This window comes from Suncus etruscus, chromosome 15, assembly GCF_024139225.1.
Source record: "Suncus etruscus isolate mSunEtr1 chromosome 15, mSunEtr1.pri.cur, whole genome shotgun sequence".
Lineage (NCBI taxonomy): Eukaryota > Metazoa > Chordata > Mammalia > Eulipotyphla > Soricidae > Suncus > Suncus etruscus.
Genome location: NC_064862.1, coordinates 88,819,215 through 88,890,270, shown reverse-complemented (window position 1 = coordinate 88,890,270; position 71,056 = coordinate 88,819,215). Strand labels below are relative to the sequence as shown.

Genomic DNA, 71,056 nt, shown 5'->3' with positions numbered 1-71,056 from the left:
TCGAGGCATCTCCCAGTACGCCTTGACCACAAACATGGGATCAAGAAGATGGGAAGGAAGGAGCTTCCTGTTAACCCCAAAGAATGGAAGCAATATGGCTCCTTACTTGCCAATGGGGTGGAATATGGAGGTACCCAAGGAGTGTTGGTCCTGGTTTCCAGATCAGCACGCTCTGTCTTTCCAGTCTTTGGGTTGAGTGATACAGTGGTCTTGATTGTGGATATCCCAGTCTCCACAGTACTGGCCATCACCAGGGTTCCTTCCCCAGAGTGACTCTCTGACGCCACATTGGTTTCCCCAGTAAGTGGAGCAATTGTAAAGTGACTCATGCTGTGGGGAACTGGAGTACTAGAGTCTATGGGCACAAAGGTGGAGGGGGCCACTGGTGAGGCAGATGAAAGCTGACTCCCAAAAACGGTGGTTTGGGGAACATCCACAGAGCCAGACTGCATGGTTGAGAGTGGATTAGCTGAGGAGGCAGCTGAACTAATGCCCGAACCTGGGGTGGTATCAAGGGAGACCACGGTCTCTGTGACCAGCATGTCCATGGAAGGGCTCAAGGAAGGCAATGTCACTGCACTGAGGGGAGCAGTACTTGCAGATATAGACTCGGTGAGCCTGGAGCTTGAGTCGAAGTTGGAGGTGGCAAAAGCAGAGACAGAGGTAGCGTAAGTGATGGCCTCAGTGTCTGGTAGGGATGAAGGTAGGTCTGATGCGGGGATATTCTCTGAAGAGGGGGCATTGGACTCAGGACTTGTGAAAAGATAGGGGGATGAGGGAGATGATGGCAGATATGAGGTGGGCTGGGAGCTCATGGTCATGCGTGGGAAGCTCCATTGAGTGGTCGGATGTGGAAGGGACTTTGTTTCTATTGAAGATGGACCAGAGGAGGTTGGAAGGGAGGTAGAAATAATATTTGTCTGCAATCCAGAAGAAGTATGGGCAGAACTAACAGAGATAGAGGAGTCTGATGGTGTGAGCACAGAAGCCTGAGTCTGGAGACCAGAGTTAGGGGTCCCCTCCAAAGTCACCAGCATCTCTGGACTCACGGAGGTTGAGGGAGGGGAAAGGATGTCCAAGGTAGAGCTCTCAGAGACTGGAGGTGAGTGAGTGTCTGGAGTTAAGTCCAACATCCTGGATGTGGAAGAGCCAGTGGACTCTGCTAGGGCGGAAGTGGTCATGGCAGTTGATTCTATGGTGACAGTAAAGGGCATGGTACCATATTTCGTGGCACTGAAATCTGTGGCATGGAATTTTGTCACATCAAGTTCCAGGGAACTGGATTCTGTGGCTAAATCTGGGTGCACTGTGGTCTCAACTGGACCAGGGCTAGATGTCCACTCCGAGGTGACTTCTGTCCCCAATGTCTCCGTGGCAGTGCCAACAGATTGTCCAGTGGGGATGGCAATGATGTTGGAGTTTGTGCTGGACAGCTGCCATGAACTCGTCTGGTCAGAACTACTCAGGGAGGCCGCTGTCTCAACTTCAGTTTTTGTAGTTTTAGAGAGGCTGGGCATGGACATGGAGAGAGAGGGAGGAGAAGTGACACCCCTCGAGGTGGTTTTGGAGGACTCCAGGTCAGCTGGGAATGAGGAGGGTGCCTGAGGTCCAGTACTGGCAGCCCCTGTTGGGGTCCCAGTCGCAGTTTGTGATGCATCGGTGGTGGCTTCAGAAGCCTCAAGCATTTCAACTGTGCTGTTTATCCAAGTCACATGAGGACTGGTTCCTGGTGCCATGCTCATGTCTGAAGTGTTCAGAGTCTGCTCTGGGATAGGGGTGTTGGATGACATCAAATCGGCAGCAGAGGAAGGGAGAGTCCCAAGGACCTTGGAGGATAGAGGAGAAGAGGAAGCTCCAATAGGGGACGGCACCAGTGAGGATGGAGTGTGAGTCAGCACAGAGGAAGTTTCTGTCCATGAGGTCTCAGGCCCTATGCTCTGGCCACTGGTCATCTCTAAGATGGAAAAACTCTGAGTCACAGCTGAATCTGTCTCTACCCAGTGGGTTGAAGCATCAAAGCTGAGTGTCCCCTGATCTTCAGAGCCAGTGGAACCCACACTGGTGGCAATGGTCATTTCTGGAGGTTCCACCATTTTAGAGGAAGCAGAGAGCCTGGTGGTGAATTCCGTGGGCCAGTCTGTGGACTGAGCCAGGCTAGAGATGGTCATCCTGAGTGTGTTGGCGGGGAGTTCTGAGGACATAGAGATGGTGTCCTTGTGAGCTGTGGTCTCCTGAGAAATGTTGGTGACCCCAGTGCCCCCCAATAGGACTGTTGGTGTGGCCGCAACAGTGGTCATGTCAGAAGAGGCAGAATTGGGGGTAAGGAGAGATGAGACAGAAGTATCTGACTGAGATGCAGAGCTGGTCATGTCCACATGGGTAACAGCTGAGTATTGGGATACATGATTCACCTCACTCTCTGTGGTGTCTTCAGAAGTGTCCGGTATCTCCACTGTGGTGATTCTCAAATTTGGATGAGAAGTGGTTCTGGGACCCATATGAGTGTTTAAAGAGGAAGAGCTACTCCCTGAGAAAGTGGAGGAGGCCATGGCAGGGGAGGTCAAGGCAGGTAAGGATGGCATAAAGGGGGCAATGCTGGTTAGAGCCACTGTGGAGGCCTCCGTCCATGTTCCTGCCTCAGAGACTGAGCTCAGGACAGACGTCACATCTGAGGTTGGAACCTCCTGAGTGACCAGAGAGTCTGTCTTTGCCCAAGGGACTGCTGAAGATGTGTCCAAGTCTGTCTTGGACACATCAGTTATTTTTGTAAGTTCAGCTATGATGGTGGAGCTAGAAAATCCAGTGCTAGATCCTGTAGCAAAATCTGATGACAGTGTGAACTGATCTGGGCCAGGGATCAATGTCATGCCTGAGGAAGTGCCATCTGTCCTGGAGGCCTCAGAGGGAGTCCCTGTGGGGATTTCAGAAAGGACAAGAATTTTCTCTGTGCTAAAGCTAGTCTGCTGGGATGTTGTGGTCTCCTCAGTGCTCCTCAGGAAGGGAGTTGATGGAACTTCTGTCATTCCAGAAGAGTCTGTCAGGGCTGATAAAATGGTGGCTTGTGCTGTGGTGGCAGTTGGGAACTGGAGTGTAGGTTTAAATGGCTCTTGGTCATGCGGAACTGAGACAGGTGGGTTCCTCACCACACTGGTAGGTCCTTCATTGGGAACGAATGCGGTTTCAGAAAGCTGAACTGTCCCCATGTCTGTGGTGACTTGGATGTCAACTGTGGAGCTGCTCACACTTTGTGGTGAGCTGGTTCCCTCTGCCAAGCTTGTGCCCACATTATCTGAGGTCTTTAGTAGTGTTAGGTCAGTGTTCAGAGGTGAGGTCACAGTAGCAGAAGAGGAAGAAGTTCTCTCAGGTAATATGGAGGAGACTGGCAAAGATGAGGCCATGTCATCGGAGGACACTAAGAAGGGCTCAGTGTTAGTGTCTGCCCCAGAGGAAGTCTCCATCCATAACACTCCTTTAGATTCTTCCTTCAGGACAGTAGACATCTCTGAAGCTGTGATAGTCCGTGTACCTGCTAAGTCTTTCTCCGTGTAGGGAACTGTTGTTGGTGTATTTGACCTTTGTGTCCCCTGTGGTGTAGAGTGAGAGGTGTTTGTGGAGGTGGTGACATTCACTCCTGTAGGTTCAACCATGAGGGTGGAGCTAGAGAATCTGGTGCTGGATCCTGTGGCAAACTCTGGTGATAGTGAGGACTGAATTGAGCCAGAAAGCAAGGTTGTCCTGGAGGAGGTGACATCTGTCCTGAGTGCCTCAGATGGAGGCACCGTGGAAAACCCAGAAAGGACAGGGATTGTGCCTGTGTTCAAGCTGGTCTGATGGGAGGTGATGGTCTCTTCCGTGCTTCTCATGGAGAGAGTTGATTCAGTCTCAAGTTCTGTAGATTTTGTCTGGGGGAGGAGTGTGAAAATAGAATTGTGACTTTCAGTAGATGGAGTTACCACTGGAGATGTGACTTTGGAATAAGCTGGGCCAGGGGTGGGATGAGATTCAAGTCCAGAACTGGTGGCAACCATACTGGGTCCAGCTGTGACTTTGGAAACAGGGGTCACTTCATTCTCTGTGATGGCTTCAGAAGACTTTGGTGTCCCAATAGTGGTGGTTCTCCAATTCGTATGTGAAGTGGCTCTAGGTCCCAAGCTGGTGTCTACTAGATCAGTGGTCTCATCTCCCACTGGGGTGTTGAGGGACATCATGCTTGTAGCAGCAGAAAGGTGAGTCTCCGAGACTGAAGAGGAATGTGGGGAAGGGGAGGTCATGACTGATGAGGTAGTGTGGGTGCCCACCACAGAAGGCTCCATTGACACCACTTCAGAAAGCTCAGTCAAGACAGTAGATGTCTCTGGTGGTGTGACACTCTGAGTCCTTGCTGAATCTGTCTCTGTGGAGGGGAGTGTGGTTGTTGTTTGTGACCTACTTATCCCCTGTGGTGTAGAGTGAGAGGGGTTTGTGGAGGTGGTGTCATTCACTCCTGTAGGTTCAACCATGATGGTGGAGCTAGAGAATCTGATGCTGGATCCTGTGGCAAACTCTGGTGATAGTGAGGACTGAATTGAGCCAGAAAGCAAGGTTGTCCTGGAGGAGGTGACGTCTGTCCTGAGTGCCTCAGATGGAGGCACTGTGGAAAGCCCAGAAAGGACAGGGATTGTGTCTGTTTTCAAGCTGGTCTGATGGGAGGTGATGGTCTCTTCCGTGCTTCTCATGGAGAGAGTTGATTCAGTCTCAAGTTCTGTAGATTCTGAAGACTCAGACAATGGTGTGAAGATAAGATTGTGACTTTCAGTAGATGGAGTTACCACTGGAGATGTGACTTTGGAATAAGCTGGACCAGGAGTGGGATGAGATTCAAGTCCAGAACTGGTGGCAACCATACTGGGTCCAGCTGTGACTTTGGAAACAGGGGTCACTTCATTCTCTGTGATGGCTTCAGAAGACTTTGGTGTCCCAATAGTGGTGGTTCTCCAATTTGTACGTGAAGTGGCTCTAGGTCCCAAGCTGGTGTCTACTAGATTAGTGGTCTCATCTCCCACTGGGGTGCTGAGGGACATCAAGCTTGTAGCAGCAGAAAGGCGAGTCTCCGAGACTGAAGAGGAATGTGGGGAAGGGGAGGTCATGGCTGACGAGTAGGTGGTGTGGGTGCCCACCACAGAGGAAAGCTCTATTGACATCACTTCAGATACCTCAGTCAAGACAGTGGATGTCTCTGATGATGCAACATCCTGAGTCCTTGCTGAATATGTCTTTATAAAAGGGAGTGTGGTTGTTGTTTGTGACATACTTTCCCCCTGTGGTGTAGAGTGAGAGGTGTTTGTGGAGGTGGTAACATTCACTCCTGTAGGTTCAACCATGAGGGTGGAGCTAGAGAATCTTGTGCTAGATTCTGTGGCAAACTCTGGTGATAGTGAGGACTGAATTGAGCCAGTAAGCAAGGTTGTCCTGGAGAAAGTGATGTCTGTCCTGAGTGCCTCAGATGGAGGCACTGTGGAAAGCCCAGAAAGGACAGGGATTGTGTCTGTGTTCAAGCTGGTCTGATGGGAGGTGATGGTCTCTTCTGTGCTTCTCATGGAGAGAGTTGATTCAGTCTCAAGTTCTGTAGATTCTGAAGACTCAGACAATGGTGTGAAGATAAGATTGTGACTTTCAGTAGATGGAGTTACCACTGGAGATGTGACTTTGGAGTAAGCTGGGCCAGGGGTGGGATGAGATTCAAGTCCAGAACTAGTGGTGTCCACACTGGTTCCAGCTGTGACTTTGGAAACAGGGGTTACTTCAATCTCTGTGGTGGCTTCAGAAGACTCTGGTGTTTCAGTGGTGGTGGTTCTCCAATTCGTAGGTGAAGTGGTTCTAGGTCCCAAGCTGGTGTCTACTAAATCAGTGATCTCATCTCCCACTGGGGTGTTGAGGGACATCATGCTTGTAGCAGCAGAAAGTCGAGTCCCAGAGACTGAAGAGGGATGTTGGGAAGGGGAGGTCATGACTGATGAGGTAGTGTGGGTGCCCACCACAGAAGGCTCCATTGACACCACTTCAGACAGCTCAGTCAAGACAGTAGATGTCTCCGGTGGTGTGACACCCTGAGTCCTTGCTGAATCTGTCTCTGTGGAGGTGAGTGTGGTTGTTGTTTGTGACCTACTTATCCCCTGTGGTGTAGAGTGAGAGGGGTTTGTGGAGGTGGTGTCATTCACTCCTGTAGGTTCAACCATGAGGGTGGAGCTAGAGAATCTGGTGCTGGATCCTGTGGCAAATTCTGGTGATAGTGAGGACTGAATTGAGCCAGTAAGCAAGGTTGTCCTGGAGGAGGTGATGTCTGTCCTGAGTGCCTCAGATGGAGGCACTGTGGAAAGCCCAGAAAGGACAGGGGTTGTGTCTGTTTTCAAGCTGGTCTGATGGGAGGTGATGGTCTCTTCCGTGCTTCTTATGGAGAGAGTTGATTCAGTCTCAAGTTCAGTAGATTTTGTCCAGGGAAGGAGTGTGAAAATAGAATTGTGACTTTCAGTAGATGGAGTTACCACTGGAGATGTGACTTTGGAATAAGCTGGGCCAGGGGTGGGATGAGATTCAAGTCCAGAACTGGTGGCAACCATACTGGGTCCAGCTGTGACTTTGGAAACAGGGGTCACTTCATTCTCTGTGATGGCTTCAGAAGACTTTGGTGTCCCAATAGTGGTGGTTCTCCAATTTGTACGTGAAGTGGCTCTAGGTCCCAAGCTGGTGTCTACTAGATCAGTGATCTCATCTCCCACTGGGGTGTTGAGGGACATCATGCTTGTAGCAGCAGAAAGGCGAGTCTCCGAGACTAAAGAGGAATGTGGGGAAGGGGAGGTCATGGCTGATGAGTAGGTAGTGTGGGTGCCCACCACAGAGGAAAGCTCCATTGATACCACTTCAGATACCTCAGTCAAGACAGTGGATGTCTCTGATGATGCAACATCCTGAGTCCTTGCTGAATATGTCTTTATGAAAGGGAGTATGGTTGTTGTTTGTGACCTACTTATCCCCTGTGGTGTAGAGTGAGAGGGGTTTGTGGAGGTGGTGTCATTCACTCCTGTAGGTTCAACCATGAGGGTGGAGCTAGAGAATCTTGTGCTAGATTCTGTGGCAAACTCTGGTGATAGTGAGGACTGAATTGAGCCAGTAAGAAAGGTTGTCCTGGAGGAAGTGGCATCTGTCCTGAATGCCTCAGATGGAGGAACCGTGGAAAGCCCAGAAAGGACAGGGATTGTGTCTGTGTTCAAGCTGGTCTGATGGGAGGTGATGGTCTCTTCTGTGCTTCTCATGGAGAGAGTTGATTCAGTCTCAAGTTCTGTAGATTCTGAAGACTCAGACAATGGTGTGAAGATAAGATTGTGACTTTCAGTAGATGGAGTTACCACTGGAGATGTGACTTTGGAGTAAGCCTGGTCAGGTGTGGGATGAGATTCAAGTCCAGAACTGGTGGTGTCCACACTGGTTCCAGCTGTGACTTTGGAATCAGGGGTCACTTCATTCTCTGTGATGGCTTCTGAAGACTCTGGTGTCTCAACAGTGGTGGTTCTCCAATTCTTAGGTGAAGTGGTTCTAGGTTCCAAACTGGTGTCTACTAGATCAGTGGTCTCAAATCTCACTGGGGTGTTAAGAGATATCAAGCTTGTAGCAGCAGAAAGGTGAGTCCCCGAGACTGAAGAGGGATGTGGGAAATGGGAGGTCCTGACTGATGAGGAGGTAGTGCTGGTGCCCACCACAGAAGAAGGCTCCATTGATACCAGTTCAGACAGCTCAGTCAAGACAGTAGATGTCTCTGGTGGTGTGACACCCTGAGTCCTTGCTGAATCTGTCTCTATGAAGGGGATTGTGGTTGGTGTGTCTGACTTATATGTGCTCTGTGAGGTAGAGTCAGTGGAACTGATGGTGGTGGTGGTGGTGATGGTCATTTCTGTAGGTTTCACAATGATGGTAGAACTAGAGAACCTGTTACTGGGTGTTGTGACAAAATCTGGTGACATTGTGAATGAAGCTGGGCCAGGAATATATGTCTTACCAGAGAAGGTGACATCTGTCCTGAGTGCATCAGAGGAAGTCGCTGTGGGAAACCCAGAAAGAATAGGGATTTTCTCTGTGTTAATACTGGTCTTCTGGGAGGCAACAGTTTCCTTAGTGCTACTCAGGGAGGGAGTTGACTTCAATTCAAGCTCCATAGGCTTGGAAGAGCCAGTCAGGTGTGTGGGGACAGAGCTGTGACTTTGGGTGGATGAAGTTACAACAGAAGATGTGACTTTGGAGAAATATGGTAAAGATGAGGAATGAGATTCAGATCCAGAAGTGGGGATCCCCACATTAGTTACATCTGGGTTTTGGGGAACTGGAGTGACTTTGCTCTCTGTGGTAGCATTCGAAGATTCTAGTGTCTCAACTGTGCTTGCCAAACTCGGATGTAAAGTGGTTTTAGGTCCCCTATCCAAGGTGTTTTTCAGATCAGAGGTCAGAGGTGAAGTCATGGTAATGGGAGAGGAAGAACTATTCTGAGATAATGTGGAGAAGTCCAGAGAAGGTGAGGTTCTGTCAGCTAAGGACACTGAGAAGGGTGCAGAGCTGGCATCTGGCCCAGAAGTAGTCTTCATCCATGACTCATCCTCTGACGATGTGCTCATGCTGGAGGTCATCACTGAGAGTGGGGGACTCTTGGTGACATCCGAGTCAGTCTCTGCCTGAGGGGCAGTGGTCACGACAACTGAGCTCACCTTGCCCTGTGAGGCTAGAATAGGGTGGCTTGTGACAGGGTTTATGGTTGTTTCTGTAGATTCCATGGCTGGATGGGCTGAGGGGCTGATATTTGCTCCTGTAGACAACTCAGGCAACACTGTGGATGGGCCTGGAACAGTGGTCATTGTGTGTCTGAAGGAGGTAACGTCTGTTCGAAATATGTCTGTGGTCCTGCTAGTGAATAGGTGAGAGGAGACAATAATAGTGCCACTGTTTGTGGTAGTTTCCTCTTCATGACTGGTCTCCTCAGTGTTCTTCAGGGAGGGAGTTGATTCAGCCTCAAGCTTTGAAGATTCTGAAGAGCCGGGCAGATATGTGGAGACAGGGTTGTGACTTTGTGTGGGTGAAATTATCACAGAAGACGTGACTTTGGAGATATCTGGGAATGATGAAGAATAAGATTCAGATCCAGAATTGGGGGTCCCCACATTGGTGACATCCATGATTTTGGAAATAGGAGTGACCCCAATCTCTGAAGTGACTTCAGAAGACTTTAGTGTTTCAACTGAGCTTCTCCAACTTGGATGTGAAGTAGTTTCAGGTTCCAAAGTCATGTCTCTCCAATCAGTGGTCTCCACCACCACAGGGGTTTTGAGTGACATCAAACTTTGAGCAGAGGAAGGCCGAGTCCCAGGAGCTAAGGAAGTTTGTGAGGAAGGTGACATGACAGATGAGGGGGGCATGTGGGTGCTCACCACAGAGGAAGCTTCTGTCTGTGACACTCCCTCAGACACCTTGCTTAGGACAGTGGATACCACTGAAGGTGTGACACTCTGAGTCCATGCTGAGTCTGTCTCTATGGAGGGGACTGCGGTTGGTATGTCTGTCCTATGTGGCCCCTGTGATGTAGAGTAAGAGGACCCAGTTCTGTTGGTGGCCATCATTTCTGTGTGTTCAGCCATGATAGTGGAGCTAGAGAATCTGGTGCTAGATCTCATAGCAACGTTTGGTGTCAGTGTGGACTGATCTTGGTCAGAAATGGATGTCGTGTTGGACATGACCTCTGTCCCAAGTGCTTCAGATGAAGTATCTGTGAGAAACCCAGAAAGGACAGGGGTTGTCTCTGTGCTCAAGCTGGTCTTCTGGGAGGCCACAGGCTCCTCAGTGCTCCTCACATTGGGAGTTGATGGAACCTCTACTTCTGCCATTCCAGAAGAGTCCACCAGGGCTGAGGAAATGGTGGCTTGTTTTGTGGTGGCAATTAGGAGCAGGGATGTGGATCTGGATGGCTCTTGATCTTGTGTGAATGAGGCTGCTGGTTCCCTTCCAGCACTGGTGGGTCTCTCATTGGGAACAAATGTGGTCTGGGAAAGCTGAACTGGCCCCATATCTGTGGAGGCTTCAGAGGCAACTTGGATATCAACTGTGGGGTTGCTCACACTTGATGTTGAGCTTGTGCCCGGTATCAAGCTCAAGTCAGATGTCAGAGGTGAGGTCACAGTAGCAAGAGAGGAAGTACTACTCTGAGGTAATGAGGCCAGAGGAGGTGAAGTCCTGTCAGCTGAGGGCACTGAGATGGGGGCAGAGCTGATATCTGGTCTAGAGGAAGTCTTCATCCATGACTTATCCGCAGAGCCTGTGCTCATGCTGGAGGTAGTCACTGAGAGTGAAGGACTCTGGGTGACATCTGGGTCAGTCTCTGCCTGTAGGGTAGTGTTCAAGATAACTGAGTTTACTGTGCCCAGTGAGGTCAGGGTAGGGTGGCTTTTGAGAGGGTTGACAGTTGTTTCTGTAGGCTCCATGACTGGGTGTGCTGAAGGGCTGGTATTTGTTCCTGTGGATGTCTCTGGCAAGACTGTGGACAGACCTGAGATGGTGGTGGTTATGCGATGGAAGGTGGTCGCATCTGTCCCAAGGTTCTCTGTGGTCATGCCAGTGGGCAGGTGAAATGAGACAGTGCCAGTGTTTGTGGTAGTTTTCTCTTCATGAGTGGTCTCTTCAATGTTCCTTAGGGAGGAAGTTGGCTCAGTCTCAAGTTCTGTGGACTTGGAAGAGCCAGGCATGGGTGTAGAGACAAAGCTGGAACTTTGGGGTAAAGGGGTTTCCACTGGAGATGAGGCTTTGGAGTAACCTGGGTCAGGTGAGAAATGAAATTTGGATCCGAAACTAGTGCTACCCACATTAATTCCATCCATAATTTTGGAAACAGGAGTGACTTCGCTCTCTGTGGTGGCTTCAGAAGATACTAGCATGTTAACTGTGCTTCTAGAACTTGGATGTGAAGTACTTCCAGGTGCTGAACTCATTCCCACCAGATCCGTGGTCTCTAGCCCCACTGGGGTGTTGAGGGGAAATGAAATGTCAGTAGTGGAAGGGCGAGTCCCAGAGACTGTGGAGGAATGTGGAGAAGGTGAGTTCATGACAGATGAGAGAACCAAGTAAGAAGTACCATGGGTGCTCACCACAGATGAGGGTTCTGTCTGTGACATCCCTTCAGACACCCTGCTCAGAATAGTGGATATCTCTGAAGGTGTGATACCCTGAGTCCCCACTGAATCTGTTTCTGCAGAGGGTACTGTGGTTGGTGTGTCTGATCTATGTGTCCTCTGTGATGTAGAGGAAGGGGAGTCTGTGGAGATGGTGAAGGTCAACCCTGTAGATTCAGCAATAATGGTGGAGCTTGATAACCTGGTGCTGGATCCTGTGGCAACATCTGGTGACCTTGTGGATGGAGTTGGGCCAGGAATGGATGTCCTACCAGAGGAGGTGACTTCTCTTCTGAGTGTCTCAGAAGAAGTTACCATGGGAAGTCCAGAAAGGACAGGGATTGTCTCTGTGCTCAAGTCGGTCTTCTGGAAAGTGACAGTCTCCTCAGTGGTCCTCAGGGACGAAGTTGACTCAGCGATAAGCTCCATAGATTTAGAAGAACTAGGTACAGATGTGGGGACAGGGCTGTGACTTTGGTTGGATGTAGTGATCACTGTAGATGTGACTTTGGAGTAGCCTGGGTCAGGTGACAAATGTGACTCAAATCTTGAACTGGCAGTGTCCACACTGGTTCCATCTGTGATGTTGGAAGCAGGTAAGACCTCTCTTTCTGTGGTGGATTCAGAAGACCCTGGAATTTCCACGGTGGTGATTCTCGAACTTGGATGTGAAGTGACAGCGTGTCCCATGCTTGTGTCTACCAGATTGGTGGTCTCAACCCGCTCAGAGCTGTTGAGTGTCATTGAACTTGCAATAGTGGAAGGATGAGTCTCGGGGACTGTGGAGGGATGCACAGAAGTTGAGGCCTTAGCAGATGAAGGAACCAAGGAGGAGAGAGTGTGTGTACCCATCACAGAGGAAGGTTCTGTCTGCAACAGTCCCTCTGGTACCCCACTTGGGAAAGTAGACATCTTTGAAGGTGTGACATCCTGGGTCCCCACTGAGTCTGTCTCTGTGGAGGAGACAGTGCTGGGTATTTCTGTCTTAAATACTCCCTGCGGTGAAGAATGAAGGGCACCTGTGTGGGTAGTGACTGACATTCCAGGAGGTTCTGCCATGCTGGTGGAGCCAGAGAGCCTGGTGCTGGACCCTGGGTGGGTGTCTGGTGACATTGTGAACTGAGCTGGGCCAGGGGTGGATGTTCTACCAGAGAAGGTGACTTCTGTCCTGAGTGTCTCAGAATGAGTTACCATGGGAAGCCCAGAAAAGACAGGGATTGTCTCTGGATAGAGTCTTGTGTGCTGGGAGACACTAGTTACCTCAGGGTTCATCTTCCATGACATTGTTGTCTCATCCTCAGCTGTGGAAGTTTCCAGGAAACCAAGCTTTGGTGTGGAAATATGAGTGTCCCAATTGGAAAATCGTGTTACCACTGCCGATGTGACTTGGGGTGTCTCCTGGTCAGGTGAAATGGGGATCCTTGATTGCTGTCCAGAATGGCTGGACTCCTCTTTGTTATCATCTGTGGTTTGGGAAAGCTGAACTGTCCACTTATCCATGGTGACTTCAGGAGTGACTTGGATGTCAACTGTCGTGCTGCCCATGCTTTGAGGGAAACCAGTTCCTGATGTCAAGTGTATGCCCACCATGTCTGAGGTCTTCACTAGACCAGAGGTGAGAGGTGAGGTCCCAATCACAGGAGAGGAAGAACCAGTGTCTGATGATGTGGAAGAGACTGGAACAGGTGTGGTCGCATCACCTGAGGGCACTGAGAAAGGGGAAGAATCAGTCTCTCTTATAGATGAAGGCTCAGTCCATGATGTCCCCTCAGAACCCTCTCCCAAGGTAGAGGTCATCTCTGAGGGTCTCAGACTCTCACTCATGAAGGAGTTTGTCTCTCTCCATGGAGAAGCAGAAGACATGTCTGAGGTAAATGTGAGCTGGGACCCTTCGTTGCTAGTGTGGATCATTTCCGTAGACATCCCTTCTACGGTAGGTAAGGCAGAGAATGTGGGAATGAATGATGAGGACATATTGGATGACAGCAGGCCCTGAGCCATGTCAGTGGTGGTTGACCTCTCAGAGGATGTGACTTCTGTTCCGAATGTCTCAGAGGTGGCTCCACTGGGCTGTTGAGATGGGGATATGGTGGTCTTACTGTGTTCCAGGGTCAACTGGGCCATGCTAGTTTCCTCAGTGCTTCTGAGGGAGGAGATTGACTGAATCTCAACATTCGGAGCGTCAGAGGAGGAAGAGGTGAGGGAGGGAAGACCAGAATGCTGGATGGGAAGGGTTGTCACTGGTGCTGTGGCATTGGGTGGCTCCTCATAAGGTAAGATTGGTGTGAAGTGAGTCCGTATAGGTGGTTCCTGCCCAGGACTGCTGGGTTCTTCATTGGGAACAACTGTGGTTTGGGAAAGCTGAACTGTCCCTGGATCTGTGGTGGCTCCAGGATTGACTTGGATACCAACTGTGGACCTTGTCACACCTGTTGGTGCTCTGGTTTCCGGTATCAAGCTTATGCCCACCATATCTGAGGTCTTCACAGGGTCAGAGGTTAGAGGTGAGGTCACAGCACTCAGAGAAGAAGCACTACTCTGAGGTAACGTGGAGATCAGGCTAGGTGAAGTCCAGTCAGATGAGGAGATGGTTTCTGCCCCAGAGGAAGTCTTTATCCATGGCATGTCCTCAGATCCTGTGCTCATGCTAGAGGTTGTCTCTGAAACTCGGGGACTCTTGGTGACATCTAGAGTAGTCTCTGCCAGGGTGGTGGTGGTTGCTGCACCAGGTGCTGTCAGGACAGTGTCTGTGAGAGGAGTGGCGATGGTTTCTGTAGATCCTGTGACTGGATGGACTGTAATCATGGGGTTTGTTTTTGTGGACATCTCAGAGGATACTGTGGATGAACCCGAGACAGCAGTGGTTTTGACGTTGGAGGAGGTGACTTCCATTGTGTATGTGCTTGTGTCAGTGTGTAGGTGAGAGGATACAGTGACCGTGTGGGTATTTGTGGTAGTTTTCTCTTCATGACTGGTCTCCTCTGTGCTCCTCAGGAAAGGAGTTGACTCAGCATCAAGCTTTGAAGATTTTGAAGAGTCAGGCAGGTGTGTGGGGACAGGGCTGTGACTTTGTGTAGGTGAAATTATCACAGAAGATGTGACTTTGGGGATATCTGGGAATGATGAAGAATAAGATTCAGATCCAGAATTGGGGGTCCCCACATTGGTGACATCCATGATTTTGGAAATAGGAGTGACCTCACTCTTTGAAGTGACTTCAGAAGACTTTAATGTTTCAACTGAGCTCCTCCAACTTGGATGTGAAGTGGTTCCAGGTTCCAAAGTCATGTCTCTCCAAACAGTGGTCTCCACCACCACAGGGGTTTTGAGTGACATCAAACTTTGAGCAGAGGAAGGCCGAGTCCCAGGGGTTAAGGAAGTTTGTGAGGAAGGTGACAGGATAGATGAGGGGGGTATGTGGGTGCTCACCACAGAGGAAGGTTCTGTCTGTGACACCCCCTCAGACACCTTGCTCAGGACAGTGGACACTACTGAAGGTGTGACACTCTGAGTCCATGCTGAGTCTGTCTCTGTGGAGGGGACTGTGGTTGGTATGTCTGTCCTATGTGGCCCCTGTGATGTAGAGTGAGAGGACCCAGTTCTGTTGGTGGCCATCATTTCTGTGTGTTCAGCCATGATAGTGGAGCTAGAGAATCTGGTGCTAGATCTCATAGCAACGTTTGGTGTCAGTGTGGACTGATCTTGGTCAGAAATGGATGTTGTGTTGGAGGACATGACCTCTGTCCCAAGTGCTTCAGATGGAGTATCTGTGGGAAACCCAGAAAGGACAGGGGTTGTCTCTGTGCTCAAGCTGGTCTTCTGGGAGGCCACAGTCTCCTCAGTGCTCCTCACATTGGGAGTTGATGGAACCTCTACTTCTGCCATTCCAGAAGAGTCCACCAGGGCTGAGGAAATGGTGGCTTGTTTTGTGGTGGCAATTAGGAGCAGGGATGTGGATCTGGATGGCTCTTGATCTTGTGTGAATGAGGCTGCTGGTTCCCTTCCAGCACTGGTGGGTCTCTCATTGGGAACAAATGTGGTCTGGGAAAGCTGAACTGGCCCCATATCTGTGGAGGCTTCAGAGGCATCTTGGATATCAACTGTGGGGTTGCTCACACTTGATGTTGAGCTTGTGCCTGGTATCAAGCTCAAGTCAGATGTCAGAGGCGAGGTCACAGTAGCAAGAGAGGAAGCACTACTCTGAGGTAATGAGGCCAGAGGAGGTGAAGTCCTGTCAGCTGAGGGCACTGAGATGGGGGCAGAGCTGATATCTGGTCTAGAGGAAGTCTTCATCCATGACTTATCCGCAGAGCCTGTGCTCATGCTGGAGGTAGTCAGTGAGAGTGAAGGACTCTGGGTGACATCTGGGTCAGTCTCTGCCTGTAGGGTAGTGTTCAAGACAACTGAGTTTACTGTGCCCTGTGAGGTCAGGGTAGGGTGGCTTTTGAGAAAGTTGGCAGTTGTTTCTGTAGGTTCCATGACTGGGTGTGCTGAAGGGCTGGTGTTTGTTCCTGTGGATGTCTCTGGTAAGACTGTGGACAGACCTGGGATGGTGGTGGTTATGCGATGGAAGGTGGTGGCATCTGTCCCAAGGTTCTCTGTGGTCATGCCAGTGGGCAGGTGAGATGAGACAGTGCCAGTGTTTGTGGTAGTTTTCTCTTCATGACTGGTCTCCTCAGTTTTTCTCAAGGAGGGAGTTGACTCAGCCTCAAATGCTGTGGATTCAGAAGATCTGGGCCTAGATGTGGGGTTTTGACTGTGACTTTGGGTGGCCAAAGTTATTACAGGAGATGAGATGTTAGAGTCACTTGGGTAATGTAAGGAATGAGATTCAGGTCCAGAATGGGTGGTGTCAATATTGGTTTCATCCATGATTTTGGAAATAGGAGTCACCCCATTCTCTGAAGCATCTTCAGAAGATTTTAATGTCTCAATTGTGCTTCTCCAAACTGGATGTGAAGTGGTTCTGGGTTCCAAACTCATGTCTCCCAGATCAGTGGTCTCAATCTGTACAGGGGTGTTGAGGGACACTGATGTAGCAATAGAGGAAGGGCGAGTCCCAGGGGCTGTGGAAGAAAGTGAGGCCATGAAAGATGGGGGGACCAAGGAGGGACTGTGGGTGCTCACCACAGAGGAAGGTTCTGTCTGTGACACCCCTTCAGATGCCATGCTTAGGACAGTGGACATCTCTGAATTTGTGATACTTTGAGTCTCCACTGAGGTTGTCTCTGTGGAGGAGATTGTGAGTGGAGTGTTTGACTGAAGTTTTCCCTGTGAGGCAGAGTGAGGGAAGTTTGTTTGGGTAGTGATGGTCATTCTTGTAGGTTCCACCATGATAGTGGAACTAGAGAGCCTGGTGCTGGATTCCTGGAGGAAGTCTGGTAGTGGTGTGGACTGAGCTATAACTGGGATGGATGATCTACTGGAGGTGACATCTTTCTTGAGTGCTTCAGATGAAGTTCCCCTGGGAAGACCAGTAAGAACAGTGGATGTCTCTGTGTAAAAGTTGGGGAGCTGGGAGCTGCTGATCTCCTTAGGGCTCATAGTTGACCCATCCTCAGATTTTGCCGTTTCCAGAGGACCAGTAATTGGTGTGGAAACCTCAGTGTCCCAGTCAGAGAAATGAGTCACCACTGCAGATGTAGCTCTGGATGGCCCCTGGTTAGGTGAGACTGGGAACCCTGTTTCCTGTTCAGTACTACTGGATCCCTCCTTGGGAATAGCTGTGGTTTTGGAAAGACTAGCAGTCTCCAGATTTGTTGTGGCTTCAGATGTGACTTGAATGTCAACTGTAGAGCTTGATGGTGAGCTGGTTCCTGCTGCCAAACTTGTGTCCGCCATGTTTGAGGTTTTCAACAGGTCAGAGGTCATAGGTGAAAAAACAAATGTAGGAGATGAAGTGCTACTCTCAGGTAATGTGGAGGAGACCAGAGAAGGTGAGGTTCTGTCAGCTAAAGGCACTGAGAAGGCCACAGTGCTGCTATCTACCCCAGAGGAAGTCTTCATCCATGACACATCCTCAGACCTTGTGCTCATGCTGGAGGTCATCTCTGAGACTGGGATTTTTGGGGTGATATGCATTCCAGTGTATACCTGCTGGCTGGTCAGAATAGCTGAGCTTACCACACCCTGTGATGTTGGGTTCATGGAGTCTGGGATGTGGGTGACGGTGGTTTCTGTAGGTTCTGTGACTGGAAGGGCTGAGGGCCTGGTATTTGTTCCTGTAGACATCTCAGGGGTCACTGTGGATATACTCAAAATCATGGTGGTTTCATCTTTGGCAGGGGTGACTTCTGTCTCAAGTGTCCATGTGGTTGTGTCAGTGGGTAGGTGAGAGGTGATAAGGGTGGTGCTGATATCCGTGGTGGTTTTGTGGTCATAAGGGGTTTCCTCAGTGCTCCTCAGGGAGGGAGTTGACTCAGCCTCAAGTTCTGTGGATTTGGGAGAACCAGGAGTGGGAGTGAGGAGAAGGTTGTGACTTTGGGGTGAAGGAGTTACCATAAGAGATGTGGCTGTGTTATCCAGTCCATGTATCCCCAGTGAGATAGTATGAGGGGAACTTGTGGGGCTGGTGATAGTCATTTCTGTAGGTTCAACAGTAACAGTGGAGCTAGAGAAGTTAGTGCTAAGTCCTGTGGCAAAGTCTGTTAATACTAGAGACTGATCTCGGCCACGATTGGGTGTCATACCCGAGGAGGTGACCTCTGTCTTAAGTGCCTCAGAGGAAGTCACTGTGGGAAGCCCAGAAAGAATATTAGTTTTCTCTGTGTTCATGCTGGTCTTCTTGGAGGTGACAATCTTCTCAGTGTTCTTCACAGAGAGAGTTGACTGAGTCTCAAGCTGTGTAGATTCTGAAGAGCCAGGCAGAAGTGTGGATACAGTACTGTGACTTTGAATTGACCGAGTTATGGCTGAAGATGAGACTTGAGAATAACCTGGATCAGGAGAGGAATAAGAATCAGGTCTAGAACTGGTAGTGCCCACATGGATTCCATCTGGGGTTTTGGAAACAGCAGTGCTCTCCGTGGTGGCTTCCAAAGATTTTAGCATCTCAGTTGAGCTTCTCCAACTTGGAGGTGAACTAGTTTCAAATACCAAGCTTGTGCCCATCATGTCCGAGGTCTTCAACAGGTCAGATGTCAGAGGTGATAGCAACGTAGTCAACTGTGAAGCACTTCTCTGAGGCAATGAGGAGACCAGAGGGGCAGAGGTTCTGTCAGATAAGTGCATTTCTGAAAAGGGAGCAAAGCTAGTGTCTGGCCCAGAGGAAGTCTTCATCCAGGACATGTCCTCAGACCCTGTGTTCATGCTGGAGGTCATCACTGAGAATGGGGGATTTTGTGTGACATCCAGGTCAGTCTCTGCAGGGGTGGTGGTGGTCAATACAACTGAGCTCATTGCACCCCATAATGTTGAGGACGTGGGGTCTGTAAGGGAGGTGATGGTGGTTTCTGTAGGTTCCGTAACTGGATGGGCTGAGGGTCTTTTGTTCGTTTCTGTGGACATCTCTGGGGAAACCATGAACAGACCTGGGTCAATAGTGTTTGTGTGACTGGAAGTGGTGACTTCTGTTCCGATTGTCTCTGAGGTGGTGTCAAAGGGCAAATGAGAAGAGACAGGGCCAGTGATGGTGGTTGTGGTGGTTTTATGGTCATGACTGGTCTCCTCGGAGCTCCTCAAGGAAGAAATTGACTCAGTCTCAAGTTCTGCAGAGTCAGAAGATCCAGGCACGGGTGTGGGGACAGGACTGTGACTTTGGGTGGACAGAGTTATCACAGGAGATGAGACTTCGGAGTCACTTGGGTCAGATGACAAATGCGATTCAGATCCAGAGCTGGTGGTGCCAACATTAGTTCTATCTGTGGTGATAAAAACAGAAATGACCTCACTCTCTGAGGTGGCTTCAGAAGACTTCAGTGTCTCAATTGTGCTTCTCCATATTGGATACGAAGTGATTCTGGATTTCAAATTCATGTCTCTCAGATCAGTGGTCTCAATCTGAACAGGGGTGGTGAGGGACACTGATGTGGCAGTAGAGTAAAAGTGAGTCCCAGGGCCTATGGAGGAATGTGGGTAAGGTGAAGGCACCAAGGAGGAAGGACTGTGGATGCTCACCACAGAGGAAGGTTCTGTCTGCGACACCCCCTCAGATGCCCTGCTCAGGACAGTGAACGTCTCTGAATTTGTGACACTCTGGGTCTCCACTGAAGCTGTCTCTGTGGAGGGGATTGTGGGTGGAGTGTCTGACTGAAGTTTTCCCTGTGAGGCAGAGTGAGAGGACCTTGTTTGGGTGGTGATGGTCATTCCTGTAGGTTCCACCATGATAGTGGAGCTAGAGAGCCTGGTGCTAGATCCCTGGAGGAAGTCTGGTGATGGTGTGGACTGAGCTATGACTGGAATGGATGACCTACTGGAGGTGACATCTGTCTTGAGTCCTTCATACAAAGTCACCATGGGAAGCCCAGAAAGGACAGGGATTGTCTCTGTGCTCAAGCTGATATGTTGGGAGGTGGCAGCCTCCTCAGCATTCCTAAGGGAGAGAGTTGACTCAGTTGCAAGCTTCGTAGATTCAAGAGAACCATGTCCAGTTGTGGAAATAGGGCTGTGACTTTTGGTGGGTGAAGTTTCTACTAAAGATGAGACTTTAGAGACACTTGGGTCAGGTGACAAATGCAATTTAATCCCAGAGCTGGTGGTGCCCACATTGGTTCCATGTGTGATTTTAGAAACAGGGGTGACCTTGCTCTCTGTGGTGGCTTCAGAAGTTTCTAGCGTTTCAATTGTGCTTCCCAAACTTGAATGTGAAGTACTTCCAGGTCCTAAACTTGTATCTACCACATTAGTGGTCTCCACCCGCACATGGGTGCTGAGTGATACTGAACTGGCATTAGTAGAAAGCTGAGTCCCAGAGGCTGTGGAGGGATGTGGGAAAGGTGAGGCTGTGACAGATGAAGACACCAAGGTAGAAGTTGTGTCGGTGTTTACCATAGAGGAAGGTTCTGTATGTGACACTCCCTCAGATGTCTCATTCAATACAGTGGTCACCTCTGAAGGTGCGACATTATGAGTCCCCGCCGAGTCTATCTCTGTGGAGGAGACTGTGGCTGAGGTGTCTGACTCATGTGTCCCACTGGATTCAGGTTTAGGAGAGTCTGTGGAGGTCATTCTTTTAGGTTCTACCATGATGGTGGAGCTAGAAAGTCTGGTGTTGGATCCCAGGGGTATGGCTGGTGAGACTGTGGAATGATCAGGGCCAGAGATTGTCATCCTACCAGGGGAGGTGACATCATTCTTTTGTCCTTTAGATGGCGTTCCAGTGGGATGTTCTGAAATGTCAGTGGCTATCTCTGTGTGGAAGTTGGGATGCTGAGAATTGCTGGTCTCTTCAGGGTTTATCTTCCCTGATGTAGTTGACTCATTTCCAGCTCTTGCTGTTTCCAGAGAATCAGGCCTCAGTGTGGAAATATCAGTGTCCCAGTCAGAAGAATGGGTCACCATCATAGATGTGGCTTTGGGTGGCCCCTCGTCAGGTGAGACTGGGGACTGTGGTTCCTGTCTAGAACTTGTGGCCCCCTCCTTGGGAATATCCATGGTTTGGGAAAGTTGAACTGTCCCTGAATCTGTGGTGTCTTCAGGCATGACTATAATGTCAGCCATGGAGCTGCTTACACTTGGTGGTGACCTGGTTCCAGGTGTTAAGTTTGTGCCCATAGTGTGCAAAGTCTTCACCAGGTCAGAGGTCAGAGGTGAGGTTGCAGTAATAAAAGAGGAAGTGCTACTCTGAGTTAATGTGGAAGAGACCAGGGAAGATGAGTTTTCATCAGCTGAGGGCACCAAAGCAGGGACTATACTAGTATCTACTCCAGAGGAAAGATCTGCCCATGACACTTCCTCAGTTTCCCTGATGATACCTCTGGTTGTTTCTGAGGACAAAAAACCCTGCCTCAGATCCACATCTGTCTGAGCTGTGACTCCTATGGTCAATGTGTCAGAGTTGAGTATCCCCTTTGAGGTGGTGTCAGAGGGGTGTCGTTGGGTGGCAACAGTCATTCCTGTTTGTTCTGCCATGATGGTGGAGCGAGAGAGCCTGGTGCTGGATCCCAGGGTCATGTCTGGTGACCGTGTTGAGTGTACCGGCTCAGGAATCATTGTCCTCTGGGAAGAAGTGACTTCTGTGTGAAACATCGGAGTGGAAAATTCAGAAGTTCCTGTGGGGATCTCAGTGTCTCTGTTGGTGAGCTGGGCTAACCCAGCCATCTCAGTACTGCTGACTGGGGCTGCTGACTGGGTCTCAAACTTTGCTCTTTCTGATGAAGCAGACAAGAGTGTGGGAAGAGCATGTGTAGATGAACCTAGGACTCCAGATGTGGGTTCTGAATGTTGCAGCTCAGCCAAGACCGAGGCCTGGGACTTGGATCCATAGCTGGGGGTCCGCCCATCGGAAGCAGCCATGATTTCAGAACTATGAGGTGCCTCACTTCCTAGGGTGACTTCTGATGTGCTTGGCACCTCCCACGTAGGGCTTCTCAACCAAGGCTGCAATTTGCTCACAAAGGCCACACTCAAGGGAGTGACCCTCTCCGAGGATGGATGACCCCAAGTCTCAGCCTGGTCAGTCTTTGTCCAGGGTGTTGTGTGTGAGCTAAGTATCTCCGGGGGTGCTGAGTCGGATGAACCTGTATGCTGGGTAACAGTCACTTCCGGAGGTTCTATCACATCAGTGGAGCTAGAAAGGTGGATGTTAAGTCCTGTGAGGATGTCTGTCAAGAGCGTGGACTGCGATGGTCCAGAGACAAATGTCTTGCTGGATGAGATGACATCTGTCTTGAATGTATCAGGTGGAGTCTCTGTGAGATGACTCAAAAGGACAGTGACTTTCTCAGAGCCCAGACTGATTTCTGGGGATGTGACACTCTCCTCACTGTTCCTGAGGGAATGTTGTGACTCAAATGTGGGCGTCTGGGCTGAGGAAATCGATGTGGACCTTTGGGGAGAATAAGACTCGGGTATGGCTGTCTCTGATTCAACGGGCACAGAGGGATGCGACTTAGGTCTGTAACTAGTGGTGCTCATGTGGGTCACATCTGTGATCTCAGAGGGATGCGTCTCCTCACTCTGGGGCACGGTGGCCTTTGAAGTGAGTGACATTTTGATGATGGCACTTCTCAAAGTCGGGTGAGAACCGGTGCTGGCAGGATATGTGGTCTCCACGGGATCTGGGGTGATGTGTGACATCGAATAAGCATCAGTGGAAGACATGGAAAAAGTCACCTTAGCTGAGGGCACCGAGAAGGGCAGAAAGTTGGGGTCTTCCCCAGAGGAAGGATCCATCCCTGATGCTTCATCCTCAGACATCAAGGAAAGGACAGTGGATGCCCCTAAGGAGGTGACTCTCTGGGTCTCAGTCAGGTCTGGATCCTCCTGAGGCTCTCTGGGCAGTGTGTCTGACCTGTGTGTCCTCTGGGGTGAAGAGAGAGGGGAATCTGTGGGGGTGACAGTCACTCCTGTTGGTTCTGCCATGATGGTTGAGTTAGACAGCCTAGTGATAGGACCTGGAGGTATGTCTGGTGATACTGTGGACTGAGCTGAGGCAGGGATGGATGTCCTACCATAGGAGGTGACATTGATTCTTTGTGCTTTAGACGGAGTCCTAGAAAGATGTTCCGAAAGGACAGTAGCTGTTTCTGTGTAGAAATAGGAGCGCTGGAAGATGCTGGTCTCCTCAGGGTTCAGCTTTCCTGATGTAATTGACTCATCCTCAACTTTTACTGTTTCCAGAGAACCAGGACTTGGTGTAGAAACATCAGTGTCCCAGTTAGATAAGTGAGTCACTGTCACAGATGAGGTTCTGGGTGGTCCCTGGTCAGGTGAGACAGTGGACCATGTTTTCTGTTCGGCACTTCTGGGTCCCTCCTTGGGAAAGGCTGTGGTTTGAGAAATCTGAACAGTTCTCAGATCTATGGTCGCTTCAGGCATGACTTGTATGTCAACTGTGGAGCTGCTCATACTTGGTGGTGAGCTGGTTCTTGTTGTCAAGCTTGTGTCCACCATGTCTGAGGTCTTCACCAATCCAGAGGTCAGAGGTGAGTTCATGGTAGCAGAAGAAGAGGAAGCACTTCTCTGAGGCAACATGAAGGAGACCGGCGTAGGTGAGGTCCAGTCAGCTGAGGACTGCAGAGACGTGGTGGATTCAGATGACATCTTGGCAATATGAGAAGAATCAGGCCTGGGTGTTGACACTGTGGCATGCCCAGGGATGAATGGTTCTAGGACTGCTGAAGTAGCTGCACGCAGCTCCTGGCCAGGTGAAATGGAGGAAGGAGGTCTGTGAGTGGTTGTTGACCTACTGTTGGTAGCAACCATGACTTTGGAAACCTTGGTTGTCACTAGATCTTTGGTGCTTTCTGGAGTGGTTAGAAGTTGGTGTCTGAAGCTGCTGAGATGTGGAGGTGAACTGGTTCCTGGCCCCAAGCTTGTGTCCACCTTGTCTGAGGAATGTGGGTTCCAAGTGGCAGGAGAACTGGGCACCCCAGAGGATGCAGAGGGGGACCTGGGGGCTGTGGGGTTTGAAGGATGTGAGGGGTTCATGAAGGTTCTGGGAACCACAATGGCCACAGTGGTGAGGTCATGCACTGGTGTGGTCCCTGTGGTCAGTTCAGTGCTAGAGGCCATTGGTGGTGGCAGGGGATCTTTCATCTCTTTGAAGATGGAAGCCACATATGGGTCATTTTGGGGACCCGATCTGGGGACAGAGGTGGCCACGTGTGACCAATTCAGGAGGTTCTTGGAGACAGAGGAGCTGGTCTCATGGGCAATGGGGGTGGTGGTCAGGTGGTCGGACATGGTGGTTGAGATGAGGGGGCTCCCCAGGATGGGGGCAGTTGGATCGATGATGTCCTTGGTCATGGAGACTAAAGGAGAAGAAGGCTGAGCAGGCAACCCTGGAGGTAAAGTGAGGTCCTTTGTCCCTAGGGCAGGGGTAGCCATGGGTGTCCCCATTGCTGCTGACAGAATGTCATTCGACAGAGTGTGCATGTTGGCACTGACACGTGCAGTGGGACTGGCATTGACTTGCCGTCCCGAGCTCAAAGAGAACCATGGGGTCTGGCCCATGGGGACCCCAGGCTGTGCACTCATCGCTGCAGGGGAGACCTGGGAAGTCGGGGTCCCAGCAATCTGCTCCGACCTCTCCAAGGAGGAGTCTCTTAACCCTGAAGACACAACTTCCCGTGACTGGGCCATCTCGCTCACATCAGCAGGGCTCAGCTGCGTCTGTGTTCTGAGCTCGGAGCTCTCAATCCCCATCTGGGTGGCATCTGTGGAGCTCAGAGCATATGTCCAGCTCCCAGGGTCAGGACTGGCCCCAGCTGTGACATCCAGCTTCGTGGAGCTGTGTCTAGGGGTGATGCCAGGGGTCTGAGTCAGGCCCGCGGCACCTCCTTCCTGCGTGGATCCCCAAATCCCCAGGCCCAGAGGCCCATCAGTGGGGGAGGCATCCACCATGGGTGGGCTTTCAGGTGTCATGGTACCCAAAGGTATTTGTGGCAGGTGGCTGTGGCCACGCCCTCTGCCCATGGACCCCATCTCTGTGGGGTTCCCCCCCAAGAACCTGGGGTTGCCGTTGGCCTCTGTGGAGCTCCCTCCTGTCCCGGCCATGTCCAGAGCTGAGTTCCTTGTAGATGTGCCTGTGATCAGAAAGTGGTGTGGTTGGACACAGGCAGATAGGAGAGAAGACGGGGGGACCTAGGGTTGCTCACACGCCTTTGGGGTCCTAGACAGGCACTTTGTCATTTCCTAGGAAGGTCCTGCTTTCTTTGTGACACTTTGTACCCCTGGACAGGACAGCAGGAAATGTACTGACCATTCCTAAGAACTTGGGCTCTCTAAGTTTGTTTTCATTAGGGTGTGCACAGCTGGCAGTGCTCAGGGGTTATTCCTATCTCTGCACTCAAGAATCACTCCAGGCTGGCTCAGGGAACTATATAGGATGTCAGAGATTGAACTCAGGTTGGCTGCATGCAAGGTAAAGCTCTCCCCACTGTGCTATCACTCAGGCCCCAGGACTCTTTGAGTTTTGACTTAAGGGGCCTGAGAAAGCATCAATTTGTGCCTAGCTGGCTGCTGGCTACTTCCAGGGGTCATGGGTGGATGAATGTCTCTTTCTGGCTCTAGATATTGGGGGTCTTGCTGCTCTTGGCTTTTATTGGGGGAGTTCCCTGGCAGTGTTCTGGAGTCCTACAGACCCCTCCCTCTGCAATGTCAACCAAATTTAACCAGTGGGTAAATACAGGGGTTGGAGGGTCAGGTTGCAGGGGGACCTTCAAGGCTGCACCTGCTTTTAATCGGGGCCCTACCCTGAGTCTCAGGCACCTGAACCCCCATCTCCCAGCCTGGAAAGTTGGAGAAGCACCTGGAGCATGGAAGAAACATAGGTTTGCCCACACGTACCCACACTGGATGTCACCGAAGACGTGCCCACTGCAGACCAGGCGCTGTCCCCACGGTTTTGTCCCTCTCTGTGTGTTCTGATGTCGGATGGGACAGACTCTTCAGCGTCTGGAGGAGGAGGAGAAGGAGGAAGAGACACAAACATCAGCTGATTGATCCCTTAATCCGCGCATCCCAGTGGGGGGAAAGGGGCGCTCCTGAGAACAGAGCCAGGAATGGTCTCAAGAATCACTAGGGGGCGCTCATGAACACGGAATCAGGTTTGGTCCTGATCATCACCAGAGGGTGATGCACAGAGCCAGGCTTGGTCCCTGAGCACCTCACCTCGGTGGTCCAAACCTCCCTCCAACTTTTTCCTAGGCTTCCTTCCCTTCCTCCTGCAACATAGGAGCCCTTTCTTTCCCTCTGGAAAAGTCCCCAGGATCTTCTATTTGTCCACACCCAACAGGGCTCAGGGCTTCCTCCAGGCTCTGTACTCAAGAGTACAGGGTAAGTGGCAGGGTAAGTGGGACCTATGGAATTCCAGGGACCGGACCTGAGCTGTCTGGGTGCAAGGCAAACGCTTGTCCTGCCTCCCTGGTTCCTCAGAGCTCACTTTGCATCCTGCATTCTCTTTCCCAAGGAAGGACCATGGCATGGGGCCACCTGACCTTCCTGATCAACTCTGACCATGTTCTTCTAAGAGTGGCCATCCCCACTCCCAAGGTCTCCTGCACAAAGCTGGGTGTCTTTTGCTCTGGGAGCCACCAGCACCCCATGTGGAACACGGAGAGAAGGAGGCCATGGTGTTAAGTGATTGAGTATCCCCAGGTCTCCGCCATGTCTCCTGTAACTGGAAGATACTGGATGCCTGGGAAGGTCCTGGGAAGGTCCTGGGTGTCCTGGGAAGGGGGCAGAGGGAACAAGAGAGAAGGGGGAGGGAGAGGGAAGGAGGGAAGGTGCGAGGGAGAGAGAGAAAGAGATAGAGAGCAATAAAGAATGCACATGAGCAAGAGAACAAGACAGCAAAGAGCGAGAGAGATAAAGAGAATGGAGAGAGAGTGAGAGAGAGAGAGAGAGAGAGAGAGAGATGGTGCTAGGATACCTGTGGATGTTGCCATCGATGCTGAACTATCATTTTTCAGCCAGAAGGAATTTTTGGGTTCAGGAGAGGCGGGTGAGGCTGCCGTGGCCCCCTCAGTACCTGTTAGAGACAGAAGAGTTTGCTGGTCAAATGCACAGGGATAGCCATGGAGCACGGAAAACAAAGATGATTATAAGTTGAGGCATTTGGGCTGGAGCAAGAGCAGGGAATGGCGCTTTTCTTGCCCAGACTTGATCCCCAGCATCCCACAGAGCTATTAGAGCCCCATATATTTAGGAGCATGCATATTCTGGGGAAGCTGAGCCCCAACTTTGCTTAAGTGCTGTGAATAAACCAGACAATTGTTTGTAGGAATTAATGGATCTTTTGTTGTTATAGTTGTTTTTAAGTGACACTGGGCTTACTGCTGGCTCTGTGCTTAGGGATCACTCCTGGGAAATTTGGGGGTTACTATGGGGTGCCAGAGAATCAACTAGGTTGGTTGATCCCAGAATCCCTTAGGGTCCTCCTAGCACCATCAGGAATAATTCCTTAGTGCAGTGTCAGGAGTGACCCCTGAGCATTGCTGGGTGTGGCCTGAAAACATAATTAAGAACAACAACAACAATAATAGCAATACGTTTAATTGCTTGGTTTGGGGCTAGAGAGATGGGACAGGAGTTCAGGCACTGGCCCGCACACAGACAGCCCGGTTTCAATTCCCCAACCACTGCCCCAAGCACTAGGGGGTGTGGCCCAGAGACCAAACCCCAACAAATCCGAATTAGCACATACCCCAGGAAGCTGTAAGCAGAGGCTCAGATACCTGTAGGCCAATATTGATACAAGAATCCCTCCCAGTGGACACAAGGTGGAGACTAAATTAGCCATGAGCAAACAGCTGAAGGAGAAGCTCGGAATGAAGGGGTTGTCATTCGGCCCTAAGGGGTGAAATTCTTTTTTTTTTTAAAGGTTGATAGTATCAATTCAACAATGTTTAATTTCAGATATTATCTAGTTTTCTTGGCAGAATTATCACTAAAGATGAAAAATAATATCATTTGTAAAGTAAAATTATCAATAAAATTTCCTATTATAATTTTAGAGATCAACACGCGTTGTTTGGTTTTTAGGTCACACCAGGCAGCACTCAGGGGTTCCTCCTGGCTCTATGCTCAGAAATTGCTCCTGGCAGGCTCGGGGACCATATAGGATGCCTGGATTCAAACCACCGTCCTTCTGCATGCAAGGCAAACACCTCACCTTCATGCTATCTCTCCAGTCCCTACTTTTTTTTTTTAATATAAATCTTTATTTAAGCACCATAATTACAAGCATGTTCGTAGTTGGGTTTCAGTTATAAACGTAATACCTCCCCTTCACCAGTGTAACTAGTGAATTCCCACCACCAATGCCCTCCTCCCGGCCCCTTCCTGTAGCCCAACAGGCGTTTAAGAGGTGAAATTCTTTTTTTTGGGGGGGGGGCACACCCCGCGGTGCTCAGGGGTTACTCCTAGCTGTCTGCTCAGAAATAGCTCCTGGCAGGCACGGGGGACCATGTGGGTCACCGGGATTCGAGCCAACCACCTTTGGTCCTGGATTGGCTGCTTGTAAGGCAAACACCGCTGTGCTATCTCTCCGGGCCCAAGAGGTGAAATTCTGATGTGAGTGAGAACATACCAGAGGGAAAATGCTACAGTGAGATAAGCCAGAACTCCAAGCATCCATACTGAGGAAAACCACAGAAAACGTTGCTGCTCTCTCTCGAGCTCTCTCTCTCTCCTCCTCTCCCTCTCTCTCTCTCCTCTCCCTCTCTCTCTCCTCTCCCTCTCTCTTCTCTTCTCTCCTCCTTCTTCTCCTCTTCCCTCTCTCCTCTCCTCTTCCCTCTCTCTCATCTCTTCTCTCTCTCACACACACACCCTCTCCCTCTCTCTTCTCTTTTCCTCTCTCCTCTCCTCTCCTCTCCTTTCTCTTCTCTTCTCTCCCTCTCTCCTCTCTTCTCCCTCTCTCTCGTCTCTTCTCTGTCACACACTCTCTCTTCCTCTCTCTCTTCTCTTCTTTCCTCCTTCCTCTCCTCTCCCTCTCTCCTCTTCCCTCTCTCATCTCTTCTCTCTCACACACACACTCCCTCTCCTCTCCCTCTCTTCTCTTCTCTTCTCTTCTCTTCTCTTCTCTTCTCTTCTCTTCTCTTCTCTTCTCTCCTCTCCTTTCTCTTCTCTTCTCTCCCTCTCTCCTCTCTTCTCCCTCTCTCTCGTCTCTTCTCTGTCACACACTCTCTCCTCTCCTTCTCTCTCTTCTCTTCTTTCCTCCTTCCTCTCCTCTCCCTCTCTCCTCATCCCTCTCTCATCTCTTCTCTCTCACACACTCTCACTTTCTCTTTCTCTCTCTCACACACACATACGCTCACTCTCTCCTCTCCTCTCCCTTGTCTCCTCTCTCTCTCTCTCTCTCTCTCTCTCTCTCTCTCTCTCTCTCTCTCACACACACACACACACACACACAGAGCTCCTGGCCCTCTGTTGCCATCTAGTGGTCAGATTCGGGCCTGGGACACCCCCCCACTTCAAGGTCCCCCCCAAAAACAAATACTTAAGTCCCAAAGATGCTGTGAAATCCCGTCATTATCCCCCCAGATTCCCCCAAAAGGCAAATCACCCCCTTCTCCAGAAATCCTCTCCAAGGAAGCCTCTGGTCTGCTCTCTAAGCACCTCAAACCAATGTTTGTTTTGTTTTGTTTTGGGGGGGTGCATGTCTAGCCACCCCACCATTCTCCTTTGTGGAGACAGAGACAGACACAGAACAGGTTGGTTGGTTTGTGGTTTGGGGGCTCATACACGGCAGGACTCAAGGATCACTCAGCAGTCCTCCTGGCGGACCAGATGGGTTGCTGGGGATCGAACCTGGATAAGCTACATGCAAGACAAGTGACTTCTCCATTTTGCTCCTGCTCTAGTTCCCTAGTGCACTTTTTCTTACTTTTTAAAATTTTCATTTTATTTATTTATTTATTTTGGTTTTTGGGTCACACCCAGAAGCACTCAGGAGATTATTCCTGATTCTATGCTCAGAAATCGTTCCTGGCAGGCTTGGGGGACTAATGGGATGATGGGATTTGAACCGCAGTCCTGCATGCAAGGCAAACGCCTTACCTCCATGCTATCTCTCAGGGCCCCTTCATTTTATTTTTGAATAAATAAGATTTTTTTTTGTTTTTGGGCCACACCCAGTGACCCTCAGGGGTTTCTGTGCTTAGAAATCGCTCCTGGCTAGGGGTCTGGGGGATCAAACCGCGATCTGTCCTAGGCTAGCACGGGCAAGATACCTTACCGCTTGCGCCACCACTCCAGCCCCATGAATAAATAAGATTTTTAACTGAATCACCATGAGATACACAGCTACAAAGTTGTTCCTGATTAAGTTTCGGTCATACCATGTCCAACACGCTTCGATAAGGGCACATTTCCAGCCACCAATACCCCCAGTTTCCCTCTTGCCCTCCCCCCTGCCTGCCTCTGTGATAGATTCTCTCTTTCCCCGACTACTCTCTCTCTCCCCCCCATCTTTTTCCTTTTAGATACTGGCTTGTAATATTGTTACAGAAGGGGGACCATGCCTATCACTTGGTTTTTGGGCCACACCCAGTGACGCTCAGGGGTTACTCCTGGCTATGCACTCAGAAACCACTCCTGGCTTGGGGTATCATATGGGACCCTGGGGGATCAAATCGCAACCTGTTCTAGGCTAGCATACAAGGCAGACGCCTTACCGCTTGCACCACCACTTCAGCCCCCAGAGTCATTTTCTTAGGTCCTCTTTATCACTGGGATAGGTGTCTAGACCTCATGGTGTTAAGTTAGGGGAGTCTTTGGGACTAGTAGAACCCAAGGTTCATTCAAACCCTGTACTCCAGATCCTTACATACTCTCCCTGGCCCCACACCATTTCCTTTTGTTTTTTTGGGGAGTCATACCTGGCAATTCCCAGGCACTACTCCCAGCTCAGTGCTCAGGGGTGGTTCCTGGCTCAGTGCTCAGGGGGGGTCTCCAAAATGCCAGGGATCAAATCCAGGCTTCCCACATGCAAACCCTGTGCTCCAGCCCTATCAAGCCAGCACACTTTGGAGAAATGGGGCGAGGGCTCAGAGAGAGGAGGCGTGTATACCAAGGACACACAGCCCGAGGTGTTGGCTGCTGACCCCCCTGCTTGACCCCTCCAAACAGTTCTTGTCCACTGACTTCAGTCCTATGTGAGGCCACTTGGGGTTCATTGAGTGCCCGATCCTAGGGAGGGCACTGCCGAACAAAGGGGCCCCTCATGCCCAGTGAGCTGAGAGCAGGATGACACCTTGAGCCTCAGCCTCACCTTACTTGCATCTCTATAGCCAGGAGCCCCCTAACCAGCACCGGGGGAGGGGGAGGAGGACTCCACCCCAAACACTCGCACCATGGACGCTATTGTGCGGATGCTTCTCAGAGACTCAGAACAACCGCAAAGCTCCACCCGGGGCCTGAAGCCAGCTGGGGTGACTCAGGACTGGGGTTAAGGTACCCAGTGCCCCCTGCCCCCAGTTGCCTGGAGCCCTGCGAGCCAGACTCAGCCTCTTCTGCATTCTCAGTCTCTGATCCCTACTCAGGACAGAGCACCAGGACTCAAGCCTGCTCAGACACCCCAAGAAGGCTTTGGTCTCAAGTTCCAGGGGTGAGAGACGGGGTAGCTTGGAGCCCCCCCATCAAGAACCATAGGGGGTTCCCCAGCCCAGGATGAGGGCATTGGGGGCCTCTCCAGCCAGTGAAGGAAGGATCAAGCCCTTTGAGGTGCCCCCAACCCCACCTGCTGGCTGGCAGCAAGGGAACTTTTGTCAGAAGCTGGGACCCCGCCTGGTTCCCTCTGTGGGCCCCCCCACATCCCCGCCCAAGTGCTTACCTGGCCAACAGGTGAGGATGAAGCAGATGGTCAAAGCTAGCAGGTGCCTGTGGCCGGGGCCGCCTCGGGGTACGGGGTGGCCCCCGCCCATCTCCTCCCGCTGCGTGCGAGTGCGAGAACGCGTGTGGGAGCATGCAGGTGTGTTTGTGGGTGCGTATGTGTGTGCAGGTGTGTGTCCCCCAGAGTCACAGAGCCCGCCCCCCCTGGCCCCATGGCAGGGAGGACACGCCTTGTCCCAGCTTCCAGGACCCGCCCTGGGGGGTAACCATGGGGCCACCTCAGGGTCAAAGCAGCTATAGACCAGACGTCACTGCTCAGGATCTGGATCAACACCTACTCGTCATCCCCCCACTGTGAGGATGGGTGGGGGGGCTGGTGCGCCCCCAACCAGAGAAGGGCCTCCCCAACCTCAGCACCCCTGGGACCACGCACAGGGGCTCCAGGAAAGGGACCCAAAGACTGGAGGATTCCAGCTCCTGCCAAGTCCTCCCTGGTCTCAGGAGCTGGCGGCACCAGGGGCGGCTTTGAGGGTTCTGGAATGTGGGGGAGTAAGGGAGGTGTCGGTCTACGGGTGCTCCCTGACTGCAGGGGGGTGGGGAGGCCCCTCTTCTCCCTTTACACAGGAGCTCCCTCCACCAGCTTTCTCTAAGCCCCTCACAGAGACAGAGGGTCCAGGGGTGACTGTCCCCCTTTTCTATAACCCAGGGCTCAACATTATTCAGGGGGCCCCGAGCCTCCCCCCACAGTGTTCCTTTGTCATCCAGACTGATTCTCTCTCTCTCTCTCTCTCTCTCTCTCTCTCTCTCTCTCTCTCTCTCTCTCTCTCTCTCTCTCTCAGAGCGCCCTACCTACCATCCTATCTCTCTGGCCCCCTGGACCTTCTTTTTTTTTGGGGGGGGGCACACCCGGCAGTGCTCAGGGGTTACTCCTGGCTGTGTGCTCAGAAATAGCTCCTGGCAGGCACGGGGGACCATATGGGACACCGGGATTCGAACCACCTTTGGTCCTGGATCGGCTGCTTGCAAGGCAAACACCACTGTGCTATCTCTCCGGGGCACCCCCTGGACCTTCTAACTGCTCAACTTTGTCTCTGTCATTCACCGTCATCTAACTCAGCAGGCTACAGGCCAGAAGGCAAAGGAGATGCCAGATTCAGATTGGAGGAATGCTTAAAGAGGGCTTCGAGGAGGAGATGCCTCCCCTCCAAAAAAGACTTGAGAAATAAAGGTATGGATGGGGCCCAAGGGAGGTGAAGAAAGGAGACAAGAGGCCTTTAGTTTGATCTCTATTAACTCCACATGTGATTAACATGATCCAGTTCTTTGGGGTTTTTTTTTTTTGGGGGGTGCGGGAATTCCTGCTGCCACCACAGATTGATGCATCTCTGGGGCTGCATAGCTGAGGGCACATGAATCCCGGAATCAAAGATATGTAAACCCTATTGGCCGTGTGTGTGTATGTGTGTGTGTGTGTGTGTGTGTGTGTGTGTGTGTGTGTGAGAGAGAGAGAGAGAGAGAGAGAGACAGAGAGAGACAGAGAGAGACAGAGAGAGACAGACAGAGAGAGAGAGAGAGAGAGAGAGAGAGAGAGAGAGAGAGAGAGAGAGAGAGAGAGAGAGAGAGAGAGAACTGTGGAAATCTGGGTTCACGCAGCAGCCAAGTGTGGGCATGTGAGTGAGCCTGGAGGGGCTCAAAATGTGGTCCCAGTGTCCTGCCCTAGGGTTCTGGGGCCTCCCTAGCATCATCTGGAAATGCCCTCTCCCCATCTAAAAAAAATGGACCATAGCGATAGGACAGTGGGAAGGATGCTGGCCTTGCAGGCAGCCGACCCAGGTTTGATCCCCAGCATTCCCTGAGCACTGCCAGGAGCATAGAGCCAGGAGTAACCCCTGAGCACTGCCGGGTATGGCTCCAAACTCAAAAATAAATAAATTTTCAAAGATGAGAGTGATCACGAAGGCTGGAGGCACAGGGAGAGGGTAGGAAGGGGGTTCAGTCTAGCCTTTGTCCACACAACGCCCTCCCCCAATCCCTCTCTAAAACACCCCTCCTTCTCTTAATAAAATCAGCACAAAGCCCAGAGCAATAGCACAACAGAGAGGGTGCTGGCCTTGCATGTGGCCAACCTGGGTTCGATCTCAAACACCCCTGAAGTCTTCCCAGCCCCACCAAGAGTGATCTGTGAGCACAGAGCCAGGAGTCAGCCCTGAGCACTGCTAGGTGTGGCTCAAACAGTCAAAACAAAACAAAACAAAACAAAACAAAAACTGGGTTTTGATTCTCCAGGGAAAAGGAACTCTTTTCCTATTTCCTCTCACTGTTATTGGGGGGGGGGGATACCATAGCCTGGAGAAAACAGCTTTCTAGGGGGCTATTACACCCTCAAAAAAGGACCTCCCTTTCCATACATCACTGGGCACCTTTTAGTCTTCTTTCTATTTATTTGTTTATTTATTTATTTATTTATTTATTTATTTATTTATTTATTTATTTATTTATTTATTTATTTATTTATTTATTTATTTATTTTTGGTTTAGGAACCACACCTAGTGGCTTTCAGGATTCTCTCCTGGAATCACTCCTGGTGTGTTTGGAGGACCCTATGGGATGCTGGGGATCAAACCCGGGTTGGCCTTGTGCAAAAAAATGCCCTCCCCACTGTGCTATTACTCTAGCCCCTCCCTCCCTCCCTCCCTTCCTCCCTTCCTTCCTTCCTTCCTTCCTTCCTTCCTTCCTTCCTTCCTTCCTTCCTTCCTTCCTCTCTCCCTACCTCCTTCCTTTTCTTTCTGTCACTTTCTTTTCTTACTTCCTTTCTTTTTCTTTCTTTCTCCATTTTCTTTCCTTTCTTTTACTCTTTTTCTTTCTTTTTTCTCTCCTTCCTTTTTCTCATTTTTCTTTCTTTCATTCCACTTTCTTTTTCTCTTTTATTTTTTTCTTCTCTTTTCCCTTTTCTTTCTTCTTTCACTTTCTTTTTCTCTTTTTCTCATTTTTACTCTCCTTTCACTCTTCTCTCTCATTTTTCTTTCTTTTTCATTTTTCTTTCTTTCACTATTTTCTCTTTATTTTTCTTTCTTCCTTCCTTCTTTCCCTTTCTTTCTTCTCTTTATTTCTTTCTTCCTTCCTTCCTTCCTTCCTTTCTTCTTTCTTTCTTTCTTTCTTTCTTTCTTTCTTTCTTTCTTTCTTTCTTTCTTTCTTTCTTCTTTCTTTCTTTTCATTTTTCATTCTTTTCTTGATGGTGTCAAGATGTCGCTCTTGATGGTACCAGGAGACAGGACCAGGCAGTGCTGGGAATCGAGCCCAGGTCTCCCATATCCAGTCTGCTGAGCTATCTCCAGCCCCCCTTTTTCCTTCATAGACAAGCTGCTCCCAACTTTATCTAGCACCCCCTGAGCCTTTCCCGGGGGACCCCAGCTCCTCCCGCCCAGTCTCCCTCCACCCATCCCTCCGAGTGACCTTTCAAAAATGCAGCTCAGGCTGGCCCGCCCGGGCTGGAATTCCTCAGAGCTTCCTCACCTCCTTCAGGGTGAGTGTGAACTCCTCGGTCCTGGGGGCCCCTGCCTTGCTTCAGAGGTGCAGAAAGATGGCTCTCAGGGCTTCAGGACACACCTAAGTGCCTTCCTGGAAGGTTCTAGTAGCCACAAGCACCATAGAGAAAGTTGCAGAGGGAAAACACTTGCCTTGCACACAACTGATCCAGGTTCGATACCTGGTCTCCACTCTGTCCCTCCAGGAGTGAGCTCTGAAAAACCTCAGGAGTGCCCCCCTCCAGTAATATTTGCATTTATTCAGAGAGAAAATGAGCAAAGCAGAGGGTTAGAATTGACCTGGAACTCACAGCACCAAAGGACACAGCCCTGGTGCCCTGCCTGGCCCGTGCTGCTGGCTACGCAAAGCGGGATCAAGATCAGCCTTTGTTTCCTCCATCCCTCACACAGGTCTTGGGCCACCGGCCAGCTGCCTAGAGGGCGTCCCTCCTGATCACGGAAGGGTCCTGCCTGTCCCTGGGCTGCACCTGTGTCAGAAACTTGCTAACACAGTGCTAATCTCAATGTCCACACAGAAGCTGGGCAGGGCTGCAGAGGTGTTGAGGGATGCAGGAGACCAGGCCAAGGGTTGGTTGTCCCGCCCAGTGGAAAACGGTTATTGGGAGGCAGGAAGGGGGGCTTTGAGAGTCTCTAGCAAATGGCATATTTGGTTGGTTTGGGGGCTACCAGCAGTGCTCCAGGCTTCCTCCTGGCTCTGTGTTCAGGAATGCCAAAGAACGAGCCTTGGTTGGCTACATGCAAGACAAGTCCTGTGCTATGTCTCCAGCAACCACCTCCAAAGTGTTTTAATTTTTTGTTTGTTTGTTTTTTTATTTTTGCCACACCCAGTAGCATTCAGGGGTTACTTCTGGCTCTGTGCTCATGTGTGTTATTCCCCCATTCCCATTCCCCCAGCTCTGGCAGGCTGGAGGACCCTATGGGATGCCAGGAATTGAAACTAAGGCAGGTACGTGCAAGGCAAATGCCTTCCCCACTGTGCTATCACTCTGGCAATTTCTTTTGTTAAACATTCAAAGTTGTGTACCCTACATGGGTTATCTCAGAAATTTCGGGAAGAAGGGCTAAAGAGAGTGGACAGAAGGTAAGGCACTTGCCCTGCATGCAGTCAACCCAGGTTTGATCCCAGGCATCCCAAAAGGTCCCCCTGACTCCCTCCAGGAATGATACCTGAGTGCAGAGCCAGGAGGAAGTCTTGAGCATTGCTGGGAGGAACCCCAAAACAAAGAAGTTTGATTCATCCCTGACCCCCATAATTAAGACAATGCCTGAGCACCATTTCCCCTCACACAGGAACCTCGACTTACAGAGTGACCCCCCAACAAACATAAATACCCCAATTCACAGAGTGCAAATTATGGGGGGACAGAGGGGATAATCATAGAGCCAGGAGTAAGCTCTGAGCATTACTGGGTATGGGCCCCAAAATAAATTAATAAATTTTGGGGCCACAGCAGCAGCACTCAGGCATTACTCCTGACTTTGCATTCAAAAATTACTGCTGTAATCTATATTTAAGGTTTTAAGTGTTTTTTTTTTTTCAGTTTTTGGGCCACACCCAGTGGTGCTCAGGAGTTACTCCTGGTTTTGTGCTCAGAAATCACTCCTGGCAGGCTTGGGGAACCATATGGAATGCTAGGGATCGAACCTGGGTCCATCCCTGGTCAGCTGCATGCAAGGCAAACATCCTACTATCACTCTGACCCAATATTTCAGATTTTTAACTTTTATATGAACTATCCACTATTATTAGTTTACTTGACTTATTATGAATTGTATACTAAATGAGCAAGCAAAGCAGATACTGAAAATCAGTAGCATATACTTCAATAATCTATTCTCTGTTTTTGAGTTAAATTCAGGCCCTTGAAACATTTTGTTTGGGGAAAGGTCTCTCTTTTAAATGATCAAATATTGTATTTCCCATGAATATAACTATAATCTGCAAAGCAATGATCAACTAAATGTAGATTTATCAAAATGTCCAATAGTATTATCAAACTATTAATAAGTATAGAAACAAAAGATAAAGATGAATAGGACAGGACCATGTTTTCTAAGTGCAAATATTTCTTCTTTGCCAAGATCTGAGAAGAGGACAATGTCTTTCATTTCAGGAGATATCACATATTTGTTTTCTATAAAATTCACAATTTGAGAAGAACTTAAGGAATATGGCACCTAGTATTCATATTTATTTTAAATTTGAAATAATTTCTGTATAGGTTTTCTTACATTTTGTTTTGTTTTGTTTGTTTCTGTTTTGTGGCTATATCCAGAAGTGCTCAGGGGTTCCTTCTAGCTCTGCTCCAAAAATCACTCCTGGAAGTGCTCAGGGGCCATATATGAGATAGGAGGTACTGAGGATTAAATGTCTGTGGGTCACAGGTGGGTTATAAAATAATTTATTTTAAAAAAAATGAAGTGTAGGGGGCCAGAGTGATAGCACAGGGGAGGGAGTTTACTTTGTATGCAGCTGAAGCAGGATGGACCCAAATTCAATCCTGGGCATCCCATATAATCCTTAGAGCTTGCCAGGAGCGATTTCTGAGTGCAGAGCCAGGAGAAACCCCTGAGTGCCACTGGGTGTGGTCCAAATTCCCCCCCCCCCAAAAAAAAACAAGAAGCGTAGGGGCTGAAGAGTTAATCTAGTGGGGAGGATGTTTGCCTTCTATGAGGCTGATCAGGTTCAATCCTCAGCATCCTATATGGTCCCAAGTATCAATAGGAAGCTATTCCTGAGCACAAAGCCAGGAGTAACTCCTGAGTATCACCAGGTGTGGTCCAACCCCCCCAAGAGAATATAAATAAATAAATAAATAAATAAATAAATAAATAAATAAAATGCAATGTAAGGGGGCATAAAGGCACTTGCCTTACCAATGGCCAACTTGGGTTCAATTCCCAGCATGTCCTAGCATCCCCTGAGCACTGACAGGAGTAAGACCTGAGCACCACTGGGTGGAACCTAAAACCCAAAAGAAGGGCAAGAGAGACAGACAGACAGACAGACAGACGGATGGACACCCAGAGACAGAGTACAGCAGGTGGGGCATTTACCTGACTGGGAAGACCCAGGTTCTATCCCCAGCATCACATAGGGTTCCTCAAACCCTACTAGGTGTGATGCTGGAACACAGAACCAGGAGTCAGCCCTGAGCACCACCAAATGTGGCCCCCCAGATCATATACACCTGAGAGCTGAATTTCTGACTCTGACACTGTCGATACTTTAGGGGCATTGTTTTTTGAGAGGAAGTGGGGGCAAAACCAGTGAACCCTGACACCAAACCACATAGAGTCCCCTGAGCACACATCCAGGAGTCATCACTGAGTACCAATAAGTGAAGTCCCCAAATCTCCAACCTCAAAAAAATGAGGATCTTGCCCTGCCTTTTTCATGCACCCCCCAAGAATATAATACTGATAATTTATCATACAAAATCAAATGCCTTAAAAAGCCCATAAATCAAGGCTGAAGGTTGAGCAAGGGTCTAGAAGGACAAAGGAAGGGGGGGAGAGTGAAGTTGAGTTCTTTCTGTCTCTCTCTTTGTCTCTCTGTCTCTCTGTCTCTCTCTCTGTCTCTCTGTCTCTCTCTCTCTCTCTCTCTCTCTCTCTCTCTCTCTCTCTCTCTCTCTCTCTCTCTCTCCATTCAGGCTGTTCGGTGTGGGTATCATTTTGGCTCAGGGCCCCTGTAAAGGGAGAATTGTAATCCGCTTAAACGTGCCATTGTCGGACTGAATAATCAGACACAGGGCCAAATAGTTCCCATCTCTGCTGAGGGGTTTCACTGTGAGGCTGGAGTTTCGTGTTGGGCATGAAGAACTTTTTGCTTCCACAGTTTGAGCCAGGCCCTTTTAAAAAGCCAGAAAAACATCCCAGATCCTGAGCTATCTCTGGGAGGGGGTCATCTTTCCCTTTCCTTCTCTCTCTCTCTCTCTCTCTCTCTCTCTCTCTCTCTCTCTCTCTCTCTCTCTCTCTCTCTCTCTCTCTCTCTCTCTCTCTCTCTCTCTTTCAGAAATGATTCCCTCCTTAGGCAGCACTCAGGGTAACATACACTGTGCCAAGGGGTACAAGGCATTTGCCTAACCCCTGCACCATCTTTCAGGCCCCTCTGCTCTCTTCCTCCATAATTTCTTCAACAAGGACCCAGAGGAATAGCACAGTGGGGAAAAATGCTTGCCTTGCATACAGACCAACCCAGGTTCAATTCCCAGCATATCCCATGATCTCCCCACCCCACCCTCCAACTCCCCAGGAGTGGTCCCTGAGCTCAGAGCTAAGAGTCAGCCGTGAGCACCACAGGAGGTGGTCCCCAAATAGAATCTGGTCAGCTTCTGGGAAAAATTTTAATTGGAACATCCCTAAATGCCAGTTTTGAAATGCCAGTGTGGTTTGGCAAAGCCTTTGGCCTATTGCCTGCTACAGAAGCAGGGAAGGAAAAGGCTTAATATTATGACTTCTAGCTAAGAATTGTCATCATCGCAGGTGCCCGAGCCACGCAGCCGACCCGGGTTCAACCCCCAGCATCCCTTAGGGTCCCCTGAGCACCCTCCGGGAGGAAGTCCTGGGTGAGTGCAGAACCCAAGCCTCGCCCTTTCCCGTTAGGGCAGCAAAGGCGTCCTAGGGCGGTTTTCCGTTACCTGGGAAACTGGGCGGCACCGTGCAGGGGTGAGGCGTAGGGGGGGCGTGGGAAAAGGCTAGGGAGCAGGGGGAAGGGTGCAGGTGTGCGAGGAAGCAAAGGGGCCTCGTACCCCACTTCCCGATCTGTCTCCACCCCAACCCTGCCTCGGGTCACTGCAAATCACATTCCTGAGAGTCTCTGGGCGGGTCTGGAGGGGGGAATTCTTCATTTGACCCTTTTTCTTTCTTTTTCTTTTCTTATCTGACTTCATTCTTGGGAAATTTAGGCTTTCTTGATATTTTTATAGCTCACACGTTTCATTTCGATTTTAATTTTCTTTTCTTACTTTATTTCCATTTTTGGATTCTCATTGTATTTGGTTTATTTTTATCATAGTTGATTCTTTTTATTTTGTTTTATTTTAAAACATGTATTTACTTATTTAGGTTTTGGAGTCACACCTAGTGGTTCTCAGGGGTCATTCCTGGCTCTGTGTTCAGAAACCGCTCCTGGCAGGCTCGGATGACCATATGGGACTGGGAGTTGAACCCCAATCCAGCCACATGGAAGGCAAATGCCCTACCGCTATGCTATTACTCCGGCCCCTTTATTTTGTTTTTATTATTATTATTATTATTATTATTATTATTATTGGGTTTTTTTAGGGGGGGGCACACCCAGCAGTACTTAGGGCTTACTTCTGGCTCTGTGCTCAGCCAGCATGTCCTAGCATCTCCAGAATTTGGGAGTCACCCTCTGGGATACCAGGACTTAAACTCTAGTCAGACGCATGCAAGGCAAGGACCCTCTCTGCTGCACTCTCTCTCCAGCCTTTTATTTCATTTTTATTTTTAAATTTTGCTTAGTTTTTATTTTCTCCTAGTTTATCTTTTTAGTCTTGCTTTATTCATTCTTGCATTTTTTTTAAAGGAAGGAGAGAAATCTCCCAGCAGTGCTCAGGGCTGACTTCTGGCTCTGGCTCCCTTTGGGGGTCAAGGGGTACCCTATGGGATGCCCGGATGGAACCTGAGTTGGTCACATGCAAAGCAAGCAACCTGTGTCTCTGGCCCAAAGCATCCCACTTTTTGACCAATAAAATTAGTATCACAAGTTTGAGACAGTGAAATAAGGTCATACTGAGAAGAGGGGCTTCTACTGGGGGTCTTTGGAAGGGATGGGGAAAGAGCTTTGGTTCAACTCCTCCAGTTTTTAGGAGTATATGAAACTATTTCCCTGCCGCCACAAACCCCCACCTCTCTATACCTACTGGTCACATTACCCCCCTAAACAATCCGTCTCCCCAACTACAGGACATACACAAATCCAAGCCAGCCCCTTTTCTGTCGGCAGAGGATTACGTGGGATGACTCACAGCAAATCATGAGTCACTGAAACAACATCCTGCAAAAAGAGCAGCCAGAATTGCAAGGATTCACAGAATCACTAAAAACAGCTCAACTTTTGTTTGGTCGAGAAGCCATAAGACAGCATGGAGGGTGTTTGCCTTGCACGCAGCTGACCTAGGTTCGATCCCTGGCATCCTCTGTGATCCCCTGAGCCCCTCCAGGAGTGATCTCTGAGTGCAGAACCAGGGGAGTCAGCCCTGAACATTGTTGGGTGTGGCCCCCAACCCCTCTCTACACACATACACACATTAAACCCCCCAATGGAGCAACCATTGACGTATTTCTGGAGTGAATAAATTCCTTGTTGGGGTGGGAATGCGATTTCCGGTACAGTAGGAAAGATTTTGCAAGCAGGAGATTCAGGGTTGATCTAGCACCACCTAAATAGCCTTGGGAGTGGCTTTTGAGCACTACATTGGGAGTAGTCCAGCCCCCCTTTAAAAAAAGAAAGAAACGAAACAGGAAGAATCTATTTCACACCCTGACTCAAAGCCTAAGGCATTTCACCAGCCAGGATCAGAGCAATGGCACAGTGAGGAGGGTTTTTGTCTTGCAGGCAGCCAACCTGGGTTCGACCCCTAGCATCCCAGAGCATCCCCCTAGCCCCATCAGGATTGATTATTGAGCACGGAACCAGGGGTAACCCCTGAGCACTGCCAGGTGTGTCCCCGAAACCAAAATAAAAAAATGCTCTGAGCAAAAATTTTAGTTTCCTGTTCTGTACAATGAAAACAATCACGAAATGATTTCTCGGGAGACTCTTGGAAGCAGGGACCGGGGAGAGCACAGTCAGAAGAGCACTGGCCTTGCACGAGGCCCCCCAAACACCATTAGGTGTGATTCCTTCCAGAGCACAGAGCTAGGAACCACCCCTGAATTGGATTCAGATTTGGGGCTTGGGTGGCCACATCCAGTGGTGTTGGGGGGGGTAATACTCTCAGCTCAGTGCTCCAGAGTCACTCCTGACAGTATTCAGGGGGGATTTGTGTGGATCTGGGGACCCACACAAGGACTCCCTGGATGCAGATTCAGCTCCCTGACCTACAGACATGTCTTTTCAGAACAAATGACACCAAGCCCTCGGGGATTCCCGCCTCATCTATGCTCCCTTCTGCAGTCCTCCCTTCCCACCTACTCTTCAGTTTGGTTCCTCTCCCCTCTCTGCCTTCACTTAATCCCCCTGGGGGGTGGGGGTTCTGCATTCCAGCCATGCCAGGTGTGGCAGGTCAAAGACACCACTTGAAAGGGTTTGGGGGGTGTGGGGTTGAGGGGAGTAATAGCATGGGGGGGGGGTGTTTACCTTGCACAAGGCCAACCAGGGTTCAATTCCCAGCACCCCATAGCCAGGAGCCTGGAGTGATTCTTGAGTACAGAGGTAGTGTAGCCCCCCAATCCAAAATAGATCAATAAAAGGGAGTGAGTTCTCATAGGTAGCAGCAAGGTAAAAGAATTTGATTAAGGGCCAGAATGATAGCACAGTGGTAGAGCATTTGCTGTGCAAGCAGACAACCTGGGTTCGATCCTTGGCATCCCATTGGGTCCCCCAGAGCACTGTCAAGAGTGATTCCTGACTTAGAGTCAACAGGAAGCCCTGAATGCCTTTAGGTGTGGACTCCCCCCCCCCCCCACCAAAGCCATAACCCAAAACAGAACACACTGTCCCCGCAGGTGGGACTGCTGTTGTCCGTGGCCCCGAGGGTTGCTGGGTGTGATGAGATGGAGGCAGAGAGGGAGAGACAGAGACAGGGATAGAAATAGAGAGTCAGAGAGAGAGAGAATCAGAGACAGACAGAGACAGAAGGACAAGTTCAGAGACAAAGACAGAGAGTCAGAGACAGAGATATAGAGAAGCAGACAGAGACAAAGAATGAAATGTGGGGCCAGAGATGACCCAAGAGGTTGAACTCAGGTTCTGCACACATAAGGCCCGGGTTCTACGGTACTTTCTTGGGGAACAATCCCTGCACATGGCTGGGTGTGGCCTCTCACCAAACACGAGAGTACTTATTGAAAACCAAACCAGCTCAAGCCGTTTCTGTCTTCACCCCCTGAAGGCCCCGTGACCTTTAGCATCGGTGACAAAGCAGAAAAAATGGTCTCTGAGTTTCGGGCTGGCCCTTGCGTGGATTCCAAGACGCAGGTGTGCCAGGGAGGGACCCCATCTCCTGCAGCCACGCACCCCACCAAGTGACGCTATTTGGCACCAGGGACACTATTTGCCAGAATCTTCTCAAGTTGAAGGACCTATGGGCCACGTACTGTTGAACCAAGGGAGGGTTCAACGACTCCAAGAGTCAGCACCTAAATATTTCAGAGCAATCATCATCCATCAGCTGTGCTGGCTGTTGTCTAACCCGCAGACTCACTGGATCTCTAACAACCTTGGAAATTTACAATTATGGGGGCTGTTATGGCAAAAACAGAACCCCGAGCCTGAGCTATGCAAACAAATAATTTGCTGTTTGGGTGATAACTAAGTTACTAAGTAAGTTAGGCTTGATGTGCGATTGGCAACCATATTTTTTATTATTTTATTTTATGTGTTACTATTTTATTTACTATTATTATGTTATTCATTGATTATTGTTATTTATTTATTATTTTATTTACTTCATTTATTATTTTGTTTATTTAGTAATTATTTTATTTATTTTTATTATTTACTTATTTCCTTTATTTTATTTTTTACTTATTTCATTTGCTTTTATTATTTTATCTATTTCATTTGTTTTTTCACTTATTTTTCTTATTTTATCTATTTCATTTATTTTCCTTATTTTATTTTTTATACTTATTTTTATTATCTTATCCATTTCATTTACTTTTATTTATTTATCGTATTATTGTTTTATTTATTTATTGTTTTGTTTTCTTTCTTTCTTTTTTTTTTCAGTTTTGGGAAGCCACACCTGGCTGTGCTCAGGGATAACTCCTGGCTCAGCACTCAAGAATTTCTCCCAGTGAGGCTTGGAGGGGGCACCCCGTGGGGTATTGGGGATGGAAGTTGGGTTGACCAGGTGTGAGGCAAGTGCCTTCCCTGCAGGACTCTATTCAACCCCACAAATAAAAATGAGGTAAAGAGAAATCAATCCAAGTGGCCAATATGAGCTCAGGCTTTGCAAAGTCCAGAGGAGACCGGTGTTCAGTTTCTGGCACCTATAGAGTGATTGGAAGTGGCCCCCAAGCACTGCCTAGCATCCACCCCAAACCAAAACAAATGTAAAAAAAAAAAAGAGGGGGGAGTGAACTCTTATAGGTAGCAGCAAGGTCTAAATATAATGATTTATATTTATATTTATATGATAATATGTTATATTATGTCAGAGAGATAGCACAGTGGGTAGAGCATTTGCTGTGCAAGCGGACGACCTGGCTTCAATCTTCGTCACCCCATAGGGTCCCAGAGAGCACTGCCAGGAGTGATCTGTGAGCACAGAGCCAGGAGGCAGCCCTGAGCGCCGCTAGGTGTGACCCACTCAAAGGCATAACCCAAAACAGAATATCGCAGTTCACACTGTTCCTGCAGGTGGGGCTGGTGGTGTCCACTGCAATGAGCTATTTCTGCAGAATCTGGAACAAGAATATGCTCCCCCTGCCTGGGTCTCATCTGTCTGATCTGGCAGCCCAGGAGAAAGTGCCTCCTTCTTCTCGCCCCTTCTTCCCTCCCAGTGCCCCTGCATCCTCCACTGAAACTTTGAGCCTAGCTTCTGCTGAGAGGCTCCAGGATGTGGGGGGCCCTCTGGGGACCTCTGAAGAGCCTTTAACCCTGCACCATTAGCTTCATGCACCACATTGAAGAGAGGTCAGGGGACACCTCTGGATGCATTGAACACAATGCACCACAACCCACGGCACCACAACGTACCACATCTCAATGCACCATAGCATAAGACCATGCACTGCACCAGAATGCAACACAATAAATGCTTCTTATCACAACAGACTGCAAGAAACCGCAATGCACCACAACGTCCCACAATGCAACAACACACGGTCTGCACCACGAACGCACCAAGAGCCACATCGCCAGGCAATGTCCTGCTAGCATTGGGGATGCGAATTGCCCCCCCTCTTCTTTCAGGGCACTGGGGTCAAATGCAGTTTGAAGTCTCCTACAACATGCAGTTTTTTCTCCAGGAGCAGCAGTGGGGTGCACACAGGTTCTTGGGAACCTCAGGGGTGCCTTTGCAAGATGAAGGCCCCTGCCTTGTCTTCCCTCCTTTTGCTCCGCACCACCCCAATGCACTGTCTAGCCAAGTGCATAGAATCTTCCAAATGGACTCTGAACACCAACCATTATCAGTTTATTTTTTGCAGAGGAGTTGCTGAGACTTGGAGGTCACCAAGGATCACTCTTGGGGTGGCAGCGATAGGACAGCAGGGAGGGCACTGGCCTGGCATGTAGACAACCCAGGTTCCATCTCTGGCTTCCCACAGGGTCTCATGAGCACCACCGGTAGTGATTCCTGAGTGCAGAGCCAGGAGTCAACCATGAGCACAGAGCCAGGAGTCAGCCCTGAGCACTGTCTGGTGTGGCCCCAAATTAAATAGAAAAATAGAGAGCCAGGGCCGGAGGGATAGCACAGCGGTAGGGCATTTGCCTTGCAAATGCTTCCCAGACTGACCTGGGAAGGACCTGGTTCGATTCCAGGCATCCCATGTGGTCCCCCAGCTTGCCAGGGGCGATTTCTGAGTGCAGAGCCAGGAGTAACCCCTGGGCACCACTAGGTGTGGCCCCCAAACCAATAAAGCAATAAATAAATAAAGTTAAAAAAAAAAAAGAAAAGAAAAACAGTGAAGTTCAGTTGTTAAGATTCAACCAAGGGTCCTTCTTCAGCTCATTCAGCACTGGGGCTCACCCAGGTTGGGGGTTCAGCCTCAATCCTGTCTACAAAGGTCCTCAGTTCATGCTGTAGTGGGGGGTCCACTCAGGACTGGGGGTGTAAACCCAGGTCAGAATTTACTGGAGTCCTGAATGCACTGTTTTGGGGTGCAGCATAGAATGAGACTCAAGAGCCAACTTAGGCAAAGCATTTGAGTTGCACACAGCCAATCCAGGTTCGACCCCTGGCATCTTTAGGGTCCCCCAAGGTCCGCAGGGTATAGCTTAAAAACCAAAAAAATAACTGAATTCAGGAATCTTGCCAATAGTACATGGGGGGGTTGCTTTGCAAATGTCCAACCAGGATTCAATGCCTGGCACCCCATAGGTCCCCCAAGCACTGCCAGAAGTGATCCCTGAGCACAGAGCTGAGTCAGCCCTGAGCACCACTCACTGAATGTGGTCCCAACTCCCCACACACCAAAAAAGCGAAATGTAATGTCATTCCAAGAGAAGGCTAGTGGAGGGAAGTGGCTTGGAAGAAGAGGTGACAACTGTCGGGACCCTTTCCCTGCTCTCCACACCAGGGTGGACCCACTTACCAAGATGAAACAGGTACCACCAGGCCAGAACCACCAGCAGGCACCACCGGCCTCCAGGGGGGCCCTGCCATGAGCCGGCCATTCAAGACATCAGGAAGATGTGGGGTGTCCCTCAGCCCTGGCTCCACACGCATATCCGGGGCCCCTGCCCCCAGGCTAAGCATCAGATGTCTGAAATCCAGCCCGGACCAGGAACATGGCCCCATGAACCTAATCCTGGAGGTGGGCCACGAAGATGCCACTCACCAGTTCCCAGGTCCTGACTGGCTCCCAGTCCTGACTGACTTCCTGAGTGTCACTCAAGAAATTCAGAACGAATAGGCAGCGGTGGGGTCTCAGGCTGAGTTGGGGAGACCTCAATGCCCAGTGGGGTCTCCAAAATAGCAGCTGGGAGGGACATTCATGGTAGCTGGATTTTCTTGAAAATTCTTCATTAAGATAAAAAATTGTTGGGGCTGGAAAGATGGCACGTGGTGGGGTGTTTGCCTTGCATGCTGCCCACCCGGGAGGGACCCCATTCAAGTCCCAGCATCCCTATGGTCCTCCAGCCTGCCAGGGGCGATTTCTGAGTGCAGAGCCTGGAATAACCCCTGAACACTGCTGGGTGTGGCCCAACAACCAACCAATCAATATTTTTTTTAAATTAAAAAAATGTTGGGTTCCCCAAAGATAGCACAGTGGGTAGGGCATTTGCCTTGCACACAGTCAACACGGTTTGATTCCTGGCATCTCATAATGTCCCCGGAGCCCTAAGGGTGCCGGGAATTGAACCCGGGTTGGCTGCATGCAAGGTTGGGTCCTCCCTGCTGTGCTATCTGGCCCCTGAGACAGAAGAAATTCTAGTGTGAAATTTTTCCTCTTTTTCTCTCCTCTCTTTTTCTTTTCTTTTCTACCCTTCTCTATTTTCTTCTTTTCTCTCCTTTTTAAAACCAAATGTTCCCTATACTCCAAAAATGTGGGGGATGTGGGCTCCTGCCCAGTCACCCCAGTTCTTGGCCTCCCTCTCTGTGGGGTGGCGGTCCCGCCCAGGAGTGGCATTAGTAATTGAGAAGTCCCATTGTCCTTCAGCTGCACCCTATTGTCTGGGAGTCTGAGACCAGGGGCCAGCCTTGGGTGTAGGAGGAGGTTGGGCCTAGGTTCCTGCAGTACTGAGATGTGGGGGGTCACCCCCCCTGCTGGAACCTCATGCCACTGTCTTACACACAGGTTCTCTCTCTCTCTCTCTCTCTCTCTCTCTCTCTCTCTCTCTCTCTCTCTCTCTCTCTCTCTCTCTCACACACACACACACACACACACCAGCTTCCCAGTAAGCCTCTGTAGCAAACAGGAGGGATTCCAAGAGAGGGGGTCAATGCCAGGGTCGAAACACAAACTCAGCCCACAGCTTGCTGTGTGGCACCCAGCCAGTTCCCCATCCTCTCTGAGCCTTCCTGGAAGGAAGAGAATACAGAGGTATAAAGTGATGAAAAGCCCCCCACGCCACCCCATCCCCTCCACTATGTCACAGCAGGAAGGCCTTTGCCTTGTAGTAGCCAATCAGGGTTTGATTCCCAGCATCCCCTAGGGTCCCCCGAGCATGCTGGAAGTGATTTCTGAGCACAGAATCAGAAGTAACCCCTGGCCCCAAAACAATAATCCAAACAAAGTGGTGGGGAGGGCCTGGCATACCCTAGGCCATATTCTTTATTAGTAGTAGTAGTATTAGTATTATTTATTATTATTTGTTAGGTTCAGGGTTACTCCTGGCTCTGCTCAGAAATCACCCCTGGCAGTATTCAGGGGACCCTGTGGGGTGTCAGGGATCAAACCCAGGTTGGCCCTGTACAAGGCAAGTGCCTCACCTGCTATGCTATGGCTCCAGCCCCCAGACGTTATGGCTGGGAGTGAGTTTCCGTGTTTCTTAGCGGAGGAATATGAGAAACAACCTTTCCTGGCCCAGGTCATGGGGAGATGAATGTATTCACAGGGCAGCAAAAAAAGGAGGGCTGGCATAGCTTATTCTGCACAGAAGAAAAATGCCTCCTGGGCACAGGCCAGCGTTGGTATTTCCTTTCCAAGAGCTCGTCCTGCCCATTGCCTGGATTTCTACTGTTGCTCTGTGACTTCAGGCTGGTTAATAGACTTCTCTGATCCTCAGCTTCCTCTCTACCTGTTAGAAATAACTTGTTATCGTGGAAGTCAGTTTAAGGAGGGCGGGAGAGATAGCACAGAGGTTATAGTGCTGGCTTTGCAGGGTAGCCAGCCCCTTCATCTCTTTGAGTTTCCAGCAACCAATGGGGTTTTTGAGCACCCTCAGGAGAGATTTTTGAGCAAGGAGGCAGGAGTCAGTCCTAAGCAGAGTCAGGAGTCAGCTCTGAGCACTGCCAGATGTGACCCAAGGCTGTGTCCCCACCAAAAAAAGAAAGTTTAAGGCACCTGACTTAACTTACAGCTGTGCTTGGACAGAGAGGGGGGGGGGAGGGAGAGAGGGAGAAAGGGAGGGGGGGAGAGGGAGAGAGAGAGAGGAAGAGGGAGAGGGAGAGGGAGAGGGAGAGAGGGAGAGAGAGGGAGAGAGAGGGAGAGAGGGAGGGGGAGAGAGAGAGGGAGAGAGAGAGAGAGAGAGAGAGAGAGAGAGAGAGAGAGAGAGAGAGAGAGAGAGAGAGAGAGAGAGAGAGAGAGAGACTCTAAATGTGTCTATTGCCCCCATGTGTTCTTATCTGAAACTGCACACTCCACCCCACCCAGCCTCTGGGACAATTTCTTTTTCTTTTTTTTTTTAAAGCAGTTTATTTATTTATTTATTTATTGGTTTTTGGGCCAGAAATCGCTCTTGGCAAGCTCAGGGGGACTATATGGGATGCCAGGAATCAAACTGGTTCAATTCCAGGTTGGCCACATGCAAGGCAAACGCCTTATCACTGTGCTATCTCTCTGGCCCCTCCAAGACAGTTTCTTAAATTTTATTAATTTATTTATTTTTTGGATTGGCCCCACATCCCACATAGTGCTCAAGGGCTGAGCTCCTCCTGGCTCAGGAGACCCTATGATCAAACCCTGTTGGCCAGGCCACGGACAAGGCAAGTTCCTCCATCCACCTCCACCCCCCCCCAGACAGCATGAAAACACTGAAAGTGACTCACTCTTTCGGAGGCAATTAAGACTAATTCAAGAAGTCACAGACATGGTTATTGGAAAGAAATGACACAGTGACTTTGAAAAACAAAACAAAACAGGTCACACACAATTGAAGAGCAAGAGCAAGCAGACCCGCGTGGACATCATAGCAAAAGTTCTGGTGTCTTTCCACATCAGGGGCCCCTTATACTTCTGCATCACAAAAATCTCTCTGCAGGCCTTGAGAACAATCAGCCCCAGACACAGGCCTGGTTTTCTGGTTTTCTGATCTTCCAGGGAAATGTCAGAGCCACGAGTCTAGAAAAGGGAGCACTTGAGACAGAGCCTTGGCTGTCATATTTCTATGGCGAGTGGGTGCATCTGAGTTTCCTTTAGAATTTTGGGGTGCACTTTCAGTGAATGGGGGTCACCCCCTTTTGACCTGAGACCCGTCCAGCCTACATGCATTTCTCCTACTTTTCCTAACCCCATCCCCACCCACCAGGCTGTCTCTACCGGAAAGGCTAGAAGAAGGGAGAAGGGTTTTCTTCTTCTCCCCAGACTCCCTGGAAATGCTGACTAGAGTTAAATAAACTCCAGGCTCTCAGGAGAAATGCCATCCCCTGTGATTGGTCCTCCAGCTCCTCATTTTCTCCTTTCTCTAAGTCCTACTGCGTAACTGTAAACTTCTCACACCCCAGTTTGCCTGCTGCTACATTTTGTTTGGTTTCTCCCTGATGTATGTGGGCTCAGCCAGACCATCTATGCATGGCACCCAGAGGGTAGTTCTTCCAGGAAACCTGCCTGGATATCTCCTGCTCAGTCTTCATTCAGCTATTCTGACTCTCTCCCAAATGCTCCCAGCAAGTTAACTACCATCAAAGTTTTACCATCTTCCATACATGGTAGAATTCAGTCTCTTTAGCTTCCCCCAGAATAATGCGGGGTGTTCACTGGATTCAGAACTGGGGTAAATGCAACCTGGTGTGAATTACATTTATCTTTTCTAGTTTGGATCCTAACCCTATGGTATCTACCTCCATTCTACATATTTTTTGTTTGTTTTGTTTTGGGGCCACATCCGACAGCACTCAGAGGTTACTCCTGGCTCTGCACTCAGAAAATACTCCTAGCAGGCTCAGAAAATCATGTAGGATGCCAGGGATTAAAGTCAGGTTCACTATTTGCAAAGCAAACACCCTCCCCACTATCCAATCACTCTGGTCCCCTACATCCAACTTTAAAAAATAAAACAAGACAGCCCTCCACAAAGGGCTCAGTAACCCCTGACAACCCATCATGAGAGAGAAGGACAGCTCAACCCAATGCTTCCTTTGCAACAGGTACTGTCAAAATCCCCGGGGGTCCCTTTTCTACACCACACAATACATTTTCCAAGATCCAAGATTCCAGAATTTCCAAGACCCTTCTCCATATTTACCCACCACTAGAAGGGTAGTGATGGTCAAGACATAACGGTGACCTTGCGGTACACAAGTTTCTTCAGGGCCCCCTTCATGTCCCTGTTCCTGAGGCTGTAGATGAAGGGGTTCAGCAGGGGGGTGACAGCCGTGTACATCACAGCCGATGCCTTCTCCTTCACAGCTGTACGCACAGATGAAGGGCACAGGTAGACCCCGATGGTGGTGCCATAGAACAGGGCGACCACAGACAGGTGCGAGCTGCAGGTGGAGAAAGCCTTGCGTCGCCCACCCGCTGAGGGCACTTTGAGGATAGCAACCAAGATATGGGCATACGAGGCCAGGATGCAGACGAAGGGCGAGGCGATGACCAGGGCAGCCACGAATAGCACGAAGGCCTGGTTGACCGAGGTGTCAGAGCAAGCCAACCGCAGCATTGGGGTGAGGTCACAAAAATAGTGTGGGAGTTCCAGGCTGCCACAGAAGACCAGGCGGGTCATGAGAAGGATGTGGGTGAGGGAGAGGAGCCCTGAGAAGAACCAGGGCCCCCCCACCAGCAGCCCACAGAGGCTTGGGCTCATGCGTGTGGTGTAGTGCAGAGGGTGACAGATGGCCACGTAGCGGTCATAGGCCATGACGGCGATCAGGACGCTGTCCACGATGCCGAAGAAGTGGAAGAAGAACATCTGGGTGAGGCAGGCGACGTACGAGATGGCCTTGCTGCCCGCCCTTAGGTTGTCCAGCATCTTGGGCACTGTGTTGGTGGCTAGGCACAAGTCCACCAGGGACAGGTTGGCCAGGAAGAAGTACATAGGCGTATGCAGGTGCGGGTCAGAGCTGATGGCCACAAGGATGAGCAGGTTGCCTATGGCTGTGACTAGGTACATGAGGAGGAAGAGCACGAAGAGGAGAGTCTCATGCTCCGGGTTCTCGGTGAGTCCCAGCAGGATGAACTCCAGAGCACTGCTGGCATTTGCGGGCTGCCTGGGCATCGCCTCACTGTGGGGGAAGAGAGAGAAAGGACATGAAAGCAAATGAGAAGAACATTCTAGAAATTAATATGAAGGACTCTGTGGATCACAATTTTTTTCAATAAAACAAAATTTAAAATAATTCTGGAAGCTCAGAAGAAAATGGCTGGACCACCACTCATCTGGGTGGTGCATCAGGACAATAATATTTTATTTGGTTGTTTTCTTTTTTTTTTTTTTTTTTTTTTTTTGGTTTTTGGGTCACACCTGGCAGTGCTCAGGGGTTATTCCTGGCTCCAGGCTCAGAAATTGCTCCTGGCAGGCACAGGGGACCATATGGGGCGCCGGGATTCGAACCGATGACCTCCTGCATGAAAGGCAAACGCCTTACCTCCATGCTATCTCTCCGGCCCCAGTATTTGGTTGTTTTCTAGTTGAATGACTTTATTTTAATCAACACGGCTACAAAAGTATTTGTCATAGCATTGATTTCACAGAACAACACACATACACACACAGAGGTAAAAGTTGTTCTGATAGAGTTGCAGTCATACCATGTCCAACACCCTTCAACAGGGCATATTTGCCATAACCAGTGTCCTCAGTTTTCCTCCTGTCCTCCCCACCCCTTTCTCTGGCTAGATGATTTTCTTTTGTCTGTCTGTCTGTCTGTCTCTCTCTGCCTGTTTGTCTCTCTCTGTATCATTCTCTCTTTTCTTTTTTCAAAATAATCACTACAAAGAAGATATAGGGCTTTTTTGTGTTTTTTTTTTTGGGGGGGGGTGTCAAATCCAGCAGCGCTCAGGGGTTCCTCCTGGCTCTATGCTCAGAAATCACTTCTGGCAGGCTGGGAGGACCACAGGGGATGCTGGGATTCAAACTACCATCCTTCTACATGCAAGGCAAATGCCCTATCTCCATGCTATCTCTCCGGCTCCTGTATCATTCTCTTATTTTCACTCCCCACCCCACTTTAAACACTGTGGTTTGCAGTACTATAACTGAGGGGTATCGTGCCTATCACTTTCCTTCCCTTCAGCGCCCAGTTCTAGAACAATGGTTCTTGGTATGTGCTCATGATTGAGCCATGGTGTCACATGTCCAAGATGGGGGTCCCTGATGCTTCAATGATCTTCTAATTTGGGGAGTTAGAGGGTTTTGAGGGGTACATCCAGTCATGCTCAGAGTCCTTCCAGTTCTGTGCTCAGTCGTCACTCCTGGTATTGTATGTGGGAAGTCATGCAGAGCCAGGGAGAAAATTCTGGGCTCTGTTTGGGGAAGGGTAGTTGGGGATACACCTCGACATGGTCGAAGGACTCGAGAAGATCTGTGCTCCGGGGACCCTCTGGTGATGAGGTTTGAACCTGGAACTCTCAAATGCTGAGACTCTGCTCCTGTCTTCCAGCATCTCTGTCCCCACCTCCTGTGGGACCTGACTGAATATTTGGACAGTTTCTCACTTTTCTCTGTCCTGCATTTTTCTCTCCCTTCGTCTCTTCCCCCAGTTGACTTGGCACTTCTGGTTGGTGTTAGCCCCATGCCAGGCAGTGCTCAAGGCTTCCTCCTGGCTCTGTTCAGGGACCACTTGTGACAGGTTCAGAGGGACTTCATAGAGTGCCTGGGAAGGGGAATTTTACCTGCTGAGCTCTCGCTCTCCATCCCCTGGTATAGATTTTTAAATTTTTGGTTTTGGGGTCATACCTGGCAGTGCTCAGGGGCTAGTCCTGGCTCTGTGCTCAGGAATCACTCGTGGCAGGCTTGGGGGACCTTGTAGGATGCTGGGGATTAACCCAAGTAAGCTGCATGCAAAGCGAACACCCCGCTGTTCTATCGCTTCAGCCCTTTCATAGATATTTTTTTATTGCACTGAACATTACTGGCATTTCTGCAGTCCCATAACCTGCATTTGCACTCTTTCTTCTCTTCCTCCTTGGGGAAGCCTCTGTGCATGATCACCCCAATGCAGGCTTCCCAGTTTTAATATTACACTCAATTTAGTCCTGATCATGAACCATAAAATGTTATTTTACATTCAACGTCTGTAGTGGAACCAAATGGTCCGTGTCAGTGGCAATGACCTGCTTCTTCATTTTTTTTAATTATCTTTATTTAAACACCGTGATTACAAATATAATTGTACTTGTATGATTACAGTCATATAAAGAACACCCCCCTTCACCAGTGCAGGATTCCCACCACCAATTTCCCAGATCTACCCACTCCCCACCCCCACACACACACCTGTACTCGAGACAGGCTTTCTTTTTCTCTCATTCATTCACATTATTATGATAGTTTTCAGTGTAGTTATTTCTCTAACTGCACTTATCATTCTATGTGGTGAGCTTCATGTCATTAGCTGCACCTACATGGGAGGATGGGGGGAAGTAAGGGTTGGGACGGAGGCAGTAAAATATTAGAAATGAGCTTTGTAGGGCAGTATCAAGAATGACCTGCTTCTTAATTTGCCTTTTTGGGACACTACTCAAAGGTGCTCAGAAGTCACTCCTGGCAATCCTTGGAGACCTTATGGGATGCCAGTGACAGAACTTGAGTGTGCTGTGTTCAAGACCAATACTTCCCCTGCTGTACTATTGCTCTTGACTCTGAATTTGTTTTTGGACATTAGAATGAACCCATCCAGTCTGTGCTGTTCATCTGAGGTACAGCAGAGCTTCCTGCCTGAGTGCTCCAGCAGCTGACTCTGACTCTCTCTCTCTCTCTCTCTCTCTCTCTCTCTCTCTCTCTCTCTCTCTCTCTCTCTCTCTCTCTCTCTCTCTCCTCTAAATAACAAAGAGCTGGACTAGTACCTCCTTTGCCTATCTACATGTGGAGATATTTATGAATGCAGACACAGTAACAAATTCTTAAAAGTATAGGATTATGGGGCCGAAGAGATAGCATGGAGGTAAGGCGTTTGCCTTGCGTGCAGAAGGTCGGTGCTTGGAATCCCGGCATCCCTTACGGTCCCCCGAGCCTGCCAGGAGCAATTTCTGAGCATAGAACCAGGAGAAACCCCTGAGTGCTGCTGGGTGTGACCGCCCCCCCAAAAAAAGTATAGGATTAAATTAAGCATAGGAAGACTTAGAAGGGAGCAAAAAGAAGAAAGCAGAATGAAAGCAGAAGAATAACTTCACATAGATAGGGTAACACACACACACACACAAACACACACACACATATAAAGATGGGCTCACACATGTTTTTTCACTCGAGTAAAATGACCTGGAGCAATAGCACAGAAGGGAAGGTTTTTGCATTGCACAGAGCCAACTTAGTTTTGATCCCCGACATGCCATAGGGGTCCCCCGAACACCACCACAAGAGTAATTCCTGAGTACAGAAGTCAGGAGTACTTCCAGGGGTAGCTTCAAAACCAAAATTAAATGAATATGGAAAAATGAAATGAGCCTGATCTGATAAAGCACCACTTCAATCTTGACTGTTTATCTCAGCATGTCAGGGGTGGTTATTCTTTCAAACATGCATTCTAGGGCCAGAGTAATAGCACAAAGGGGAGATGCTTGATTTGCACAAAGCTGAACCCAAGTTCAATCCCCATAGGGTCCCCCAAACCCTGCTAGGAGAATCCTTGAGCACCTTCCAAGCCCCCCATCCAACACAACTCATCAGCACTACACTATTGTAAACACAGACCTGAACCCAGATCATTGAGTTGGCTTGTTTGTTTGTTTGTTTGGGGGCCACACCCAGCACACTCAGAGGTTAGTCCTGGCTTTGCACTGAGATATTACTCTTGGCAGGTACTGGGGACTATATGGGATGGCGGGAATCAAACTCTGGTTCATCCCGGCTGCGTGCAAGGCAAACCCCTACCTCTATGCTATCGCCCCTAGAGCTGTGCTATCCAATAATTGAATATTTTTTTAATATAGGGGCTGGATCGGTATCACAGTAGAGAGGGCACTTGCCTTGCACACAACTGATGTGGGCTCGATTCCCAGAACTCCATAGGGTGTCCAAGCACTTCCAGGAGTGATCCGAGAGTGCAGAGCCAGGAGAAAACCCTGAGCAGTGCCAGGTGTGCTATCCACCCACCCCCAAATAAATACAAAAACAAACAAAATCAAAGCAAATTTTAAATAGTTTGCTGAGAGGACAATGTCGGGGTAGGAAGGGACCCCAAGACATGAGGAGTTGACACCTTCACACCTCCAAAGTGACAGGGGTCCTCAGAGAACAATGACCAAGAATGTAACCAGGATCTGCAGCACTGGGACGAAACCTGAGGACCGTGCCTGTCAAGGAGGCAGACTGGAGGGCTGGAGAGATCCGGGTCCTCACTGGGAGGAGGTGACACTGCTGGTGGGATTGGAGCTGGGACATTGGATGTCTGAAACTCAACCATGAACTTTTCAAATCACAGTGCCTTCATGGAAAAATCAACATCAAGGAGTCAGAGCAAAAGGACAGCAAGGAAGGAATTTGCTGTGCAAAGGGCCCACCTGTTTTCTATCCCCAGCACCCCCAAAGGATCCCCCAAGCATGACCAGGAGTGATTTCTGAGTGGAGAACCAGGAGTAAGCCCTGAGCATGCCTGAGTGTGCCCCCCCCCCAAAAAAAAAAACCCAAGCAAACAAAAATGAACACCAAAGGGCTAGAAGGCTAAGTCAGCAGGTCAAGCATTTGTTTGATCTTCGGCTTCCCAGGGTCCCCCAAAACAGTGCCAGAAGTGCTCCCTAAGCACAGAGCCAGATGTCAGCCTTTAGCAACATCAGGTATGACCCAAAAATAAATTAAAAAAAAAACAACAACAGGAAGAATAAAAGTTAAAAATGAACAATAAAAAAGTGTTGCCCAGGACAGATACACAGACAGGTGGACAGACAGACAAAAGATGTATTTGGATATCACTCACCTTAGCCTCCCCTGCACAGAGAAGGGACACGTGGCTTTTCTGTCCTCAACAACAAGAGGGGTGTCTCCTCTTCACCTGGCGGGTCTCCCTGGTGCTCAGTTACTGGTCTGGATGTGGTAGTCCCACCAGCTAAGGACAGACAGACAAATGGAGAAGCTCACAGATGCCCATCGCTGAGCCCAGCTCAGCCGGGGTCCCCCTAACTGAGACATTGTGCACAGAGCCGGTCATGCCAAGCCCTAAATCTGTAGGTCCCTGGGGTACAGTGTCCCAAGACCCTCATTACATCGGCCTGGAACCCGGGCCCTGAGCGGCAGCGGGAATCCTCGCCGGCCCAGCACCTGGTCTCAGGTTGCCTCTGACCCACTCCTGGTCCTGATTACATCAGATTCACTCTGGCACCCACAGCCCAGAAGTTGGCTCAGTACCAGGCGTTTGGATGAGTGACAGCCAATGATGGAGCCAGTTACTTGGTTTTTGTTAGTTTGTTTTAGGGCCACTCATGGCAGTGCTATGGTCTGAGCCTGGCTGTGCTCAGGGCCCACTTCTGGTGGTGTTCAGGAAACCATCTGTGGTGTCAGGGATTGAACCCGGGTCAGCCCAGTACAAGGCAAATGCCCTCCCTGCTGTTCTATCACTGAGGTTCCCCGGATTCCTTTTATGATGTGAATCCTTGGGTGATGTGGGCAGAGAGAGTGGAATTCTAAACACAACGAAGATAGTTATATGAAAAAAAGATTTCTCTAAATCTAAGTTACTGATTTACCCAAAATTTATATACATGAGTCAGAACAAGAGCACAGCGGGGGAGGGCACTTGCCTTGCAGGAGAACAAACAGGGATTGATCCCCACATTTCAGAGGGTTCCCCTAACACCGCCAGGAGAGATCTCTGAGCACAGAGAAAGGAGTCGGCCCTGCATTTCACCGGTGTGACCAAAACTAAAATCTAAAAGGTAAAAACTTTCCAAAAATACAAATATGCAAACGCATTTCTTATGAATGTCTTTGGCTGTCTTTTGAGGTTCCCTCGAGGAGGTCACCCGAAAACTGGGGTTAAGAAGGGAACTTGCGGGCCCGGAGAGATAGCACAGCAGCGTTTGCCTTGCAAGCAGCCAATCCAGGACCAAAGGTGGTTGGTTCGAAACCCGGTGTCCCATATGGTCCCCAGTGCCTGCCAGGAGTTATTTCTGAGCAGATAGCCAGGAGTAACCCCTGAGCACCACCGGGTGTGACCCAACCCCCCCCAAAAATAAACAAACAAACAAACAAAAAAAAAAAAAAGAAGGGAACTTGCAGGGAGGGGGTTGGAACCCGGAACTCCCATGCAATGCCGAGCTTTTGCCCCAAGTCTTGTCAGAGCCAAAGCGCCTTCCCTCCTGCTGTCCTGTGTCCTGCTCTGGGGGGACCCTGTGAGGTTTTCAGGGCCAAGGGAGGGGAGAGGAAGGGAGAGATAGAAAAGAAGAGTCTGCAAGGCCTGCAGAGAAGGAACAACATTCCTCAGAGGGCAGAAAAGAAACCAGAAAAGGGGCTCAGGGAGAGCAGGGCCTGAGGGGGCAGCAGGGCCCCGGGTGCTTTTCTGAGACCACACAGGCCTCCCAGGGCACAACTCACACCACACACACCTCGGAACATAAACCTCACATGCCTCACACCACACACATCCATGTGCTCGCTCACACCACGCACACACTCCTGCACACATGTATATATAAATACCTCAAATAAATACACACACCTCACACCCCTCCACACAGCCTCAGTCCTGGGTGTAGCCAGCAGAGCACCCCTGAGGGCAGGGGTCTCAAACTCGCGGCCCGCGGGCCGTTTGCGGCCCTCTGTACAACATTTTGTGGCCCGCGGCCGACCTGCAAATATTGCAGTATTCGCGATTATTCGCTTATTGAATAATCGCAATAAAAATCGCATTAGTAAGAAAAAAAAATCGCATTAAACATTCGCATACCCCGAGCAGTTAGTTCCATTCGGGGTATGCAAATGTTTAGTGTGATTTTTTGCGATTTTTTTCTTATTAATGCGATTTTTTATTGCGAATATTCGGTAAGTGAAATCCCTTATGCAGCCCTGCCTCACCCCGACTTTGCCTCCTGCGGCCCCCAGGTCAATTGAGTTTGAGACCCCTGCCTTAAGGGTCAGACAATATGGTACCCTCAAGGTCACGTTCTGCCTCTCTGCGAGACAGTCCCCACTTGGTGGGAGCAGTTTGGCTGTGGACTTGGGGTTTCCTGGGGTGCCATTGCTGGTGGTGGTGGATGCAAGGGTGAGAAGCAACCTGGGGGTGTTGTGGGGTCTGCCCAGGGTCCAGGAGAGGTCAGGAAGCGGTTTCTGCGTGTCTGCTGCCCCTTCCTGTCATGATCCAGGACTGCAGCCGCCCATGTCCAGTAAGCCTGTGTCCAGCCAGGTCGGGGCTCTCAGTCCCTCCCTGAGGCTCCAGGAGCTCAAGGGTTCTCATGGGGGAAGTCGGGGCGACGGGGGTGGGGTTGGGGAGAGATTTGCTGTGTCCTGAAGCCTCTGATGGCTTCAGTCCCCAGCATCCCCCAAGCCCTGCCTTGTCACCTTTGTGCTTCTGAAACTTACTTCCCACCCAGGTACTAGATGCAATGAAAGCCATGGTCTATGTAGTCTTATAGTTTTCCTGTACCCCCCCAAAAGCCCTTGGTCCAGGAATATAGCTTAAGGGATAGGGTTAGGTCCTGGCATGCTTAAGACCCCCCACCATATTCCCCAAGCAAATAAAATAAAGCAGAAATGCAAAAGCAACATACTTTTCTGCTATGTGTTCTGAGTCCCCTCAGAAATCCCTGCTCTCCCTCTCTTTGGATCTCTTGGACACACACTCTCTCTCTCTCAGAAAAAAATCCGAGAGAGAGAGGTGGGTCTTGGTCTTTCAGTAGCAAAGAACTCGGATCTACTCAGATGCACTGTGCAAACATTTCTCTCTCAACCCTGGTCAAGAAGTTAAGAGTTGCTTTTCTAAGATTCAGACGATTTTGCAGCCAATATATTTAAGAGGAATATCAGCCAATATATTCCCCACTGCCACCCCCAGCTATCTAATTCTTATAATTTTATCCCACACTCCCACCATGTGGGACTGGGGGTCCTCAGAGAAATTCTTCAAAACTTCGAGGTCCTTCCAAGTCAGGTGTTGGGGCCAATGTTCAGAACAGCTTTGTCCCTCAAATCTTTCTAGGGAACTTTTGGGGTCATATGAGTGACATTCCTTCCCCACCTCTCATCTTGCCCCCCCTTACTTACACTGTCTTTCCTAGTGCTTAGAACAACAAAGGACAGTGAGTCAGGGCTGGGGAAATATTTGTTGAATGAATATGTGAGTGAAGGAAAGAAAGCATCTATTGATGTCAACAATCATCCTTGAAGATGATGGCATGATATAATAAATAGATACTGATAGATAAGTTGATTGGTTGATACAAGTAGCCCTTAGTCACAAGGGCTATAAACAAAAAGTCTCCTTGGACTTACCTACATTTTTTTTTCCAAATTTTTTGCACTTTAGGGGATTATCCAGGTCTCATGCATGCAAGTCATGAGTTTTCCCATTGAGCTACATTTCTGGCTCTGTGACTTTTATTTCTTCCCTCCCCTATTTCAGTACTGCACTGTGGAATATTACACTAAAATGAAAATGAGTTGGTTTGTAATGTAAAGAAATTACAACATAATGCAAAGAACATACAGATTCATGTTCCATGACAAACACACATCACAGCAGACTATGCAGACAATTTACTTAAAGCCCCAAAGTTGCAGAAACTCAATGAGAAATGATAGATGAGTAAATAGTAAAATACATTCTCTCTCCTTTTCTCTTTCAGTCATTCTCGTTCACGCACACCATGGCACAAACTCCAAGACTTGTTTCATTAATACCAAATGAGGTCAAGATTTTTAACTGACATATTCTTCCAGGAATTTTATTAGTAGAAGGTAACTTTCCTGGTACTGTATATTGGGGACACATAGGAGGGGTTGAATAAGTGCTTAGTTTGAACTGGATGTAGAGAAAGAAAAACCAACGTTCTGTGAGTTCCCATTGGGATTATTTCACCAGTCTGAGAATCCTAACCCTCTCCCAACTGGCCTTGTCAGACCCTGAATGAAGTAAGAAAAAGAGAATTTTCCAGGTGAGGCAAGCTTAGTTGAGTTTTCACTTGAATTGAACTGATTTAGAGAAAGTCCCTACCAGGCTCAATGAACTCTGGGGTAGAAACAAGAAACCATATTACGTGTGTGTGTGTGTGTGTGTGTGTGTGTGTGTGTGTGTGTGTGTGTGTGTGCGCGCGCGTGCCACAGCTGATGGTTTTCAGAGCTCATTCCTAGAAATTCTCAAAGAACCCTAAGGGTTGCTGGGAATCAAACCAGGGTCAATCAGTTGTAAGGCAAATATACCTTTCCTGCTGTACTCTTGCTCCAGCCCCTATTTTTTAGTTTTTTAATATTTGTTTTGTACTTTATAGCATCAAATCCAGTTATTCCTCAATTTAAAATATGGGTAACATTCACCAGATTCCCTACCAGAAGTAGAGTCTTTCTCATCTAGAACCACTCAGGGATAGAGGGATGGTGGTTCCACTCAGAAAAGTCCTCCCCACTCTCCTAGTTCAATTCTCTCGGAAGACAAGTGCTGAATGCAAGTGGGGATTCAAAGCAACCTAGTGAAGATCTGCCAGTTTCTTAGCACCTTTGAAAATCTCTGGTTCTTCAAAAGAGACAAAATAAAGTCGCTGTTAACCTCATTACAGTTGTACAGGCATCAGGCTGAGACTGCCAGCGGTGAAATTTGGGTTAAGGAAAGAAGGTGGGCTGTGACAAACAACATGCTTCCTTCCATGGACAAGAGGAGGATTCAGACCAGCGTCTCCATCTCTCTTGCCCATTTTGCTTGTTTGTTTGTTTGCTATGTTTTTGGAACACGCTCAGAGATACTCAAGGTTTACTCATGGCTCTGCACTCAGGGATCAAGCCTGGCAGGGCAAGGGGGACCCTATGGAAATATGGGCATTGAACCCAGGTCAAATGCATGGAAGGCAAGTGTTCTACCCAGGTTCTATCACTCCAGCCCTTTTATTTTTGTGTTGCTTTGTTTTGAGGGGGTCAAACCCAACTGTTCTTAGGGGTTAATCTTGACACTTTGCTCAGGAATCAAATCTGGCAATAACTGTGGGATTATATGGGATGCCAGGGATTGAACCCAAGTCAGCTGCTTGCAAAGCAAATTCCCTTCCCACTGTGCTATTGCTCCATGCCTACATCCTCTACTCTTGTCTAGAGATTCATGGTGTGCTCGTTGTGATTTTTCTCTCTGAGTTGATTTCTAAAGCTGCTTTGTGGTGGTGCCTCTTTCTCTTCATCTATGCCCCAAATCTCCTTCCTCCACAAGGCTCCTAACCTTGACCTTGAGGATTGCATTAAGACTTTCCAAAGATCTGATTAGTTGAAGGTGTCTGGGAAGCACCAACTCCACCTACTCACCAACAGATGCCTGGAAGTCAAAGAAACTGCCTGGTCCTTGGGAGAAAAGCCCAACTCTTGGGTTATTGCAAATGTTTGACTTAACCTGACACAACCTATCCCAAATCAGTGCAACTTTCATACTGCCAAGGCATCCCTCTCCGTCTCTTGAATTCTCCTCAATTTGCATACTGTTTATTCTGATTCAAGACCCTCCACTTTTTTATCATTAATATTGGCCTTTAAAAACACCATTCTCTTACGCATTGTCAGGGAGCTTTCCTTTTCAGACCCACTTCTAGCATTCTGACCCTCTCCCACCTTTCCCCTCACATTAAATACCATCAAAATATTACCATCTCCCACATACCTTGGGATCCGGTCTCTTCTGCTGCCCTAGAATAATGCAGAGTGCTAATTGGATTAAGAATTAGACTAAATGCCACCTGAAGTGGGTTATACCTGTCTTCCTAGGAGAGAGCAGGAGACAGCCACCACAAAGAACTCCCCCTAATCATAATGACATTGACAGCTCATCCCAACTCTTTCGTTCCAACAGCTATTGTCAAAACTGCCAGTAATGCGATGCTCTTTGATACCCAAGATCCATCTCCCATTCACCCACTTTTAGGAGACAGCACTGGTCAGGATGTGGAGGTGACCTTGCGGTTCACTAGTTTCTTCAGGGCCCCCTTCATGTCCCTGTTCCTGAGGCTGTAGATGAAAGGGTTCAGCAGGGGGGTGACAGCCGTGTACATCACAGCCGATGCCTTCTCCTTCACAGCTGTACGCACAGATGAAGGGCACAGGTAGACCCCGATGGTGGTGCCATAGAACAGGGCGACCACAGACAGGTGCGAGCTGCAGGTGGAGAAGGCCTTGCGTCGCCCACCCGCTGAGGGCACCTTGAGAATGGCTCCCAAGATGCGGGCGTATGAGGCCAGGATGCAGACGAAGGGCGAGGCGATGACCAGGGCGGCCACAAACAGCACGAAAGCCTGGTTGACCGAGGTGTCGGAGCAAGCCAACCGCAGCATCGGGGTGAGGTCGCAGAAATAGTGTGGGAGCTCCAGGCTGCCACAAAAGACCAGGCGGGTCATGAGAAGGATGTGGGTGAGGGAGAGGAGCCCCGAGAAGAACCAGGGCCCCCCCACCAGCAATCCGCAGAGGCGTGGGCTCATGCGTGTGGTGTAGTGCAGAGGGTGGCAGATGGCCACAAAGCGGTCATAGGCCATGACAGCAATCAGGACGCTGTCCACGATGCCGAAGAAGTGGAAGAAGAACATCTGGGTGAGGCAGGCGACGTATGAGATGGCCTTGCTCCCCGCCCTCAGGTTGGCTAGCATCTTGGGCACCGTGTTGGTGGCCAGGCAGAAGTCCACCAGGGACAGGTTGGCCAGGAAGAAGTACATGGGCGTGTGCAGGTGCGGGTCAAAGCTGATGGCCATGAGAATGAGCAGGTTGCCTATGGCTGTGACTAGGTACATGAGGAGGAAGAGCACAAAGAGAAGCGTCTCATGTTCTGGATTCTCAGTGAGTCCAAGCAGGATAAACTCAAGTGCACTGCTGGTGTTTCTTGGCTCCATGAGCTAAATTTCTTGAACTTATCAATAGAGAAGATTCTGGAAAGATGAAATAATATCACAGTGGAAAAATGCCTCTTCTGTACTTACATGGCACCATTATCTGTATGTTCTACATCTTCAGTCTTTGATAAAAAATATTTGCAGTAATCTATGTGTCTGTTGGTTTCTGGTTGCTTTCCTGAACATTCCAACTCTCAGGTAGATGTTTAGAAAACTTAGTACCTGTGAACCAAGTCTTCTGACACTAGTCAAATTTTTCTAGAAAGAGAAAATAGAGACATCCATACCCAAGAGTCATTGCTCATGCAAGAATGGGTTGATGTTTACATGGACACATCTTGACATGATTGCATTTCATCACCAATTATTGAAGATACTAAAACCATGTTTTGGTTTGTTTGGGGACCCATAGACTGTTGTGTTCAGTATTTATTTCTGGCTCTGGTGGGATTCAGAGGACTATACCAGAGGCTGGGGATCCACCACAGGTCAACCTTGTGCAAGGCAAGCATCTTCCCTATTGCACTATTTATCTTTCCAGCCCCCCAACCCAGAGTTTTCTTCTAAATAAAAGTGGCAGTGTGAAGTGATGGGATATTTATGGGTCATTCAAAATCCTTGCTCAACTATTATAAGTCAAGTATAAATTTTATCCTCTTGAATGATTTGGAACAAATTATTCCCCCTCCAGATTTCCTGACCAGAGGAAGTGAGATATCACAGAAAAAATGACAGAAAGATAATTCATCTCCTGATATGGTATTCCCCAACGTTTGAGAGAATCACGTAAAACCTTAAAAAAGGGCTGTGAAGGCTGAAGAAATGGCTCTGAGGTTGGAGTTTATGCTTTGCATGTAGGATTCCCAGGTCTGATTCCCAGTGCTGCTGACAGTGACTCTTGGGCATTATTGTGAGTACCTCTTCTCCAAAAGAACAAAAACAACAAGCAAGATGCAAATCTACCCAAGTCCAAAGCTCAGGGTGATGGTGCTAAGTCCTGCTACCACGTCCATACTTTTCTCCCCTTTCTGAAATCCCCTAGTCGCTCCTCCCCTCAAATTCCACCTCTACAGATTTCCACCTTTCCTAAGGCTGGTTTTTTTTTTTTCTCCAGATTTTCACTCCAGCAGAGAAGGCTCTCTGTCGCTCTGAGTATATAAAAAGTTTTGGAGCTGGTGATATTACAGCCAGCAAGTAGGGCATTTGTTCTGCATGTGGCTGACCCAGGCTCAATCCCTGGCATCTCATAGAGACTGCCAAGCATCACAAGGAGTAATTCCTGATCAACAAACCAGGAGTAACTCCTGAGCATTGCAGAGTGTGACCCAAAACAAAATAACAACAACAACAACAACAAAAAGATGAAGTATTTTTTTCAATTCCAAGAAGGATTCCTGCCCCCTTCTTCATTCAAAGGCTCCCCCAAATCAGTGGCTTTGTCTTTTTTATTCCCTAAACTGCTGTCTGCCTCACTCCATGTCCTTCTATAGAACTTGGGAAAAGTTGATATCTTGGAAACCAGGAGACCCAGGTGTTCTCTTAATCATCTTGGGGGTGAGACTTTACATCAGAAACTTGGGCTCTCTGCTCCTGGATGGATCAGGAAGACTACAAGGATGTTGTGGCTCAAGGATGCAAATACCTTGTATGGGATGTATGGAAGCTTGATGGTGTTGAACAGCTTCCTGAAGACTCAGGAGAGTACAGACAGGTGGATCGACTCAACACAGATCATTCATGTGGTTCACATGGCATATTGCTGACTTTGGAAAACACTTGGTAGCATCCCAGAGGCAGGGCTAGGCTGATCCGGAGGGCTGAGAGGTCCATTGAACCCAGATCTGAAAAGAAAATGAGAGATTGAGCCAGAAAGATGCTCCCAGGGGCTAGGAGAAAACTGAGAACAAGCATTATCCATTCTTACAATCTCCCCGTGCATTCTCTCTCTTTCAGCCTCTGTTTCTCTGTCTCAATCTTTCCCCTTTCCTCTCTCCTCTCTTCCCTTCTCTCTTTCACTTCTTCTTCATGTTCCTCCTTCCTGTCTCTCTTCCTCCTCCTTCTCTTCTCCCTCTCTCTCCTTTTCTCTCGCCACCTTCCCAGCACCCCTAGACTGCATGTCTAGTTACTGGGCTATCTTTCCTTTTCCCCAAGTCCCTTGATGAAGTTTGATCTCCCTGAAGTCTGAGCTTGGCTCACTCACTTTTCTCCCTGATTCTGAACAATAGTCACATTGGCTCCACATTTAGGAAAGAGCAAGAAGGCAAGCTTAGCTCTAGGGAGAGAGGAAAGTCTCCTAAAGGCAAAGATTGGAGTCCCAGTGACCTAAAGAAGAAAAATAGAGCTGGAAAAATAAATGGGAGGAACTGAGGGAATATTTACTAGTTCTGGGCCAATCAGAATCCAATCCCCTAAGCTCCTTGTTAGAGAAATGGGGCCATGTCACTTCTATTCCCCAAATAATTCTGTTACCTCTGAGGGCTGGGACATTGCAGGGGGTGTCTAGATGGATTATTCTACATCTTTAAGAGGAAATTAGGGACAAGATATTGTTTTTCATTCCCCTCCCTCTGAGTACCTTCTTTTTTTCTGGTCCCTTGACAAAAAGAACTCTACATCTTTTCTTACTTTCTTTTGAGAAGGAGTACCCTACCATTTCTAACAATTCTTGACCAGCTGGGCTAGTTGTTCAGTGTTAGGGTTCAAAGATGCTGGGCTGATCAGGTCCAGGGATAACTGGGGTGAACCCAGCACTAAACCCATCAATTCTTTCAAGGAATGTGCTCTCACTCATGCCTTATACTATCACTGCAACTCACGAAAGTGTACATAAGGTTCTGTCTTAGTCCAACCAGAGCCAAGAGAATGCAATGGGGGCAGCTTCCCCCAGGCAGCTGCTTTCCTGTGCTATCTCACTTCTTTGGGCAAGTGGTCACGCTCTCCAAATTACAGATCTCAAGACTATTTTAGTTGGACTCCAAAACCTGTCCTAAGTGTTCAGGGAAGAAAGACAAGGGGTGAGATTGCAACAACAAAATCTTTCCCAAGATTTGAAAAAAGTTCTTGTCCTAGAGTCTGTCCTTTGCCCTAATCAAACAGGAAACCCTATTGGGGCTATTTTTAAGACCTGGAAAAATTGAAGTTTGGGAGGAAGCCAGGAGTAAGATGGACACTTATCATAATAAATTGAGAACTGAAGGATTGAAGTGATTGTAAAAAAGAAGGGTGTTTAGCTTGCACATAGCCAACCTGGATTTGATCCCCAACTGTCCATATGGGTCACCTGAGCATTGACAGGAGTGATCCCGGAATCAGGACCAAGAGAGAGCCCTGAGCACTGTCGGGTGTGAACCAAAAACAAATAAAAAAAATAGAGAGAGAGCTGAAGTCAATATTGGAAACCAGAAAAATGTGTCTGGGCAAGGTTGGCTAAAGATGAAAGGACTGCCTTCCTAGTCACATCTTCAAGGATTACAGTGAATTTTATGCCATCAAAAATTACTATTTGTGGGGCCAAAGCTGTACAGTAGGGAGGGTGCTTGCCTTGCACACAGCCAACTCGGGTTCGATCCCCAGCATCCCAGAGCCCTACCAAGAGTAATTCTTGAGTGAAGAGCCCTGAGCATCGCCCATTGTGGCAAAAACAAGGAAAAAAATGGAAAATAAATCATTGGACAGTTGCATTGACATGAATAAAACTAGATATTAATGCTGAGTTGAAGTTAGTCAGAAATAAATTAACAGTTACAGAATGATCTCTCCTAGGAGTGAATTAAAGATACACAACAAGGAAGCAACAAAGGGCAAAGGGCAACACCATGGGAGAATTGAGTCACACAACTGAGTTGGAATGGGGATCTTGAAAAAAGAGGGACATTTGGGGGGGGGTCCTTAGGGAAGGGCAGTGGACACACTGGTGATAAATGTAGTGTTGCAATTATGTGTGAGAGAAACATTATTCCACTCCAGGACCTCATTCTATTAAAGAAAAGTTTTATTATTTACATCATGGGCCTCAGGGAAACAGCTCATGAGGGACTATATTGATTTTCCTAGCACCTTCCTAAAATCTGTGTTCCCCTCTTTGCTTTTTCTGTAATAACTTCCTGTTGTCAGTGTGCTGGCAAGATGGCAGCCTGGAGGACATGTGTTTGCCTTCTTTCCTCCTGTATCTGCCATCTTTCCTCCCATGTCCACCATCTTTCTTCCCATGTCCACTGTTGCAAGTCAGCCCCTGAAGAGGTTGACTGATGGTGGGATGGAGAATGAGGCCCTTTTCTTCCAGCTCGGAGCACGCGTCTGCCACCCTGTCTAGCCGACGGTTCTGAGGTGAAACGGCGGGTAAACAGCTTGCAGTCAGGCTCGTGGAAACATTAGCTTTATTCGGTGGACAAGACTGAAGTCTAAAGACTCAGCCTCAGTTCCAGCAAAAAAGCCCCGGCCTTCCACAGACCCTTGTTTTTATCCCCAGAGTCAGGTACCACCCAATGGTGGGATCAGATACCAACCAATGGTGGAAGCAGAATCAGGTACTACCCTAGGGTGGGGGCAGAATGTCAGGTCATACCCTAGGGTAGGGCACAATCACCAATCAGTTTAGGGTGAGTACCATAGTAATCCCCTAAAATATTTACATACACAACAGTCCACCATCTTTTCTCCCACATCCCCCATCTTTCCTCAAGCATCTGTCATCTTTTCTCCTGTGTCTGGTCCTCCTGCACCACCACCCCAAAAAAAAAAAAACCCTCTTCGTCATCCAATCCTTGCATCTCTCTCTTCCTTGGCTCCTCAAGCAATAGTAGAACTGGACTTTCATTGGGGGACAAGTTGGTCATCTCTGAGACACCCAACTCTTCTCTCAGGGAAAAGATGTCATTTCATACATGTTAAGTCCCCTCACTTCTTTTCTTTCTGCGAATGCTCTAAGTCCCTTGACATGAACTTATGTTCCTCATTCAGCCGATCTAAAGAAATCATTTGAGGAAGAAGCCACTGGGGTAATGGAACGACAAATTCTTTCTAGCTGCTTCCTGCAGCTAGAAATCTAATAGGGGACAGTTGTGGAGTTCAGAGATTTTCACTTTCTATTTTCATCTATCTATCTACGTGGCAAATATTCTCTGTAAAAATTTTTTCTTTGTCTTTTTCTGTCTGTCTAAATCTTTTTTCTCTACATAATAAATCTCTTTTACTAATTTTATTTCTAAATCTTTTTTTCTATATAATAAACCTCTTGCTCATTTTATGTCTTTTTCTCTTTTTCTTACTTATTTCTCTAAATTTTTTTCTTATTTTTCTCTCTAAACCTCTTTTTCTCGATTTCTCTCTTTTAGTCACTTTCTCTTTAATTCATTTCTCTCTCATATTTCTTTATTTCTCTCTTCATTTATTTTTCTCTCTTTTCAACATGTATCTTTTTACTTACATCTTTTTCTTTTTTAAATCTTTGCAGAATCCAGGATCCAATTGTGTTCCCCTGGTCAATGTGCCATCTGTAGAAGACTAGCATCTAACAACTCAGCAAATCCTTGAACAATAACTTCAGTAACACCCTATATGAGCTATATATCATAGCAAGCAATATAAAGTGAATCGTTTTATGCCTAATAAGGGGCAAGCTGAGAGAGTGGGTGGGCAACGTAGGACATTGGTGGAGGAAAGGTCTCACTGGTGGTGGGATTGGTGTTGAATACTGGAATATTGAATATTGAAAAGGCTGTATTATGAACAACTTTGCTAGTTGTTGTGTTGAAATAAAGTTTCAAACAGGGCCAAAAAAATCATTTGAAGTACCCTGATTGATTTATTTGTTTGAGCTCAGGGATTACTCCTGAAGAGCTCAAGGGACCCTCTTGATGCCTGAGATCAAACCAAGTTAGCCATATGCAAGGCAAGTATCCTACCCACTGGCTGCACTACCACTCTGGCCCCAAAGCATTTATAATACAGTTTATTATAATATATTATTATATATTATATTATATATAATATATAATATATTATTATATATATATTATTATATATCAGGTGCACAAAATTCTGACATCAAGACCCTATATCAGAGTGCCCTCTCTGTCATATCTCAGGGTCCCCCCACCTACACTTACAACCCCTCTTGCCCTTGGTAAGCTCAGTTCTGTGACCTGTTCTCAGGTTCTTTGCCTGTGCTATCTTTATCCCCTTATTATGTTTTTCATTATGCACATATGAGAGAGTATATCTGTCTATATCTGTCCCCCTCCTGACTCCACTCAGCATGACAGTTCCATCCAATTCCATCCATGTAGGGTCAAGTTGCATGACTTTATCATTTCTTAAAGCCAAGTCATATCCCAGTGTGGAAATAAAGCATTGTTTCTTTCTCTGGTCATCTGTTCTGGGACACTCAGATTGCTTTCAGGTTTGAGCTATTGTAAAGAATGCTGCTATGAACACAGGAGCACAAAATTCTTTTTGAGGTAATGTTGGGAGAAACCTACTTCATAATTTAAAGCCATATCCTGTCTCCATGTGTTGGTGGTATGTGATTAACTTGATTCTTCTTTTGCTAAACCCAGCACTCATAAGTTTGCTCATTAGACCAGTTTGAGAACACCCATGGGGTGGGTTCTTTTCTTTTGACTCTTTCCTACCTGCCCTTTCTTCTTTAATTCATTCATACAACAGTGCTTGGTCCTGGCTGTCTTCAAGAACTTCCTGTATTGCCTTGGAAAATCCCAATGCAAGAGATTCCTATTGGACCAATTAAATGAAAATCTCCAGTGGTTTAATCTAGGTAGAAACATTTTTAATTCCCCAAAGATTCTGTTCTTCCACCAACATGAAGAATCAATGTAATCACAGCTACTGGAACTTAAAAAAAAAAAGACACAATGACTGTGATTCCCAAGGTAACAGTGAACTCCAACTCATTCCCAAGGTACTGAGTTTCAGTTCCTGGTTTATTTTAATTGGTGTATCTCACAGTAGCCACTTTCAGCCCTCAAGTTTCTTTTGGCATCAGT

The 71,056-nt window shown here is 48.8% G+C and overlaps 2 protein-coding genes across 2 annotated transcripts; both read right to left on the bottom strand.

The window, feature by feature from the left end:
- Positions 1–51,165: 51,165 nt before the first annotated feature.
- LOC126029676 (olfactory receptor 24-like) lies at positions 51,166–52,113 on the bottom strand. Its single transcript, XM_049787988.1, has one exon. The coding sequence runs from the start codon at positions 52,111–52,113 to the stop codon at positions 51,166–51,168; it is 948 nt and encodes a 315-aa protein (XP_049643945.1).
- A 10,997-nt stretch (positions 52,114–63,110) lies between these two features.
- On the bottom strand, positions 63,111–64,052 carry LOC126029677 (olfactory receptor 24-like). The gene has a single exon (XM_049787989.1). The coding sequence runs from the start codon at positions 64,050–64,052 to the stop codon at positions 63,111–63,113; it is 942 nt and encodes a 313-aa protein (XP_049643946.1).
- Between the last annotated feature and the right edge of the window lie 7,004 nt (positions 64,053–71,056).

What these genes read in the sequence shown, in the direction of transcription:
- LOC126029676 (XM_049787988.1), bottom strand. Translation starts at nt 52,113, where the DNA reads ATGCCCAGGCAGCCCGCAAATGCCAGCAGTGCTCTGGAGTTCATCCTG.
- LOC126029677 (XM_049787989.1), bottom strand. Translation starts at nt 64,052, where the DNA reads ATGGAGCCAAGAAACACCAGCAGTGCACTTGAGTTTATCCTGCTTGGA.